This window comes from Aotus nancymaae, unplaced genomic scaffold (assembly GCF_030222135.1).
Source record: "Aotus nancymaae isolate 86718 unplaced genomic scaffold, 86718_ANA_hifiasm-v0.15.2.pri h1tg000062l, whole genome shotgun sequence".
In the NCBI taxonomy this organism is placed as follows: Eukaryota; Metazoa; Chordata; class Mammalia; order Primates; family Aotidae; genus Aotus; species Aotus nancymaae.
Genome location: NW_026988476.1, coordinates 9,401,787 through 9,473,189, shown reverse-complemented (window position 1 = coordinate 9,473,189; position 71,403 = coordinate 9,401,787). Strand labels below are relative to the sequence as shown.

The 71,403-nt window shown below is 40.3% G+C and overlaps 2 protein-coding genes and 1 long non-coding RNA gene across 9 annotated transcripts; 2 read left to right on the top strand and 1 right to left on the bottom strand.

The window, feature by feature from the left end:
* Positions 1–2,777: 2,777 nt before the first annotated feature.
* On the top strand, positions 2,778–23,134 carry TRAPPC6B (trafficking protein particle complex subunit 6B). 2 transcript variants are annotated; one of them, XM_064365809.1, is made up of 6 exons: positions 2,778–3,159; positions 9,595–9,662; positions 10,692–10,845; positions 15,994–16,077; positions 18,695–18,788; positions 19,937–23,134. In XM_064365809.1, exons 1-6 carry the CDS (start codon positions 3,079–3,081, stop codon positions 19,966–19,968), a joined length of 513 nt encoding a protein of 170 aa, XP_064221879.1. In that variant the 5' UTR covers positions 2,778–3,078; the 3' UTR covers positions 19,969–23,134. The 2 variants fall into 2 exon arrangements, with proteins under 2 accessions (XP_064221879.1, XP_064221880.1); XM_064365810.1 differs by having other exon boundaries at positions 2,781–3,159; positions 10,728–10,845.
* A 9,171-nt stretch (positions 23,135–32,305) lies between these two features.
* Positions 32,306–37,199, top strand: LOC135270423 (uncharacterized). The gene is made up of 2 exons (XR_010338566.1): positions 32,306–36,988; positions 37,065–37,199. It is a non-coding gene; the product is annotated as an uncharacterized LOC135270423 (long non-coding RNA).
* Positions 37,200–40,665: 3,466 nt separating this feature from the next.
* GEMIN2 (gem nuclear organelle associated protein 2) lies at positions 40,666–65,728 on the bottom strand. 6 transcript variants are annotated; one of them, XM_064365807.1, is made up of 10 exons: positions 65,565–65,728; positions 65,094–65,178; positions 61,966–62,055; positions 61,466–61,525; positions 57,270–57,383; positions 54,568–54,612; positions 51,585–51,653; positions 48,107–48,217; positions 43,846–43,904; positions 40,666–41,064 (listed from the first exon to the last, which is right to left on the bottom strand). In XM_064365807.1, the coding sequence occupies exons 1-10, from the start codon at positions 65,699–65,701 to the stop codon at positions 41,025–41,027; spliced, it is 810 nt and encodes a 269-aa protein (XP_064221877.1). In that variant the 5' UTR covers positions 65,702–65,728; the 3' UTR covers positions 40,666–41,024. The 6 variants fall into 6 exon arrangements, with proteins under 6 accessions (XP_064221877.1, XP_064221878.1, XP_064221875.1 ...); XM_064365808.1 differs by lacking the exon at positions 54,568–54,612; XM_064365805.1 differs by lacking the exon at positions 43,846–43,904 and having other exon boundaries at positions 65,565–65,725.
* Between the last annotated feature and the right edge of the window lie 5,675 nt (positions 65,729–71,403).

Sequence of the window (71,403 nt, the reverse complement as noted above, 5' to 3'; positions counted from 1 at the left end):
TACAACCTTAGGCAGTACCTGAGGCATGAGAGTGTGATAATAGTACACCCTATTCAGCAAGTGTAAGAATGTTTCCATGTGTGGTCCACCCGGTAATCCCAGCATTTTGGGAGGCCGAGGTGGGCAGATCACTTAAAGGTCGGTAGTTTGAGGCCAGTCTGGACAACATGATGAAACATGGTCTCTACTAAAAATACAAAATTAGTCCTGTGTGGTGGCAAGCGCCTGTAGTCTCAGCTCCTCAGGAGGCTGAGGCAGAATTGCTTGAACCGGGGAGGTGAAGTTTGCAGGCAGTGAGCCAAGATTATGCCATTGCACTCCAGCCTAGGCAACAGAATGAGACTCTGTCTTAAACAAAACACACACACACACACACACAGAGTCTATTCCTGCTTCCATAGGATCTATTCCTAGGAGCCTTGGCAATTTAACAGTCTGCTTTATGGAGAAGAAGCAGTAGGATGCTGTGTTCAATATTTAGTAGGTCTTCATTAAATATTAGTTTCCTTTCTGTCCAAAAAACAGACTTAAAAAACCTCATGTTATTCTGGTTGGAGAAGTCAACCTTGATAAATTGGCCAACTACTTTCTTTTTGACTTGTGTGGTGGACTTGGACTCCTTTTTCTTGATGGTAGTGATGAGGGCGAGAATGTAATCTAGACATAAAGGACCTGATTTCACATAAGGGAAAATTTCGTGCTGGAAAAATTAAGATTATCATGGCAAAATACTCTTCAAAATTACACTATTTAGTTTTCTCAAAGGCTTAAGTGGAACTTTTATGCTGGATTTATGTGATGAATGGAATAAACTGATCCAAACATTAGAAGGGACCGGGCATGGTGTTGGCCGGGCATGGTGGCTCACACCCATAATGTGTGAGCACTTTGGGAGGCCGACGCGGGCCGATCACCTGAGGGTGGGATCACCTGAGATCTCCTGGAGTGCCACTGTACTCCAGCGTGGCCAACATGGAGAAACCCGGTCTCTAGTAAAAAATACAAAATTAGCCAGGCATGGTAGCAGATGCCTATAATCCCAGCTACTCAGGAGGCTGAGACAGGAGAATCGCTTGAACCCAGGAGGCGGAGGTTACGGTCAGCCAAGATCACGCCATTGTACTCCAGCCTGGGCAATGGGGCAAAACTCCATCTCAAAAAAAAAAAAAAAAGAAAAAGAAAAAAGAAGGAACATGATACAAAAAAAAAATTACCACAATTACAATTTTGGAACATTGTCTTAAATTCCTGTGAAAGGGCATGAAGAGGTTTTTTAGTTTGTTTTGTTTTTTGAGATGAAGTCTTGGTCTGTTGCCCAGGATGGAGTGCCGTGACGTAATCTCAGCTCACTGCAAACTCTGCCTCCCAGGTTCAAGCGATTCTCCAGCCTCAGCCTCTCGAATAGCTGGGATTACAGTTGTGCGCCACCATACCTGGCTAATTTTTGTATTTTTAGTAGAGACAGGGTTTCACCATGTTGGTCAGGCTGGTCTCCTGACCTCGTAATCTGCCCGCCTTCGCCTCCCAAAATTCTGGGATTACAGGCGTGAGCCACCACACCCAGCCCGGGCATGAAGGGTTGAAAAGTTATTGTTAACAATTGGAGAAAACCCAATAGGTTAATTTGAGGAAAACAATGGAGACATTTGGGGAAAAAATTTTTGTTTTGTAAATTACCAAGAAAGACCTAATCACAGGCTAAGCAATATGCTTAAGGTTGAATTTGCCAAATTAAGATGTACATACTATGATGTAACATGTGTCTTTATTTGCGTAGCATGTGTCTTTATTTGCACATGCAGTGAGATAATTCCTACCGTTGTCTCACACTGCTGTAGGTTATTAGGAACTCCATTCTTTAGTGACATCACTTTTCTGAATTCTGTAACACTTTTCCATTCAGCTAATCCTTTGATTAGTCTGTATTTTCCGAATTAAGTGTATCTTGTTTTTCGCTTGCTCCACTTCCCTTGTCCCTTGCACCCCACTAACAAGAAAATTCCTAGTGGTCATAATGGTTCTAATTCTTTTTGTGTACTCATAGGAATTGGCATAACTTCTCAATATTTAAAGAATGTACTGTCTGAAACTTTATGATATTTTAAACTCTTTTTACAACTTTTCATATTGAAGATCGTGGCAGGAAATGGATGCTTTCGATGCCAATAGAAATTCTTGTGAATTTTTCTTTTTTTTAATCAATATATTTTTATTTTACGTTGTCTTTGTTTTCCGAAGTTCTCTTGTGAATTTTTCTAACTTCTATTGCTAATTAACACGGAGGTGGTGGGCTCTTATTTATTTATTTATTTATTTATTTATTTTGAGATGGAGTTTTGCTCTTGTTGCCCAGGCTAGAGTAAAATGGCATGATCTTGGCTCACCGCAACCTCCTTTTCCCAGGTTCAAGCGATTCTCCTGCCTCAGCCTTCCGAGTAGCTGGGATTACAGGTATGCACCACCACGCCTGGCTAATTTTATATTTTTAGTAGAGACAGGGTTTACTTTATGTTGGTAAGCAGGTCTCGAACTCCCGACTGCAGGTAATCCCCACCCGCCTCGGCCTTCCAAAGTGCTGGGATTACCGCGCCCAGCCAAGGGCAGAAGCTCTTTCTGTATTATTTTATTTTGCTCCGCCCCCGACATCGTGGTGTGAGGTGAACCTTCCTAGTATCTGGGCGCTGGCCGCTCTCTACGGGCTAGGGAAAGAGGAGCTCAGTGATCATAGAGGTGGCGGAATGCAGGGGTAGAGGGGACCGGAAGTTGTTTCTTTCCCTACCCGCATCCCCCACTGGGGTCGGATCGCGTCTCCGCGGGCTCGCTTTGGTTCCAGCTCCTGTCAGACTGTCGTTCGGCCTTAGGACTTGGTACCCCCGGAGTGTGGACTCTCTCCAGTACCAGACTCACTTCAGTACTAGCCTTTGGGAAGCCGTGTGAATACCCCGATCTCTTAGCCACAAGGGACAGACGGTGGCCTGACAAGCCGCGTCGCTGGCCAAGTCGCTGAGGCGCTAGCCGGAACCCCCAGACCAGCTCAAACGAGAGCCCAAACTCGGAGCTTGGAAGAATTAGCAGGAAATGGCGGACGAGGCGTTGTTTTTGCTTCTGCATAACGAGATGGTATCTGGAGTGTACAAGTCAGCGGAGCAGGGGGAGGTGGTGAGTGCTGCCACACGACCTTGAGGTCCTTTTGCGGTGACACACCTTGTTTCCCCTCAGTGCTGTTTCCTTCAACCCCTGTCCCATCGCAACCCGATGCCTCCCGAGGTGTAGACAAAGTGGTCCACCTCCAGGTGTCCTAAATCCTAGAACCTGTCAGTTGTCTCCTTTGATCTGTCATCTTTCATCCTTTTCTCTTTCATATCTTCGGCTATTTAATTCCTTTTTGTTCACTTGAGCCATGCACTGGCCACACCTATCCCAGCCTAAGAAGCTTGTCCCTCCTTCCCCTTTCCTAATTACAACTCCACACAACTTGAGGACTGAAGCCTAATGAAGGTTGAGTTTGCAAAGGAAAGTTTGCAGGCATTAGGATAATTAGGAAACACTATTTAAATTAATTATTTCAGAAAATATTTAGTGCCCATTATGTCAAAGCTAGTTCTCGCTGCTAGGGATGTAGTAGTGAATGAAACAATGGCCCATTCTTGTGGAGTTGTAGAGATTACCTTTTTTTTTTTTTTAATTAACCTGAAATGTGATAGTATGTAGCGATTACTTCTAATATGTGGGAGTCCTTATTCAATCACTGATTGTGGGCCTGACAGTGCTAACACTGCTAGATAAATAAAATAAAATCCCTGCCTCGGTCTTTAGGGAATAGGGATTTAATGAATAGTTAAAATTAAGTATTGGCTGGTAGAATCATGTAGTTGTAACGGATTTTAGAAATATTCCAAAGTCATGCTCAAGTCAGGAGCCCTTTCTTTAATATAATTGATAAAAAACGAATGGAGAATGGGGATAGGAAATGTATCCTAGGCAAAGATAAAGGCATAGAGGTAGAGTGGTGGATTTAAATACACTTAAGCATTTCATTGTGACTAGATTGAATGGAGGGAGAGTGAGAATTGAGAGCTTAAGTTAGAAAGAACTTTGTATGATTAAAGAGTTCGGATCTTTTCAAGGGAAGCTGTTTTTTTTGTTTGTTTGTTTGTTTTTGAGACAGTTTCACTCTTGTTGCCCAGGTTGGAGTGCAATGGCACGATCTCAGCTCCCTCAACCTCCGCCTCCCGGGTTCAAGCGATTCTCCTGTCTCAACCTCGCGAGTAGCTGGCATTACAGACATTCGCCACTACTTCCGGCTAATTTTGTATTTTTAGTAGAGACGAGATTTCTCCTTGTTGGTCAGACTGGTCTCGAATTCCTGACCTCAGGTGATCCCCGCCCACCTTGGCCTCCCAAAGTGCTGGGATTACAGGTGTGAGCCACCACACCCGGCAAGGGAAGATTTTTAAGGAGGGGAATGATGTGGACCATTTCCATTTTAGAAAGTAATCCAGCATTTGGACTAGAGATGGAAGATCCTTGTAGGGGGAAAATCCTTTATTATAGGAGTCATGGCTGAAAATGATGATGATCTGAATTAAGAAAAACATAGTGAGAAAAGAAGATAACAGATTTGTGAGGTAGAAGGTGGAATTCTATACGCCTTGTTTAAGGATGGGAGGAGTTGAAAATATATCATCAGGTTTTTTGCTTGAGCAGCTGGGTTGGATGGTGGTGCTAATAATCAGAAAAGGGAATAAAAGAGAAGAAAAAAATGAGGAGGTAAAATGAGTTATTTCAGGGCAGGTTGAAGTTTTGAGGTAACTGCAGGACACCCAAGAAAAGGTACTGCCAGTTTGCACAAGGATAGGCAGGATACATTTGAAGATTTCATTAGAAAGATATGTTTGGAAGAGTATTGGAAATGAAGCAAATTTGATTCTTACTCAAATGACCCATCTGTAATAGAGATTTTTTTCAGGTAACAAACTTATGACTTTACTATTGACATCAGTAATTACTGTTTGTGCAAAACCAGCCTTCTTTTTCCCCAAAGAACAGTTAATAACACACTTCTTTTACTTTTTTATCGTAACCCCTGCCCCCCCCAACCGCACCACTTGTGTATTCAGTTCTCTTCATTCTCCCCTCCCTTCTTACCTTTCCTCTTCTCTCTCTTTTTCTTTTTTCTTTTTTTTTTTTTAATGAGGCAGAGTTTTGCTCCTGTTGCCCAGGCTGGAGTGCAGTGGTGTGGTCTCAGCTCACTGAAACCTCTGCCTCCGGGGTTCAAGCAATTCTCCTGCCTCAGCCTCCTGAGTAGCTGGAATTACAGGTGCCAGCAACCATGCCTGACTCATTTTTTTGTATTTTTAGTAGAGACAGAGTTTCACCATGTTGAGTAGGCTGGTCTTGAACTTCTGACCTCAGGTGATCTGCCTGCCACAGCCTCCCAAAGTGCTGGGATTACAGGCGTAAGCCACTACACCTGGCCCTCTTCTGACTCTTGTCTAAAAGAATATTTTTTCTTCCTTTTAAGAGCTCTCTTTTTTCCAGCAAGTTAATCCTAATAAAATGAACAGAGCCATTCTACTCATGCCCAATAATTTTAAGAGATGGGCTAATCATATAAGAGAAAGAAAGTTCATAGTTTTGAATCATTTAAACTAAAAATAATTTTCTTTTTCTATTGCAGTGTGTTTATGATGGGGGAAAAATTGAATTGAAAGTACATAATAAGCAAAGATTATATAAATAACAGTTATGTGGTAGTCTTCATAATCAGAACCCATACTGAAATCTGGGTATAGGAGGGTTTATATTAGTGTCCCTACTTTGAGTGTGCTTGAAATTTTTCATCATGAAAAATGTAAAAGACACATAATCCTGTCATCCAGAAGTGATTTTTTTGAGATTTTTTTAGACTATAAAAACCATGTTGTTTATGTCTGAAAAGGCCTATTAAATCCATTTCTCGATGACAGGATTATGTGTCTTTTATTTTTATTTTTTCTTTTGAAACAGAGTCTCTGTTGCCCAGGCTGGAGTGTAGTGGCACAATCTTGGCTCACTACAACCTCCGCCTCTCAGGTTCAAGTGATTCTCCTGCCTCAGCCTCCCTCGTAGCTGGGACGATAGGCACCTGCCACCACTCCTGGCTAATTTTTATATTTTTGGTAGAGATGAGGTTTCACCATTTTGGCCAAGATGGTCTCTAATTCCTGACCTTGTGATCCACCCGCCTCAGCCTCCCAAAGTGTTGGGATTACAGGCATGAACTACTGTGCCTGGCCCTTTTTTTTTTTTCTATGAAAAGTTTTTTTTTTCTTTTTTTGGTGAAAAGTTTTTTTAAGTGAAATAAAGTTTTATACATTTTCAGTATAGCAAAATAAATTTCCCTAAGATTTGAGGTAAAATAAAAGAACTAATGTTCTCACCTTCCAAATCAATGTTTTTCAAATTATGCTGAAAGAGGAATTAATTATTTTAAAATGGACTAATTGGGCATTTCTCAATTTATGGAGAACGAATTTTAAAAGGTTAATGGACAAAATGTTCTCAAGTTGAAGTTTTCTTAAAAATTTGGTGCCTACTCAAAAGTGCATGAACAAGTACAAAAATCAAAAGGTATGTCGTAGGGCTTAATTCAAAAACTCATGTGATCATAGGATTTGAGAGTGTCTCTCTATAAGCATTTTCTAACTGCCCAATGTTCTTCTTGCCCACTGCCCAGATAGAGCTGATTTATCAATACAGGAGAATTACAATAAGAAGTTTATGTAGAGCTGGCTAAATGGGAGAGCAGAGTTTTATTATTGCTCAAATCAGCAGAGGCTAGGGTTTATCAAGGATTGTTTGGTAGGGTGGGGGCTAGGGAATGGTTTGCTGCTGATTGGTTGGGGATGTAGTTACAGAGGTGGGGGCAGGGCACAGGACCAGTTGGAGTCATCCAAAATGCAAAAGTCTGAAAAGACATCTTAAAAGGCCTTTTTTAGGTTCTACAATAGTGATGTTATTTACAGGAGTAATTGGGGAAGTTACAAATTTGACTGCCAAAACAATGGCTGGTTAACACTTACCTACATTTTAGAAGAATTCAGGCCCTTCTCATAATCTTAACCTTGTAGTCTTTCATTAGTTTTGCAGAAGTGATTTAGTTTTGGGAAGGGCTATTATCATTCTTGCTTTAAGGTTATTCTATAAACTAAATTTCTTCCAAAGTTAGCTTGGGCTGCATCCAAGAATGACCAAAGGCAGTGTGGAGGTTAAAGGCAAGATGGACTTGGTTAGGTGAGATCTCTTTCACTGTCATAATTTTCTCACTGTTACAATCTTTGCAAGGTGATTTCAATATTTCCTGCTAATAAATATGTTCCTAGGTGATTCTACAGAGAGCAGATTATTCCACAAAGAGCATCATGATTTACAGGCACTCTTTCTACCTGAACATTTTTTTTTTAAGACACAAGGTCTCAGGGTGAGTGTGGTGGTTCACGCCTGTAATCCCAGCACTTTGGGAGGCTGAGGTGGGAGATACTTGAGCCCAGGAGTTGGAGACCAACCTGGCAACATAGTAAAACACTGTCTCTATTAAAAAATAAAAAAGAGACAAGGTCTTTCTCTGTCATGCAGGCTGGAATGCATTGTTGGGACTTTGGCTTACTGCAGCCTTGACCTCCTGGGCTTAAGTGATCCTCCCATGTCAGCCTCCTGAATAATGAGGGCTATGGGCATGCTACATGTCTGGCTAATTAAAAAAAATTTTTGTTGTAGAAACAGAGTCTTGCTATGTTCAGTCTGCTGGTTTCAGACTCCTAGTCTCAAGCAACCCTCCTATCTCAGCCTCCTATATTACTGGGATTATAGGCATGAGACTGTGCCTGGCTTCATACTAAGCATGTTTGAGAACAAGTGTGGAGAATAGCAGAAAAACCAAAAACAGTGATAAGTACAGTAATAGATCTATGTACAGAGTTTTATGACAGCATAGAGCCTAAGGAAGTTTCAGGGAAAGCATCTGGGAGAATGTAATACCTGAGCAGAATTTAAAGAATATGAAGTCTAGGGAATAGCACATACAAAGGCATGGAGACAGAAGAGAGCATGGCACTTTGGAGTTGCTACAGAAATTTCAGAGTGATAGAAGGGAAGGATGTTTGTGAATATATGAATGTTAATGAATTTGGTTAACTAGCCAGGGGTCTTCAAGGAAAGGACATAACATAATGCCATGCTAAGGAATTTGGACTTTCTTTTTCTTCTTTTATTTTTTTTTGATAAAGGGTCCCTTGCTCAACCTGTTGCCCAGGCTGGAGTGCAAGACATGATCATGGCTCACTGCAGCCTCAACTTCCTGGACTCAAGCAGTCCTCCTGCATCAACCTCCAGAATGGCACATGCTACCACCCCCAGCCATTTTTTTTTTTAATAGAGATGCAGTCTTGCTATGTTGCCCAGGCTGGTCTTGAGCCACTGAGCTCAAGTAATCCTCCTGCCTTGGCCTCCCAAAGTGCTGGGATTACAGGCATGAGCCACTACACCTTGAGGGGTTTGTTTGTATTATAAAAACTTAGTGTTGTGGAGGAGCACAAAGCTACAATCCATTGAACCTCTGCCAGTTAAGATGGTGTTGGCTTAGGTGACATCTGGTTACTATCTTGGGAAAATCACTTCTATAGAGACGGCCTTGCAAGTGGTTTTAAAGTGTATCCTTTTGGCTGGGCGTGGTAGCTCACGCCTGTAATACTTTGGGAGACCAAGGCAGGTGGATCATTTGAGGTCAGGAGTTTGAGACCAGCATGGCCAACATGGTGAAACCCTATGTCTACTAAAAATACAAAAATCAGCCAGGCATGGTGGCGGGTGCTTGTAATTCCAGCTATTTGGGAACCTGAGGTAGGAGAATCGCTTGAACCTGAGAGATGGAGGTTGCCGTGAACCAAGATGGACCAACTGCACTGCAGCCTGGATGACAGAGCAAGACTCCATCTGAAAATAAAGTAAATTTTAAAAGTGTATCCTTCTGGGGCCGGGCGCGGTGGCTCACGCCTGTAATCCCAGCACTTTGGGAGGCCGAGGCGGGTAGATCACGAGGTCAAGAGACAGAGACCATCCTGGTCAACATGGTGAAACCCTGTGTCTACTAAAAATACAAAAAATTAGCTGGGCATGGTGGCACGTGCCTGTATTCCCAGCTACTCAGGAGGCTGAGGCAGGAGAATTGCCTGAACCCAGGAGGCGGAGGTTGCGGTGAGCCGAGATCGTGCCATTGCACTCCAGCCTGGGTAACAAGAGCGAAACTCCGTCTCAAAAAAAAAATAAATAAAAAGAAAAAAAAAGTGTATCCTTCTATTGACATTTTTAGGTTGATTGTGTATATGTTGACTAAATTATGAATTAACTTGTTTATCCAAAAAAAATAGTAAGTAAAAAGTAAGTCAAAGTAAAGTAAATAAATTGTATCAATCTGATAATTCACTTTTTCTTAAGATGTTTCAGTGAAAAAAGTATATTTACCTTACTATTTTTAACCAATATTATAAAACAATTTCTGAATACTAATATCCTAGCATTCTAAAAGTATTTAAAACTATTATTTTTTTAAAATAGGAAAACGGACGATGTATTACTAAGCTGGAAAACATGGGGTTTCGAGTCGGACAAGGATTGATAGAAAGGTGAGCAGGTTGGATTTGAAAATTTTCTTGCAGGTAGGTTATAAACAAAGATGGTCCATTTCAAAAGATTGCATAAAACTTGAGATATTTTAATTTTAATTCCTGAATGTTATTTCTTCTCTTTACTTCAAAAATTAAACTTTCTTTTTAGATCCAATGCCATTTTCACTCAGTTATTCAAATTTTATGTTCTAATGTTTGAAGAAAATATATATTTTATGTGTTTTAGACTTTTTTCCTGAAACTACTGGTATATTGAAGCAACTGTCTGAAATCTTACGCATTTTCAACTTAAGATCTGCTAGGTTCTTTAACCTGCATAGAATTTTTAAGTACATAGGATTGAAATACAATAGTCTGTGTTTATGCATGTAATTATCTTTCAACTTACAGATCAATTCTTTTTAGTATTTCTTTCTCACTACTTGAACAGTTAAACTCTGATTATATTTTATATAACAATGTCATGATCATGCTCACCTCTTTATTATTTTGTGATTTTTTTGATGTGCTAGAGAATTGCACCTGAAATTTTGGCTATAATGTTAGATTAATTTGAGGCCTCATAATTTATATAACATAACGTGAATCCATTGAGATAGGATCACTTTGCCTAGTGCTTATGACTTTATGAGTGTTAATAAATGTTCAGCCAGGTGTGGTGGCTCATGCCTATAATCCCAGCACTTTGGGAGGCCAAGGTGGGAGAATCACTTGAGCTCAGGAGATTCAGACCAGTTAGGGCAACAAAGTGGGACCCCGTCTCTTCCAAAAATACAAAAATTACCTGGGCATGGTGACATGTGCCTGTGGTCTCACCTGCTAGGGAGGCTAAGGTGGGAGGATGGCTTGTGCCTGGGAGACAAATAGAGGTTGCAGTGAGCCGAGATCATGCTAACCGCACTCTAGCCTGGGCAACAGAGCCAGACCCTGTCAAAAAAAATTAAAGTTAAAAAACTCAATAAATGTTCAGTGCTGTTCTGGCATTTGAAAATTAGCTAATAATTGTCCCTCTTGTTTTCTTTGGAGGATAAATACTGTATTACTTCTAGTTAATCTTTTTAGGTTTACAAAAGATACTGCAAGGTTCAAGGATGAGTTAGATATCATGAAGTTCATTTGTAAAGATTTTTGGACTACGGTATTCAAGAAACAAATCGACAATCTAAGGACAAATCATCAGGTAATTAAAATAACTAAGACCTATACTTTTAAATCATTTAACTTAATATAAATATCATATTTTAGTGACTTATTTAAAACCTAAAATAATTTCTGGTTAACTTTGGAATATTTTTTATGGTATTAATAAGTTACTAGTTTTTTTTCTTCTAATAGTGTGAAATGAATAAAGACAAAGGGACAGTTACCAGTAATGATAGCTGTTTTTCACCCAATTATATGCTATGTTAAATTTTTTAAAATAGCAAATGTCAGGATGATAATAGCTTTTAGTATTTGGTTCCTTAGTTACTGTCATTTGGTTGTAATAATATACAGAACCACAAATATATCACCTTTATGTCTTTAGAGTCATTTCTTTTTTTGAAGAAGAATAATTTGTATTATTTTAATAATTTTTATATACAGAAAACCCAACAGTGTACATTTAACCCAGTTTGGCGACAAGTTATTTAGCCTCTGCCTTTTCCTGGTTTTCAATTCAAGCCACAGAGTTGGGACCCAGGACATTGTTTCCCCAGTGACAGTGGATCTTATATCTGTCATTGTAATTGGTTCTAATAGCTTCCACCAGCTGAACCTAAGCTTCTTTGTCTTCTGAGTTAACCTTTGTGAAGGCAACAGTGATGCAGGTCTTCTTGTGGACTAGATGTCCCAGTCTTGCCTTCCCCTGATACTACAGTAAGGGACCTCCATTTTACGCGACAAGGCAGGCAGGAAGACAAACAGCTTGATGGGATCCACGTTGTGTGCATTCACCACCAACTGAGCCTTCTTGTTCTCCTCCAAGGTGGTAACAGTGTTAACTCCTGCTCAGAGGACAAGTGGTCTCTTAGTGGAGACATCCCTTTTGCCTGCAGCTTTTGTTTTATTTTATTTTTTTAGTAGAGATGGAGTTTCACCACGTTGGCCAGGCTGGTCTCAAACTCCTGACCTCAGATGATCCACCCATCTCAGCCTCCCAAAGTGCTGGGATTACAGGTGTGAGCCACCACGCCCAGCTACCTGCAGCTTTCTTTTCAGCTGGGCCAATAGCCTCTGCTTCTTTTCTTGCTTTGTCTCTGGTCAGTACTTGTGGGCCAGCTTAAGCAACTGAGTAGCTGTTTGGCAGTGCAGGGCCTGGGTGAACTGGTTAATTGTAGGAGGCACTTTCGGCTGCTTATAGAGGATGGCTTTCTGCCGGGGCCATTTCACAAAGCAAGTGGGGTCCTTTTTGGGTGGATGTCCTGTCCAATGTCAGAATTCTTAGGCCTTTCTTCAAATGGGATTCCTGCTTCTTCATGACAGCAAGGGCTGGAGCCACCTTCTTCCCCTTGGCCTTTCCTTTTGGCACCTTGGGTGGGAGGAGGAGATCCTTTATAGTCATTTCTAAGGTCTAATTTATAGAGCATATTTTACTCTTTTTTTTTTTTTTTTTTTTTTTTTTTTTTGAGACGGAGTTTCGCTCTTGTTACCCAGGCTGGAGTGCAATGGCGCGATCTCGGCTCACTGCAACCTCCACCTCCTGGGTTCAGGCAATTCTCCTGCCTCAGCCTCCTGAGTAGCTGGGATTACAGGCACGCGCCACCGTGCCCAGCTAATTTTTTGAGCATATTTTACTCTTAAGTAACCCTTGCATTATTATTGCTGTCATATTTTCTATTCTTAAAATATTTTCTTACTATAAAACTAATAGATTACATAGAAAACTATTTATTTGTTAAAAATTGAAAAGGAGACAGGGTCTCGCTATGTTGCCCAGGCTGATCTCAAGCTCCTCAGAACCACAATGACCATCTAACAAAGGACACAGTAGTCAGTGACATGTAAATGAGATAGTGGGTGGGGTTTCTGTCCTCACCTTAGGATGGCATCAGGGACTTGCCTGAGCTCAAAGATCATACCTGTGCCAAAGAGCCAGTGACTAAGAGAGACTTGAACACTGAAGAGGGGGCCAACAGCTCCTCTAACTGAGTCGGCGCTCCTTAAGCAAGGGCTGTTGCCTCACGTATGCTTGTGGCATACAAAGACAAATCGGCCTGGCCGAAGCAGCAGTTCTGTTCTTTGCTTCAGGCTCGCCAGGGTAGATGAAGAAAGTCAGTCTGTCACATCATCTAGGCCTCAACAGTTTCAAACAGGAAATCCCAACAACATAGGAACATTCACGGCTGCCTCTTTGAGGTCTCTGAGGAGTCTAGGATAGTTAGGACTCTGTTCTATGGCCCCCAAAATACCCAAATACGCGGACAAAATACCCATGACCTAGTCCCACTCTCTGCTGCTTCTCTTCAGGGCACAGTCTGACTCTAGTCCAGGACAGGGAGAGAGAAAACTCCATTCCCATTTCAGCAGCAAAGGAGAGGCGGCTGAGAAAGGGCTGGCTCAGAAGCTCCAGAACTCAAAGGAAAACTGGAAATGACACTTGACATGCAGATGAAACCTGGTCTGGCCCTAGTGGACAAGGTCATAGACGCTGGAAGAACTGGCTCTTGCTTTCTGCTCCTCTGACAGAGGCACTAGAAGCTTCACTTAAGGACCCACATGTCAGTTCTCATGAAAACACCTGGTGCCTACAAATTATCTGTCACCACAGACTGGACCCCATCAACCTACCAAAGGCTGACCACACATGGATGTCACACAAGTCATTAAAAAAAAGACAATGATAATTAAAGGGGCAAGTCCTTCAAAGTGTGGCTCAGTTCTGCAAAATGTCTGACCCTGGCCCCGGACGGAGGCTTCATGTGCTTTCTTCAGGTGGTTTCCAGGATGGTGGCTTCCATGGCCAGTGCTTCCGTGGGCTCCTCCTTATAGTCCGACACATAGGACTCCAGGCTAAGACTCAAGTAATTATCTGGACTCACGTAATTCTTTGACCTCAGTCTCTTGCATAGCTGGGATTATAGGCATGTAGCACCACTCCTAGCTTCGTTAGATTTTATTTTATAAACTTCAAGGAAATAGAGTAGATTTGAAATTTGATTAAGTAAAAAAATTAAAGAGAATAGGATTATTTATTATTTATTAGTTAATTAGAGACAGAGTCTCAGTGTGTTGCCCACACTGGTCTCAAACTCCTGGGCTCAGGGGATCCTCCTGCCTTGGCCTCCCAGAGTGCTAGGATTATATGTTTGAACCCCTGTGCCTGGCCTAGAATTCATTTTGTCCCAACTTTAGCTTGGAAATACTTGAATTGCTAATTTGAAGAAATGACTCTTATTTTTGACTTTCTGGACATGATTTACTATTATATATCAGCTGGCTGGACATGGTGGCTCATACCTAGAACTGCAGCATTTTAGGAGGCTGAGGCATAAGGATTGCTTGAGCTTAGGAGTTGGAGACCAGACTGAGCAACATAGTGAGACCCTGTTTTTACAAAAAAAAAATTAAAAAAATTCACCGAGCACATTGGCAGGAGCCTGAGGTTTCAGCTTCATGGGAGGAATTCAAGGATACAGTGACCCACTGCACTTTTGCCTGGATAACAAAGTGCAATTCTGTCTCTTAAAGAAATAAGGCATGGCATGGTGGCTCACCCCTGTAATCCCAGCAGTCTGCGAGGCTGAGGCAGGTGGATCACCTGAGGTCAGGAGTTTGAGACCAGTCTGGCCAACATGGTAGAACCCTGTCTCTACTAAAAATACAAAAATTAGCCAGGTGTGGTGGCGCACGCTTGTAGTCCCAGCCACTCGGAAGGTTGAGGCAGGAGAATTGCATGAACCTGGGAAGCGGAGCTTGCAGTGAGCCTAGATCACACCACTGTACTCTAGCGTGGGCGACAGAGCAAGACTCTGTCTCAGAAAAATTAAAAATAAAAATTAGGTTGGGCATGGTGACTTATACCTATAATCTCAGCATGTTGGGAGGCTGAGGCAGGAGGATCACTTGAGCCCAGGTGTCAGGCATCTGTGATCCCAGCTACTTGGGAGGCTGAGGCAGGAGAATCGCTTGAGCCTGGGAGGCGGAGGTTGCAGTGATCGAGTCACTGCACTTCAGCCTGGGTGACAGAGCAAGACTGTTTAAAAAAAAAAAATTAATAAAACTAGGCAGATGTGGTGGTGTGCGCTTGTGGTCCCAACTACTCGGGGGGCTGAGATAAGAGAATTGCTGAATTGCTCAAGCACCCAGGTGTTTGAGGGTGCAGTCAGCTGTGATTATACTGCCACACTCCAGCCTAGGCAACAGAGCGAGAGCTTATCTCTAAATAAATGAATAAACAAACAGCTTATTTCACATGGATGTATATTAATGATTCCATTGTACTAGACTATTAGTTTTTAAGGATAGGCACTATGTTTTCATGCAGTTTTGTATCTTTAGTGTATAAAACTGTTCAGTAGATATTAGTATTATGAAAATACTGAACTCACAACTCTTCAGTGTAAACATTGCAAAACTCCTTCATTTAAACAAAATTTGACCAGGCTGGGCACGTGGGCTCATGACTGTAATCTCAGCACTTTGGAAGGTCAAAGTGGGCAGATTGCTTGAGCCCAGGAGTTTGAGACCAGCCTGGGCAACATGCAAAGCCCTATCGCTACAAAAAATATAAAAATTAGCAGAGCATGGTGATGCACACCTGTAGTCCCAGCTACTTGGGAGGCTGAGGTGGGAGGATCGATTGAGCCTGGGAGTTGGAGCCTGCAGTGAGCTGTGACTGTGCCACTGCATTCTATCCTGGGCAACCAGAGGTGATCCTATCTCCAAAGAACAGAAAAAGAAAATTCGACCAATGGGAAGGAGACTTTTAATAACTTTTAAAAAACACTTACATTGTTTCATAAGAAATAAAATAATTTGCCAGGCATGGTGCCTGTAATCCCAGCACTTTGGGAAGCTGAGGCAGGTGGATCGCAAGATCAGGAGTTTGTGACCAGCCTGACCAACATGGTGAAACTCTGTCTCTACTAAAAATGCAAAAATTAACCTGGCATGGTGCTGCATGCCTGTAATCCCAGGTACTTGGGAGGCTGAGACAGGAGAATCGCTTGAACCAGGGAGGCAGAGGTTGCGGTGAGCCGAGAGAGCGTCATTGTACTCCAGCCAGGGCGACAGAGTGGGACTCCGTCTCAAAAAAAAAAAAAAAAAAAAAAAGGAAAAAAGAAATAATTTTAAGGACTACTACTTACATTGACTTTGTTGGATGTTTTTTCTATTTTTGGAACAGGGCATCTATGTTCTTCAGGATAACAAATTTCGCCTGCTTACTCAGATGTCTGCTGGAAAACAGTATTTAGAACATGCATCTAAGGTATTTAATGGAATAGAAGATTGGGGTTTCTGTTAATAGTAGGACTACAGGGAAAAGTTGAATGCTAATCATAACAGACTATTGAACTTAAAACATATTTTAAGTGTTCTTTTTTGTTTAAAGAGTTTTCTATGAAATGAGAGACATGTTACAATACATTAATCTTTAGCTAAATAGGCTTACAGTAGCCAATTAAAGAAACCCTGGCCGGGCGTGGTAGCTCACACCTGTAATCCCAGCACTTTGGAAGGCCCAGGCAGGTGGATTACCTGAGGTTAGGAGTTTGAGACCAGTTTAGCCAACATGGTGAAAACCCGTCTCTACTAAAAATACTAAAATTAGCTTAGCGTGGTGGCGAGCGCCTGTATTCCCAGCTACTCCGGAGGCTGAGGCAGGAGAATCCTTTTAACCTGGGAGGCAGAGGTTGCAGTGAGTTGAGATCGCGCCATCATCGCACTCCCGCCTGGGCTACAAGAGCGAAACTCTGTCTCAAAAAAAAAAAAAAAAAAAAAGAGAGAGAAACACTCTAACTAAATGATAGTGAAATGTAGATGTATGGTAGATTCCTTTTTTTTTTTTTTTTTTAAGATAAGGTCTTGCTCTGTCATCCAGGCTGGAGTGTAGTGAGTGGTATGATCATGGCTTATCTTGACCTTGACCTCCTGGGCTCAAGCAATCCTCTTACCTCAGTCACCCAAGGAGCTGGGACTGCATGTGTGGGCCACCATGCCTGGCTAATTTTTTAAAAAAGTTTTGTAAAGATGGGATCCCACAATCTCTTCAAATCCTGGGCTCAAGTGATCATCCCATCTCAGCCTCCCAAAGTGTTGGGATTATAGGTATGAGCCACCGCATCCGGCCTGATTGCTTATTTTCTATATTTTTGGAGTATACAGCCTCTAATTTTACGGTTAATGTGTATATTTTCTTTTTTTTGAGACGGAGTCTCGCCCTGTCACCCAGGCTGGAGTACAGTGGCGTGATCTCAGCTCACTGCAACCTCTGCCTCCCAGGTTCAAGTGATTCTCCTGCCTCAGCCTCTTAAGTAGCTGGGATTACAGGCATGCACCACCCCACCTAGCTAATTTTTTGTATCTTTAGTGGAGATGGGGTTTCAGCATGTTGGCCAGGCTGGTCTCGAACTCCTGACTTTGTGATCCACCCGCCTCGGCCTCCCAAAGTGCTGGGATTACAGACATGAGCCACCGTGCCTGGCATAGTTTCTCTTTTTTACTAACATCTCACTTTAATATTTCTGGTTCTCACTTAACTTTTTGGGATCTTGGTTTCTTCAGCTGTGAAAAGAGTAAGTTGGACCATTTCACTGATTTCTATTTTGAGTTATGGACATCCTTGAGAATTGGAACACCTTTCCCTATAAATACACGTATATACATGGTTTTTCTTTTCTTTTTTTTTTTTTTTTAGTTGTGGTATCACAGCAAAATGGTTTTTATTTTCATAGGGGTTACAGGTTCCCAGATTAAGAACTCTTGGGATAAACAATCTTTAAGGCCTCTTCTCTTCCAGCTTAAAATTTCATGACTCAGATCTAACTACTTAATAGTACCCACTTATGTATATTAATTATGAGATATTTTATATTATTCATAGATAATGTAGTATATTGAACATGCAACGTAGATGTGGGTAATCAAAAATTCCTTGAATTACTGATTTTTCAATCCAGTTCTTGTCATGATTTTCGGTGCTGTAGCTCAGCCCTTTTCCCTTTCTTTGTGTCTATGTGACATGGTTTCTCAACATCCAAGCTGTTGATATTTTCAACCAGATAATTCTTTGTTGTGGCAAGCTATAAGTCTTAAACAAGTCCAGATTCTTGGTTGTAAATAGAGGAAGGAAACTCTGCTTGTAAGCTAACACAATTGATAAGATCTAAAAATCGGCAATAACCAGGGGAGGTTAAGGCAGCTAGTAGGATAGCCAAGTCACTCCACAGGATGAGTCCAGTTAGAATCCTGCAGGCAGCATGGACTGTTGACACAAACTACCTTTACTGCCTCCAGAACTAATTCTGATCTGTTTCTGGCTTGTTTTTGTCACTCTAGATTCACTGTCCTGGATTACTTAATTGGCTGAACCTAAGTCTTTTTTCTTTTTTTTTGAGACGGAGTTTTGCTCTTATTGTCCAGGCTGGAGTGCAATGGCACAATCTTGGCTCGCTGCAACCTCCACCACCTGGGTTCAAGTGATTCTCCTGCCTCAGCCTCCTGAGTAGCGGGGATTACAGGCGTGTACCACCACGCTCGGCTAATTTTGTATTTTTAGTAGAGACAGGGTTTCTCCATGTTGGTCAGGCTGGTCTTGAACTCCTGACCTCAGGTGATCCACCCACCTCACCCTCCCAAAGTGCTCGGATTACAGGCGTGAGCCACCGTGCCCAGCTTCCCTGGCTGAGCTTAAGTCTTAAGTCATATGTCCATGCCTTAGTTTCTGGGGAGCTGGGAAATCTAGCAATATTTTTCAGTAATTTGAACAGTTCCTCCAAAGTCCTTTGAATGACTTACTGATAATAAATCATGTCATGTTGTATTTTTCAATAGCTTTACTATTTTAGTAAATCCTTACTATTTTTAATGATTTTTTTTCCTTTTAGTATTTAGCATTTACATGTGGCTTAATCAGAGGTGGCTTATCAAACTTGGGAATAAAAAGTATTGTAACAGCCGAAGTGTCTTCAATGCCTGCTTGTAAGTTGAATTCACGTTTCTTACAAATGTTTCAGTAATTTGTTTTCATGTTTGTTTGATTTTTTTGTTTGTTTTTGTTTTAACTGAGAGGAAATTTAAAATACTGAAACTTTCATTTTAGTTTTATCAATGTAACATTTAGTGTAGTAAAAGGTTGCATACTATATTCATATACAGTAATTTTTGAATTAATAATAGACTAAAATCCAAATTTATAAGACAATTTAGGGGATAATTTATAACTTTTTTAAAGTCAGATATTCTTTTTTAAAGAAGATATTCTAAATATGTATACCTGTATAAATATGATTTATAACTTTTTAAAATTCAGGTATATATATTCAGAATAATATCTTCTGAATATGTATACCTATATAAATTTGGATTTATAAGACAATTTAAGGGATGTAATGTTTTAAGATAGCAAATTTCCCTGGAACATTGAAAATGTCTCCTAGATTCAAGCGATTCTCCTGCCTCAGCCTCCTGAGTAGCTGGGATTACAGGCGCACACCACGACACCTGGCTAATTTTTGTGTTTTTATTAGAGATGGGGTTTCACCATGTTGGTTGGGCTGGTGAAAATGCTATTTTTAAACAATTGTTTAGGATATATCTACATGAAGCTAAGTAAAACCAAATAGTCTTTTTAAAATTTATTTATTTATTTTTTTTTAGACACAGGATTTTGCCATATTGGCCAGGCTGGTCTCAAACTCCTGACCTCATGTGATCCACCCGCCTCGAATTACAGGCGTGAGCCACTGCGCCTGGCCCCAAATAGTCTTTTATCACTAAATGTCTCCCTAAATGCCTCCCTAAAGATCTTTTCACCAGAACTACCAACCAAGAAAAAAAATGGACTTGAGCTTCATTGCATTTCCTTTTCATTTACAATGATCATTAGCAGTGAAATATTGTACCCAAATGTAGGAATAATAAAGAGAAACAAAAGTGCCTACTCACAAACTAGATAATCATCCCATTAAATAGGATGACTTTATTGAATATTATGAAGAATGTGAAAAGGTTGTTTGACATAGTAGGTTTCTTGATTGAAACTATTTCCTATATGGAAAATAAAATTGATGTTTAGACTTGTTTTCCTTGTATCTAAAATTAAAGAATTATTATTATTTTTTTTTTAGGCAAATTTCAGGTGATGATACAGAAGCTGTAGAACATACTGAAATGCAAGGCTTCAACAGTATAAAGAGATAAATTATTCATGTATAAAGTATTTCAAGTAGTGATGATTTAATTGTTCGATGTTTGTACAGAAGTAAGCATGTATTTTTACCAATTTACACAGATCAACTCAAAGGAGATAAAGGGACATTCTGCCATGACATACATTTAACCAAAACTATTCAAAATGAAAACCTGATTTCAGATAACTAGACACCAAGATGTAGGACTCTTATTTTAAACCTTTTTATTTGGTTAGAGTGTTACGTATTTGGCCATAGATAGACAGGCAAAGTTCAGGGTTTGCTGAATTTGCTTGAGAGAAAAGTATGTACCAACAGAATAATTTGTGATAAAAATGAACAAATTTTGATAAAGTATGAATGTTTTATTTTAAAAAGCAAACATACTAAATTTTTTATTTTATTGCTTATAATTTATTAAGAATTTTTACACCTGTATAAGGATTTTGTATATACATTGTATGTGTGTGTGTATATATATAAATACATATATGACTGCCTAAATTGTTTAGAAATTTAATTTTGTTTTAATAGGTTTCTTTCCTTCAGAGCTCCATTAATGTAATCAAAATGAAATATAGATTAGTTTAAATGTGAATTCAGTGACTCTAGGGCCAAAGAATATTAGGTATGTTTGGAAGGAATTTTTGTATTTATTCCTGTTACAGTTTTGACTTTCAACTTCTCTCCCTATGCATGGACATTCTGGTAAAGGGTCTAATATCTTTATTCCCTTCTTTACTCTTTCACCTGAGCAGAGAGGTGGATAATTGGATTAGTAATTCTTTTTCTTTTTCTTTTTCTTTTTGAGATAGAGTCTTACTCTGTTGCCAGGCTGGAGTACAGTGGCTCAATCTCGGCTCACTGCAACCTCTGCCTCCCAGGTTCAAGTGATTCTCCTGCCTCAGCCTCCCAAGTAGCTGGCATCACAGGCGCCTGCCACCACGCCCAGCTAATTTTTGTATTTTTGGTAGAGACGAGATTTCACTGTGTTGAACTCCTGACCTCGTGATATACCTGCCTCGGTCTCCCAAAGTGGTGGAAATACAGGCATGAGCCACCACTCCCTGCCCTTGGATTAGTCATTCTGACATTCTTTGGACTACATCATCTTAGTGGTTTGGGGTCAGTGCTCATTGGATATATCTTTCTTGCCACCTCTTCCACATACTTTCTCTTACTTAAATTATCTGGCATAAGCAGATATCCCCAGCTTTTGTTAGAACTTTGCATATTGATTATAAAAACTATACTTTGTTTATTTATTTATTACCCTTTTGCATGTGTTTGTGTGACAGGGAACTCTGCAGAAAGGGGTGACTGACACACCAAACAAGATGTTTTATTGGGTACTCTGCCATAGAAATGGCTGATTAAGAAGATCGACTAAATAAACCAAACGTTATATTAAAAACATGAAATAAGAACTATAAAAATTTACTTTAGGATATTAAAGAAAACTCAGGTTAGAGGCATACCATTTTCCTTTCATGGAAGGATACAGTATTACAAAGATATTTAACTTGATTTATTAAATTCTAGTTATGTGCCCTATAATGATGTTTCAGTCAATGACAGACTACATATATGGCGGTGGTCCCATAAGATTACAATACTACGTTTTTATTGTACCTTCTTTATGTTTATTTTACTTTATTTTATTTTTGAGATGGAGTCTCACTCTGTTGCCCAGGCTGGAGTGCAGTGACGTGATCTAGGTTCACTGCAACCTCCACCTCCTGGGTTCAAATGATCCTCCTACCTCAGCCCCTCTAGTTGCTGGGATTACAGGGATACACCACCATGCCTGACTAATTTTTGTATTTTTGGTGAAGACAGTGTTTTGCTATGTTGGCCAGGCTGGTCTCAAATTCCTGACCTCAGGTGATCCACCCACCTCAGCCTCCCAAGGGCTGGTATTACAGGCGTGAGCCACCGTGCCGGGCCCTTCTTTACATTTAGATATGCAGGTACTTACCATTGTGTTACAGTGTCCTACAGTATTCACTACAGTAATATGCTGTATAGGTTTATAGCCTAGGAGCAATAGGCCATAGCCTAGGTGTATAGTAGGCCATACCATCTAGGTTTGTGTAAGTATACTCTGTGATTGTACAATTTCAGAATCTCCTGATGACACATTTTTCAGAACATACCCCTTTGTTAAGCAATGCATGACTGCAATTCTAATTCTAGCCTGATTTGGGGGAAAAAATTTAATTTTGAAAAAATAAATTTAGGAAAGTTCCTATCAAATATACAAATATAAAGTTTATTAAGTTAAAAAAGTCATAATGACCCAGGAATAGCTAATGACACAGAAGTGGATCAAAATGGAACACAGTAGAGAACATCAAATAAAACAGGTGTAGGAATTGTGTGTATGAAAAAGGTGGGTTCAAATAAGTGGGTTTGTTAGACACTCTCATATGCCTACCTGTCAGCCATTTCTTTCTCCCTTCCTTGCAGACAAAGCCCCATTTTTTTCTTTTTTTCTTTCTTGTTTTTTTTTTTAAACTCTGTATGGCTGCTTTGTGCTGTAGAATAGGGTGCTTCCCTAGTCCAGAGATGGTGAGTGTTGATTAGATTCTATGCCAATCATGGTAATTGGCTTACTTGATCATTTGATGGATCTCAGCTAATGAGATAAAGGAAGTCTGAAAGGCTTTGAAGAAATTTTCTGTTGTTCTTAATTGATAGAAGATGGGGATTGGATTTGCCAGCATCCCTTTTCTGCTTCTCAGTGAAGATAGGTGATATGGATGTTTGAAGCTAATCTGCAGCAGCCTTCTGATGGCCATGAAAGGACAAGTATGGAGATGAAAGCCATCACACTGAGCATAGCGGGATGTAGATAGAGAGCACCTGAATTGTGCTTCTGAATTAACCAATCTGGTAACTGCTTTACCTTTGGACTTTTGGTTATGTGAGATATTCCTTATATTGTTACATTCACTTTGGGTATGTATATTGTTACTTGTAGCCAGAAAGAAACCTCTCTCTTAGTAGAAACAAAGGGAGAGTTAGGTTATTCAAAAATAGTGTGGGACAATTGAATATCCCTTTTGGGAGTGGGTGGGGAGAAACTTAAAGGTTCACGTGTAAAACAATAAAACCATAAAATACCAAAGAAAATATGGGAATACTTGTGATTTTGTGCTAGAGAAGGCCTTTCCAACACACAAATGTAGGAAATCATAAAGGAAAATTGTAAAACGAAACAAAAAAATGTAGTAACATCTCTTCAACAGATACTGTTGGGAAAACTGGAAAGCCACATAGAAAGGAATGAAATTGGATTGTTGTCTTAATGCTGTACATAGAAATCAACTTAAATTGGATTGAAGAGTTAAAAGTAAAATCTGAAGCTATATAATCCTAGCAGAAAACATAGGGGAAAAGCTTCATAACATTGGTCTTGGCAATGATCTCTTGGATAAGACACCAAAAGCAGAAGCAACAAAACAGAAGTAGAAAAGAGGGACTACATCAAACTAAAAAGATGCACAGCAGAGGACAGTGAAAAGGCAACTTAGGAATGGAAGAAAATATTTGCAAACCATATACACTTGGCCCTTTCTATCTGACGGTTCAACCAAGAATTCAACCAACTTTGGTTTGAAATATTTGAAAAAAAAAAAAAAAAGGCCGTGCTGAAGCCTATAATCTCAGCAGTTTGGGAGGCTGAATGGGGCGGATCACCTGAGGTCAGGAGTTGAAGATGAGCCTGGCCAACATGGCAAAACCCTGTCTCTACTAAAAATACAAAAATTAGCCAACCATGGTGGCAAGCACCTGTAATCTCAGCTACTTGGGAGGCTGAGGCAGGAGAATTGCTTGGACCCAGGAGGCAGAGGTTGTGGTGAGCAGAGATTGCACCACTGCACTCCAGCCTGGGTGACAAGAGCAAGACTCTGTCTTGATAAATAATTAAATAAAGTATACAGGAGGGCAGAGCAGGCCAAGCAGGCTGGGTGCAGTGACTCACACTTGTTATCTGAGCACTTTGGGAGGCCAAGACAGGAAGATTGCTTGAGCTCAGGAGTTCAAGACCAGCCTGGGAAATGCGGCAAGACTTCATCTCTACTAAAAATAAAAAAAAAGCCGAGCATGTACTCCCAGCTTGTTCCAAGGCTGAGACGAGGATTTTTAAGTCTGAAGGATATAATGAGCATGGGAGGTTCAAGCTGGAGTGAACCATGATGATGCCGCTGCACTCCAGCTTGGGTGGCAGAGAGACAATGACTCCAAAAAAAACCTTGGTGAGCATGTGGAGAAATGTGAATCCTTTTGCAATGTTAGTAGGAATGTAAAATGATATGGCTGCTGTAGAATACAGTATGGAGTTTCCTTAAAAAATTACCAATAGAACTGTAAGATCCAGCTGTCTGACTTTGGGATATGTTGGGTCCCTCAGTTTCCTTTTTCTGTCCTGACTGAGAAACAAATGCTTCACAGTTGTGTGTCCTGGGCAGCTGCTTGTTTTGCCCTGGAGGCTTGAACCCAAGCCAGGACTTTGGACAGTCCCAGGCACTGATGAAGGTTTTTCAGGTTGTCCAAAACCCTGAAAGGAACTAGCTCCAGCCCTGAGCCAAATTTCTTTGTTAAATATATATTTTATTGCACTTTAGGTTCTGGGGTACATGTGCAGAACATGCAGGATTGTTGCATAGGTACATACATGGCAATATGGTTTGCTGCCTCCGTCCCCCCAACACCTATATCTGGCATTTCTCCCCATGTTATCCCTCCCCAATTCCCTATCCCCACTGTCCCTCCCCTGTTCCCCCACAACAGACCCCAGTGTGTGATGTTCCCCTCCCTGTGTTCATGTGTTCTCATTGTTCAACACCAGCCTGTGACTGAGAACATGCAATGTTTGATTTCCTGTTTGTCTGTCAGTTTGCTGAGAATGATGGTTTCCAGATTCATCCATGTATTTACAAAGGACATGAACTCATCGTTTTTTATGACTGCATAGTATTCCATGGTTTATATGTGCCACATTTTCCTTGTCCAGTCTATCATCAATGGGCATTTGGATTGGTTCCAGGTCTTTGCTATTGTAAACAGTGCTGCAATGAACATAAGTGTGCATGTGTCCTTATAATAAAATGATTTATAATCCTTTGGATATATACCCAGTAATGGAATTGCTGGGTCAAATGGGATTTCTATTTCTAGGTCCTTGAGGAATCACCACACTGTCTTCCACAATGGTTGAACTAATTTACCCTCCCACTAACAGTGTAAAAGTGTTCCTATTTCTCCACATCCTCTCCAGCATCTGTGGTCTCCAGATTTTTTATTTTTTATTTTCTTTTTTGAGACAGAGTTTCGCTCTTGTTACCCAGGCTGGAGTGCAATGGCATGATCTCGGCTCACCGCAACTTCCACCTCCTGGGTTCAAGCAATTCTCCTGCCTCAGCCTCCTGAGTAGCTGGGATTACAGGCACGCGCCACCATGCCCAGCTAATTTTTTGTATTTTTAGACGGGGTTTCACCATGTTGACCAGGATGGTCTCGATCTCTTGACCTCGTGATCCACCCGCCTCGGCCTCCCAAAGTGCTGGGATTACAAGCGTGAGCCACTGCGCCCAGTCCATGTCTCCAGATTTTTTAATGATCGCCATTCTAACTGGCATGCAATGGTATCTCAATGTGGTTTTGATTTGCATTTCTCTAATGACCAGTGAGGATGAGCATTTTTTCATATGTTTGTTTGCCTCATATATGTCTTCTTTTGAAAAGTGTTCATATCCTTAACCCACTTTTGAATGGGTTTGTTTTGTTCTTGTAAATCTGTTTTAGTTCTTTGTAGATTCTAGATATTAGCCCTTTGTCAGATAGGTGGATTGCAAAAATTTTTCCCATTCTGTTGGTTGCTGGTTCACTCTAATGATTGTTTCTTTTGTTGTATAGAAGCTTTGGAGTTTAATTAGATCCCATTAGTCTATTTTGGCTTTTGTTGCCAATGCTTTTGGTGTTTTAGTCATGAAGTCCTTGCCTATGCCTATGTCCTGAACAGTTTTGCCTAGGTTTTCTTCTAGGGATTTTATGGTGTTAGGTCTTTTGTTTAAGTCTTTAATCCATCTGGAGTTAATTTTAGTGTAAGATGTCAGGAAAGGGTGCAGTTTCTGCTTTCTGCACATGGCTAGCCAGTTTCCCCAACACCATTTATTAAACAGGAAATCCTTTCCCCATTGCTTGTTTTTGTGAGGTTTGTCAAAGATCAGATGGTTATAGATGTGTGACGTTGCCTCTGAGGCCTCTGTTCCGTTCCATTGGTCTATATCTCTGTTTTGGTACCAGTACCATGCTGTATTGATTACTGTAGCATCTGTTGTAATATAGTTTGAAGTCAGGTAGCATGATGCCTCCAACTTTGTTCTTTTTGCTTAGAATTAACTTGGCTCTGTGGGCTCTCTTTTGATTTCATATGAAGTTTAAGGTGGTTTTTTCCAGTTCTCTGAAGAGGGTCATAGGTAGCTTGATGGGGATAGTGTTGAATTTATAAATTACTTTGGGCAGTATGGCCATTTTCACAATATTGATCTTCCTAACCATGAACATGGAATGTTTTTCCATCTGTTTGTGTCTTCTCTTATTTCCTTGAGCAGTGGTTTGTAGTTCTCCTTGAAGAGATCCTTTACATCTTTTGTTAGTTGTATTCCTAGGTATTTTATTCTCTTTGTAGCAATTGTGAATGGCAGTTTGTTCTTGATTTGGCTCTCTTTAAGTCTGTTATTGATGTATTGGAATGCTTGTGGTTTCTGCACATTGATTTTGTATCCTGAGACTTTGCTGAAGTTGCTTATCAGTTTCAGGAGATTTTGGACTGAGATGATGGGGTCTTCTAAATATACAATCATGTCATCTGCAAATAGAGACAATTTGACTTCCTCCTTTCCTAATTGAATACCCTTTCTTTCTTTTTCTTGCCTGATTGCTCTGGCTAGAACTTCCAATACTATATTGAATAGGAGTGCTGACAGAGGGCATCCTTGTCTAGTGCCAGATTTCAAAGGGAATGCTTCCAGTTTTTGCCCATTCAGTATGATATTCGCTGCGGGTTTGTCATAAATAGCTTTTATTATTTTGAGATACGTTCCGTCGATACCTAGTTTATTGAGAGTTTTTAGCATAAAGGGCTGTTGAATTTTGTCGAAGGCCTTCTCTGCATCTATTGAGATAATCATGTGGTTTTTGTCTTTGGTTCTGTTTATGTGGTGGATTACATGTATAGAGTTTCATATGTTGAACCAGCCTTGCATCCCTGGGATGAAGCCTACTTGATCATGATGGATAAGCTTTTTGATGTGCTGTTGCAATCGGTTTGCCAGTATTTTATTGAAGATTTTTGCATCTGTGTTCATCGTAGATATTGGCCTTAAGTTTTCTTTTTTTCTTGAGTCTCTGCTAGGTTTTGGTATCAGGATGATGTTGGTCTCATAAAATGATTTGGGGAAGGATTCCCTCTTTTTGGATTGTTTGGAATAGTTTCAGAAGGATGGTACCAGCTCCTCTTTGTATGTCTGGTAGAATTTGGCTATGAACCCATCTCGACCTGGGCCTTTTTTGGTTGGTAAGCTATCAATTGCTGCCTCAACTTCAGCCCTTGCTATTGGTCTATTCAGGGTTTTGACTTCTTCCTGGTTTAGGCTTGGAAGGGTGCAAGTGTCCAGGAATTTATCCATTTCTTCCAGGTTTGCTTGTTTATGTGCATAGAGTTGTTTGTAGTAATCTCTGATGGTAGTTTGTATTTCTGTGGAATCTGTGGAGATATCTCCTTTATCGTTTTTTATTGCATCTATTTGATTCTTCTCTCTTCGTTTTTATTAATCTGGTTAGTGGTCTATTTTGTTGATCTTTTCAAAAAACCAGCTCCTGTATTTATTGATTTTTTTGAAGGATATTTTGTGTCTCTATTTCCTTCAGTTCTGCTCTGATCTTAGTTATTTCTTGTCTTCTGCTAGCTTTTGAGTTTTTTTGATCTTGCTCCTCTAGCTGTTTCAATTTTGATGATAGGGTGTCGATTTTAGATCTTCCCTTGCTTCTCATGCGGGGATTTATCGCTATAAATTTTCCTCTAGACACTGCTTTAAATGTGTCCCAGAGATCCTGGTACGTTGTGTCTTCGTTCTTGTTGGTTTCAAAGAACATCTTTATTTCTGCCTTCATTTCATTATTTATCCAATCATCATTCAGGAGCAGGTTGTTCAGTTTCCATATAGTTGTGTGGTTTTGAGTGAGTTTCTTTAGCTTGAGTTCTATTTTGATTACACTGTGGTCTGAGAGACTGGTTGTTATGATTTCCATTCTTTTGCATTTACTGAGGAGTGATTTACTTCCAATTATGTGGTCAATTTTAGCATTAGTGCAATGTGGTGCTGAGAAGAATGTATATTTTGTGGATTTGGGGTGGAGAGTTCTGTAGATGTCTATTAGGTCTGCTTGGCCCAGATCTGTGTTCATGTACTGGATTTTCTTGTTAATTTTCTGTCTTGTTGATCTAATATTGACAGTGGAGTGTTAAAGTCTCCCACTATTATTGTGTGGGAGTCTAAGTCTCTTTGTAGGTCATTAAGAACTTGCTTTATATACCTGGGTGCTCCTGTATTGGGTGCATATATATTTAGTATCGTTAGCTCTTCTTGTTGCGTTGATCCTTTTACCATTATGTAATGCCCTTCTTTGTCTCTTTTGATCTTTGTTGATTTAAAGTCTATTGTATCAGAGACTAGGATTGCAACTCCTGCTTTTTATTGCTCTCCATTTGCTCGGTAAATCTTCCTCTATTCCTTTATTTTGAGCCTATGTGTGTCCTTGCACTTGAGATGGGTTTCCTGGATACAGCACACTGATGGGTTTTTGACTATTTATCCAATTTGCCAGTCTGTGTCTTTTGATTGGGGCATTTACCCCATTTACATTTAAGGTTAATATTGTTATGTGTGAATTTGATCCTGCCATTTTGAGGCTAGCTGGTTGTTTTGCCCATTAGTTGATGCAGTTTCTTCATTGTGTCGATGCTCTTTACCATTGGGTACATTTTTGGAGTGGCAGGTACTGGTTGTTCCATGTTTAGTGCTTCTTTCAGGAGCTCTTGTAAAGCAGGCCTGCTGGTGATGAAATCTCTGAGCAATTGCTTGTTTGTAAAGGATTTTATTTCTCCTTTGCTTATGAAGCTTAGTTTGACTAGATATGAAATTCTAGGTTGAAAGTTCTTTTCTTTAAGGTGTTGAATACTGGCCCCCACTCTCTTCTGGCTTGTAGGGTTTCTGCTGAGAGATCTGCTGTGAGTCTGATGGACTTCCCTTTGTGGGTAACCCGACCTTTCTCTCTGGCTGCCCTTAGTATTTTTCCCTTAATTTCAACCCTGGTGAATCTGACGATTATGTGCCTTGAGGTTGCTCTTCTTGAGCAATATTTTTGTGGTGTTCTTTGTATTTCCTGGACTTGAATATTGGCCTGCCTTGCTAGGTTGGGGAAGTTTTCCTGGATAATATCCTGAAGAGTGTTTTTCAGTTTGGATTCATTCTCTCCATCACATTCAGGTACACCTATCAAACGTAGATTAGGTCTTTTCACATAATCCCATATTTCTTAGAGGCTTTGTTCATTTCCTTTTGCTCTTTTTTCTCTAATCTTGCCTTCTTGTTTTATTTCATTCAGCTGACCTTCAATCTCTGATACCCTTTCTTCTCCTTGGTTGATTCAGTTATTGAAACTTGTGTATGATTCACAAAGTTCTCATGTTGTGTTTTTCAGCTTCATCAGTTCATTTATATTCTTCTCTAAGCTGTTTATTCTTGTTAGCATTTTGTCAAATCTTTTTTTAATGTTCTTAGTTTCTTTGCATTGGGTTAGGACATGTTCTTTTGGCTCAGAGTAGTTTGTTATTACCCACCATCTGAAGCCCGTTTCTGTGAATTCATCAGACTCATTCTCCATCCAGCTTTGTTCCCTTTCTCGTGAGGAGTTGTGATCCCTTGGAGAAGGAGAGGCATTCTGGTTTTGGGTGTTTTCATCCTTTTTGTGCTGGTTTCTTCCTATCTTTGTGGATTTATCTACCTGTGGTCTTTGTAGTTGACTTTTGGATGGGGTCTCTGAGCGGATGTCCTTTTTGTTGATGATGAAGTTATTTCTTTCAGTTTTTAGTTTTCCTTCTAACAGGCCCCTCTGCTGTAGGACTGCTGGAGGTCTACTCCAGACCCTGCTTGCCTGGGGATCATCTGTAGCAGCTGCAGAACAGTAAGGGTTGCTGCCAGTTTCTTCTTCTGTTATTTGTGTCCCAGAAGGATACCTGCCAGATGTCAGCCAGAGCTCTCCTTTATGATGTGTCTCTGGATATACTGGGGTCAGGGAGCTACTTGAGGAGACAGTCTGTCCCTTATAGGAGCTCAAGTGCTGAGCTGTGAGCTCCTTTGTTCCGTTCAGAGCTGCTGGGCAGATATGTTTAAGTCTGCTGCAGTGGAACTCATAACTGCCTTTTTTCCCCAGGTGCTCTGTCCTGGGAAAGTGAGGCTTCATTTATAAGTTCCTGACATGCTGCTGCCTTTTATTAGAGATGCCTTGCCCAGCAATGAGGTAGCCTAGTCACAGTCTGCCAGCAGATGTGTTCCTGAGCTGCCATGGGCTCTGCCCAGCTGCTGTGAGAACTTCCTTGCAGTTTTGTTTATAGAGGTAGAGTTAGAACTGCCTCAGTAATGGAGGACTGCCTCAGTAACGGCGGACTGCATCTGTAATGGTGGACTGCCTCACTAATGGTGGACTGCCTCGGTAGTGGTGGACTGCCTTGGTAATGGTGGACGCCCTTCCCCCTACAGAGCCGGACCATTGTGGGTCTAGCTGTGCTTGCTGTGAAACTCAATCCAGAGTGTTTTAGATTGCTGGTCTTTGTGGGGGTGGGACCTGCTGTGCCAGATTACCTGGCTCCCTGTTTCAGCCCTCTTTTTTTACAGTTGCATGGGTGACTCTGTCTCCCAGGCGTTCCAGGTGCCAGTTGAAATGTCCGCCCAGATTTGTGTGAGTTTTTGTGCAGAGACCCAGTGCACTGGCTGAAACAGCCATGCTGGAATCTCATGGCGCTTTTCCACCTGGGAATCTCCTGGTCTGTGGGCAGTAAAAATTCATTTGGAAATGTGGTGATCACTCACCCTCTGTGTGCTTGCTGGGAACTGCACTCCAGAGCTGTTCCTATTCAGCCATCTTGGATTCTCCTAGCCAAATTTCTTTTTAAATTTTTTAATTTTTATTTATTTTTTTGAGACAGAGTTTCACTCTTGTTACCCAGGCTGGAGTGCAATGGCGCGATCTTGGCTCACTGCAACCTCCACCTCCTGGGTTCAGGCAATTCTCCTGCCTCAGCCTCCTGAGTAGTTGGGATTACAGGCACACGACACCATGCCCAGCTAATCTTTTGTATTTTTAGTAGAGACGGGGTTTCACCATGTTGACCAGGATGGTCTCTATCTCTTGACCTTGTGATCCACCCGCCTCGGCCTCCCAAAGTGCTGGGATTACAGGCGTGAGCCACCGTGCCCAACCTCCTAGCCAAATTTCTTAAGCCCTCATATAAACTGTATCCCTGACTCTGTCATTGTGTACATACACAGTTTAAATATACCCAGGGAGAGCATCCCTTTCTTGCCAGTCCCAGCAAGGAGATACTGCAGCCTCCTCTGTACATAGGTTCCCTTGTAAATACTTTGGACTGATCACTGATGCTTAGTGCTTCTTTCTTTGGAATCCAGCCAGCCTTATTTCCAAATGTTTTGGGACAGTCCCTTATGGGAATTCCTCTGCTCCCTCTTTTGGGGTGACTGCAGCCTCAGGTTTAGCCAGGATCAAACGGTTTTTATCCAAAAGAAATGAAATTAGGGTCTTGAAGGGGTCTTTTCAGTTCCATTCATTGCAACATTCACAGTAGCCAAGGGGTGAAAACAACCTCTATATTTATGGATGAATGGATAAATGCATAAACAAAATGTGATATATGCATATAATGGAATACTATTTATCCTCAAAAGAGATTTTTGGGCCAGGCACGGTGGCTCACACCTGTAATCCCAGCACTTTGGGAGGTCAAGGCAGGTGTTTCATGAGGTCAAGAGATCGAGACCATCCTGGCCAACATAGTGAAACCCCATCTCTACTAAAAGATAAAAATTAGCTGGGTGTCTGTAGTCCCAGCTACTCGGGAGGCTGAGGCAGGAGAATTGCTTGAACCCGGGAGGTGGAGGTTGCAATGAGCCGAGATCGTGCCACTGCACTCCAGCCTGGCGCCTGGCGACAAAGCAAGACTCTGTCTCAAAAAAAAAAAAAAAAAAGATTTTTGGCTGAGTGCAGTGGCTCACGCCTATAATCCCAGCACTTTGGGAGGCTGAGGTGGGCAGATCACCTGAGGTCAGGAGTTCAAGATCAGCTTGGCCAACGCGGCAAAAACCTGTCTCTACTAAACATACAAAAAAATTAGCTGGGTGTGGTGGTGGGCACCTGTAGTCCCAGCTAATCGGGGGGCTGAGACAAAAGAATCGCTTAAACCTGGGCAGTGGAGGTTACCGTGAGCTGAGATCGTGCCACTGCACTCTAGCCTGGGCGACAGATTGAGACTCTGTCTCAATAAATAAAAAAAAAAATTCAGGCTGGGCTTGGTGGCTCGTGCCTGAAAAACCAGCACTTTGGGAGGCTGAGGTGGGTGGATCACAAGGTTAAGAGATTGAGACCATGGTGAAACCCTGTCTTTAAAAAATAAAAATAAATAAATAAATAAAAATTTCATAAGCTTCAACATGGTGAACCTTGAGGACATTATGCTAAGTGAAGTAAGCCAGTTACAGAAGAGCAAATACCACATCATTTCACTTTTATGAGCTATCTAAAGTGGTCAAACTTAGAAGCAGAAAGTAGAATGGTGGTTACACAGGAATAATGGGAGGGAAAAATGAGAGTTGTTCAGTGGGTATAGCGTTTCAGTCATGCAAATTGAAAAAGTTGTAGAGATCTGTATGACAGTGTGCATATAGGTAACAATACTGTAGTGTACACTTAAAACACCTGTTGAGGGTGGATTTCTTTTTTTTTTTTTTGAGATGGAGATTCACTCTTGCTGCCCAGGCTGGAGGGTAGTGGCGGGATCTTGGCTCACTGCAACCTCTGCCTCCTGGGTTCAAGTGATTCTCCTGCCTCAGCCTCCCAAGTAGCTGGGAGTATAGGTGCCTGCCACTATGCCCAGCTAAATTTTTTTGTATTTTTAGTAGAGATGGAGTTTCACCATGTTGGCCAGGCTGGTCTCGAATTCCTGACCTCAGGTGATTCACCTGTCTTGGCCTCCCAGAGTGCTGGGATTACAGGTTTGAACAACCGGACCCAGCCAGATTTCATGTTTTTTAACCACAGTAACAAAAGAACATAACACAAAGTTTGCACTGCAGAAAGCACAATTTAAAAAAAAAAAAAGGAAAACTATAGTGCATACCACACAAATGAATATTTGCAATTTTTTTGGTAATAATAGAGACGGGGTCTCCCTGTGTTGCCCAGGCTGGTCTCGAACTCCCAGACTCAAGTGATCCACCTGCCTCGGCCTTCCAAAGTGCTAGGATACAGGAGTGGGACACTACGTCCAGCCAAATATATGTGTTTTAAAAATGCACGTATAGGCTGGGCGTGGTGGCTCATGCCTGTAATCCCAGCACTTTGGGAGGCTGAAAGTGGGTGGATCACCTGAGGTCAGGAGTTCGAGACCAGCCTGGCCAGCATGGTGAAACCCCGTCTCTAAGATAAAATAAAATAAAATGCATGTATAACTTTAAAACATATACTTTAACCCAGCAATTCCACTTCTACAAAGTTAACCTAAGTAAGTAAATGAATATGCAAACTTGTATGTATAAGGATTTTCACTATTTGGTTAAGTGTCCTTCGATGGTACTTCATTAAATTGTGATGCTAACATACAAGGATATTCTATGCAGCTGTTAAAAAGGATGAAATACATCTACATGAATTTACATAGAAGGATGTTAACTGGTATATTAAGATAAATTTTGCTATAGGATGCTGCACATACAATATTTAAGCATATATAATGAATATATATACATATATAGTATAAAAAGACTGAAAGTTACAAACAAATTATATAGTAGTTCTCTGAAATTTTTGACATTAAGTTTCTATATTATTTGGAATTCTTATTTTTTTTGAGACGGAGTCCACTCTTACTGCCCAGGCTGGAGTGCAATGGCACGACCTCGGCTCACTGCAACCTCCACCTCCTGGGTTTAAGCAATTCTTCTGCTTCAGCCTCCTGAGTATCTGGATTACAGGCACCCGCCACCACACCTGGCTGATTTTTTGTACTTTTAGTAGACATGGGTTTTCACCATTTTGGCCAGGCTGGTCTCGAACTCCTGACCTCAAGTGATCCACCCACCTCAGCCTCCCAAGTGCTGGGATTACAGGTGTGAGCCACCATGCCCAGCCTATTTGGAACTTTTAAATAATCATCCCCTCAATACATATTTTTTATTTGGAGTAGGAAAACATGATAAAACAACCAGTGATTTTTAAACTTTTTGGAATCCTAGGATTCCACAGGGTGCCTGATACAGTTTGGCTGTGTCCCCACCTGACTCTCAACTTGAATTGTATCTCCCAGAATTCCCACATGTTGTGGGAGGGACCCAGGGGGAAGTAGTTGAATCATGGAGGCTAGACTTTCCTGTGCTATTCTCAGGATAGTGAACTATTCTCGTGATAGTGAATAAGTCTCACGAGATCTGATGGGTTTATCAGGGGTTTTCACTCTTGCTTCTTCCTCATTCTCTCTTGCTGCTGCTATGCAAGAAGTGCCTTTCGCCATCTCCCATGATTGTAAGGCTTCCCCAGCCACGTGGAGTTGTAAGTCCAATTAAACTTCTTTCTTTTGTAAATTGCCCAGTGTCAGGTATGTGTTTACCAGCAGTGTGAAAATGGACTAATAGAGTAAATTGGTACCAGTAGAGTGGGGCATTGCTGAAAAGATAACCCAAAAATGTGGAAATGACTTTGGAACTGGGTAACAGGCAGAGATTGGAACAGTTTGAAGGGCTCAGAAGACAAGAAAACATAGGAAAGTTTGGAACCTTCTAGAGACTTGTTGAATGGCTTTGCCCAAAATGCTGATAGCTATATGGACAATAAAATCCAGGCTGGGGTGGTCTCACATGAAGATGAGGAACTTGTTGGGAACTGGAGCAAAGGTGACTCTTGTTATGTTTTAGCAAAGAGACTGGTGGCATTCTGCCCCTGCCCTAGAGATTTGTGGAACTTTGAACTTGAGAGAGAGGATTTAGGGTATCTGGCTTAAGAAATTTCTAAGCAGCAAAGCATTCAAGAGGTGACTTGGGTACTGTTAAAGTCATTCAGTTTTAAAAGGGGAACAGAGGATTAAAGTTCAGAAAATTTGCAGCCTGTGATAGAAAAGAAAAACCCATTTTCTGGGGAGAAATTCAAGCCAGCTGCATAATTTGCATAAGTAACAAGTAAAGAGCCTAATGATGATCCCCAAGACCATGGGGAAAATGTCTCCAGGCCATGTCAGAGACCTTCATAGCAGCCCCTCTCATCACAGGCTGGGAGGCCCAGAAGGAAAAAGTGGTTTCGTAGGCCGGACCCAGGGTCCCCATGCTGTGTGTTGCCTAGGGGCTTGGTACCTTTGTCCAGGTTGCTCCAGCTGGCCAAAGTACAGCTCAGGCTGTGGCTTCAGAGGTGGAAGCCCCAAGCCTTAGCAGCTTTCATGTGGTGTTGAGCCTGCGGGTACACAGAAGTCAAGAATTGAGGTTTGGGAACCTCCACCTAGATTTCAGAAGATATATGGAAACGCCTGGATGCCCAGGCAGAAGTTTGCTGCAAGGGCGGGGCCCTCATGGAGCACTTCTGCTAGGGTAGTGAATAAGGGAAATGTGGGGTTGGAGCCTCCACATAGAGTCCCTACTTGGGCACCACCTAGTGGAGCTGTGAGAAGAGGGAGACCATCTTCCAGACCCCAGGATGGTAGATCCATGAACAGCTTGTACCATGTACCTGGAAAAGCCACAGACATTCAACACCAGCCCGTGAAAGCAGCCAGGAGGGAGGCTGTACCCTGCAAAACCATAGGGGTGGAGCTGCCTAAGACCATGGGAACTCACCTTTTCATCAGCATGACCCAGATGCCAGATGGCAGACATGGAGTCAAAGGAGATCATTTTGGAACTTTAAGATTTGATTGCCTCACTGGATTTCAGACTTGAATGGGGCCCATAGCCCCTTTGTTTTGGCCAATGTCTCCCATTTGGAATGGCTGTATTTACCCAATGCTTGTACCCCCATTGTATCTAGGACTAAGTAACTAACTTGCTTTTGATTTTACAGGCTCATAGATGGAAGAGATTTGCCTTGTCTCAGATGAGACTTTGGACTTATTGGTTAATGCCAAAATGAGTTAAGATTTTGGGGGACTGTTGGGAAGGCATGATTGGTTTTGAAATGTGAGGACATGAGATTTGGAGGGGTCAGGGGAGTAGAATGATATGGTTTGACTGTGTCCTGAACCAAATCTCAACTTGAATTGTATTTCCTAGAATTACCATGTGTTGTGGGAGGGACCCAGGGGCAGGTAATTGAATCATGGAGGCCTGTCTTTCCCATGCTATTCTCATGATAGTGAATAAGTATCAAGAGATCTAAAGGGTTTATCAGGAGTTTTTGCTTTTGATTCTTCCTTATTCTTTTTTTTTTTTTCTTTTTGAGACTGATTTTTGCTCGTCACCCAGGCTGGAGTGCAATGGCGCTATCTTGGCTCACTGCAACCTTTGCCTCCCAGGTTCAAGCAACTCTCCTGCCTCAGCCTCCCGAATAGCTGGAATTACAGGCATGCATCACCATGCCTGGCTAATTTTTTGTATTTTTAGTAGAGGCTTCACCATGTTGGTCAGGCTGGTCTCAAACTCCTAACCTCAGGTGATCCACCCACCTTGGCCTCCCAAAGTGGTGGGATTACAGGCATAGTGTAATCCCACCACTTTGGGAGGCCAAGGTGGGTGGATCAGCCCTTCTTCAATCTCTCTTGCTGCTACCATTTAAGAAGTGCCTTTCACCCTCCTTCATGATTGTGAGACCTTCCCCAGCCACGTGGAACTGTAAATCCAATTAAACCTCTTTCTTTTGTAAATTGCCCAGTCTCTGGTATTTCTTTATCAGCAGTGTGATTAACACAGTGCCCAAGGCTGGGAGCTGGGTGGGGGTAGAGGATAGCCCTGAAGCTACAGGAAGTCAACAGGTGCACCTGGTAAAGACCTTTTGGTTTAAAATATCTGCTTCTCTGGTTTAAAATATTTCTGGTCAGGCACAGTGGCTCACGCTTGTAACACGAGCATGTTGGGAGGCTGAGGCGGGCAGATCACTTGAGGTGAGGAGTTCAAGACCAGCTTGGCCAACATGGCAAAACCCTGTCTCTACTAAAAATACAAAAACTAACTCATGGTGATAAATGCCTGTAATCCCAGCTACTTGGGAGGCGGAGGGTACAGTGAGCCAAGATCACACCACTGTACTCCAGCCTGGTCAACAGAGCAAGACTCCATCTCAAAAAAAAATTAAAAATAAATAAATATATGAAATGTTTGTCTCTACCCTCCTAAAAAATAGCTTTATGCCAAGATAAGTCATTATAAAAATGTTTTTTTAAACTATTAGAGATCCTCTAGCTTGCTAGTAGAGGTGTAACTGCATTAACTTTTTTTTTTTTTTGAGACGGAGTCTTGCTGTGTTGCCCAGGCTAGAGTACAGTGGCGTGATCTCGGCTCACTGCAATCTCTACCTCCTGGGTTCAAGTGATTCTCCTGCCTCAGCCTCCCAAGTAGCTGGGATTACAGGCGTCTGCCACTATACCTGGCTAATTTTTTTTGTATCTTTAGTAGAGATGGGGTTTCACCCTGTTGCGAAATGTCCAGGCTAGTCTCGAACTCCTGACCTCAGGTGATCCATTTGGCCCGACTCTCAAAGTGCTGGGATTATAGGCATGAGCCACCAAGCTTGGCCCAAAGGTTTTTACATACAAAATTGCTTCTTTTTTTTTTTTTTTTTTTTTTTTCTGAGACAGAGTCTTGCTCTGTTGCCCAGGCTGGAGTTCAGTGGTGCAATCCTGGCTCACTGCAACCTCCACCTTCCAGGTTCAAGCAACTCTCCTGCCTCAGCCTCCTGAATAGCTGGAATTACAGGCATGCCCAGCTAACTTTTGTATTTTTAGTAGCGATGGGGTTTCACAATGTTAGCCAGGCTGGTCTTGAAATCCTGACCTCGTGATATACCTGCCCTGGCCTCTCAAAGTGCTGGGATTACAGGTGTGAGCCACTGTGCCTGGCCACATTCTTTTAAATATTATCTAGTTCTCAGTAATTTTATTTTGTATGAGTAGAATGCCTAAGTGTATGCTCAGCCACTAGTTATGAGAAAATGTAAATTAAAACAATTGACACTTTACTTCTATTAAAGCAATCCCCAACCCACTCCCCACAACCCCACCCCAAGTATCATATCAGCAAAAAATGCAAGGCTATAACACAGCTAGCCGTGGTACAGGTTAGTATTCTAAACCTTTTATAGTAGACTGCTGGCTGCCTACTCAGTATCTACCCTCCCCCTTTAAAAATAGAACCCCACTTTTGTTTGGAGTGGCAACATGCCTAGCTACATTTTCGAGCATTCTTTACAATTAGGGCTGGTCATATGTCATAATTCTGGCCAATGAGATATAAGTTGAGGGTTTCTTAAAAAGCTCTGCTCCCCAGATATAAATGACAAGAAGGGGTGGGGCCATTTCCTCCCCTGGAGTGTAGATGTGAGGCAAGAGATAAAGAAACCATACTTCATAACCAAAAAGATGAAAACTACATACTAAAATGATGAAAGAGAAATCTGGATGGAGCCCAGAATATTTAAGACATTGTAGAGCTGCTGTACCATCCTGAACTCACACCAGAATTATATGAGAAACAAAAACAATTTTAGAAATCTCAGTTTAGCCAAGTTTTCAGATGCAGTATTAATCGATAGAGTCTTATGGCTTGCCTACTTTTGGGAACTTTTGATCAAAGGAAAAAGGTTTGAAAACAGAAAAAGCTGTGTACATGAAGATATCAGTGTAGTATTATTTTTATATTAGATTAGCACTGAAAATAAAATTAGATATCCAACAATGAGGAAATTTTTAAGTACTTGGACTGCCATTTTATAGTGAGCTTTATGAGTCGGGCACAGTGGCTTACGCCTGTAATCCCAACACTTTAGGAGGCCTAGGCGGGTGGATCATCTGAGGTCAGGAGTTCAAGACCAGCTGACCAACATGGTGAAACCCTGTCTCTATTAAAAATACAAAAAAATTAGCTGGGTGTGGTGATGCATGCCTGTAGTCCCAGCTACTCAGGAGGCTGAGGCGGGAGAATCACTTGAACCCAGGAGGTGAAGGTTGCAGTCAGCCAAAATTGCACCACTGCGCTCCAGTTTGGGCAACAAAGTGAGACTCCGTCTCAAGAAAAAAATAATAAAGTGAGCTTTATGAAGACACAACAGAAAAGATTCAAATATAAAATGATCTCTGCTCTAATTATAACTAGTGGCAAAACTATTGGTTGTCTGATCCATGGTTATTCCCAATCCCCTTTTACCTTTCCCACCTTCTATTAGTGAGATTGGAAAGGTTTACAGCTTCATTTCCCCACTTTTCTGGGAATAAGGGGTGATCATGTTATACATTTATGGCTAGTAGATGAGCTAAATTTCTAAAAAAGGTTTTACATTTAAGAGAAAAGGATCCTATATAGAAGGCTCTGTTTCCCCTTCTTTTTGTCTTGAATACGGATACACTGCCTTGAACTGCAATGACCATCTTGTTTCCATGATGGAAAGGCTAAAGGAATCTCAGAGACCTTGATATCACTGAGTCACTAAACTAATGCCAGTGGCCAGCTCCTTTAGACTTCTTGTTATCTGAGAAAAATAAACCCCTATTTGAAGAACCATTGCCACTTGGATCTTCTGTGTTACTTAAAGCAGAAAACATTCCTATCTGATATAAAAATAGATAAATTATAATATAAAAAAATTAAAACAGTTGACTTGTTAGAGTATTTTTGAAAATGATTTGTTGAAGTTTTTTGTACAACACAGCATTTAAAAATAAAAGTATCGAGGCCAAGCATGGTGGCTCACACCTATAATCCCAGCACTTTGGGAGGCTAAGGTAGATGGATCACCTGAGGTCAAGAGTTTGGGACCAGTCTGGCCAACATGGTGAAACCCCATCTCTACTAAAAATACAAAAATTAGCTGGGCATGGTGGCTGGCACTTGTAGACCCAGCTACTCGAGATTCTGAGGCAGGAGAATCACTTGAACCTGGGAGGCGGAGGTTGTAGTGAGCCTAGATCATGCCACTGCACTCCAGCCTGGGCGACAGAGTAAAACTCCGTCTCAAAAAAAAAAAAAAAGTACTAAGCTCAAAGGAAAAAATGTTTGATTAATTACTGCTGAGTATGAACATACTTGCCATTTAATCTAGATTATTATTTTAATTCTGATGCTAAGGCTATCCATTGTCTTTTGTTAGGTGTCAAACAAAATTTTTGTAACCAGAACATATTTTCAATAAAATTTTATATCAGCAAATAACAAAACAAAAAACAAACAAAAAAAAGAACAAAACAGCACCAGGAACCTATGTAAAATTTCATCATACAATTTCTATGCAAGCTACTTGATTACATAAAACTGTTCAAATTGTTCATCAAAAACTGAGTGGGATTTTCCATTGATATTTCAGATATTCAAATCAATACAACCTATATTCTGAGTATCAATATGAAATGCACAGGTAAAGATGTGAACCCTTCACACAGTGTTGAAGATATGTTGCAATCTGTACTTGAATTGGCATTGCTTTCCTCAGAGTTAGGCTGCCTTCATGAGAAATATCTTCTATCCCTGAGAGATCAGCTACATCAAGATGACTCATCAGCTAAATCACGCTGGTCAAAATACCTAGTAAAAAAAATAATTTATAAAGATATTAACTGTTGCAATATTTTTAATAGCCAAAGACCAAAAGCAACCCAAATGTCCATCAATAAGAGACTGGTTAAATAAGCTATAGTACATCTACATAGTGGAAAATTATGAAGCCATAAAAGGGAATGAGGAAGATATTTATACTACTAATGTATGATTTCCAGGATTTATTAGGTGAAAAAAATGAAGTACAAAACAGATTGTTTTGTACGCTACCTTATGTGAGTATGTGTAGGATTGCAAATATACATGTTTGCTTATATATTTCTTTTCCTTTTTTTTGAGACAAGGTCTCACTTTGTCACCCAGGCTGGAGTGCAGTGGCATGATCATGGCTCATTGCCTGGACTGGTCTTGAACTCCTGGGGTCAAACAATTCTCCAGCCTCAGCCTCTCAAAGTGCTGGGATTATAGGCATGAGCCACTGCATCTGACCTACTTATACTTTTAAAAAGAAACAATGAATGAAAGGATAAAACAAAAATTAATAGTAACATGGTTAACTAGAGGAGAAAGGAGAAAAGAGACTAATGAGTATAAAGATGGATGCTAAAATACTCCAAATGTACCTTGAATTATAATTTTAACTTTGGCAAGGTAACTATTTTATGTAATTAAAAGACCAGATTAAATAAAAAGGAAAATCACTAATCAAATTCTATCATGGCTCACTGAACTCTTGAACTCAAGCAATCCTCCCACCTTGGCCTCCCAAAGCACTGAGATTACAGGTGTGAGTCACTGCGCCTGGCTTTTTTTTCCTTTGAGATGGAATTTCCCTCTTGTTGCCCAGGCTGGAGTTCAATGGCACGATCTCAGCTCACTGCAACCTCCGCCTCCTGGGTTCAAGCAATTCTCTTGCCTCAGTTTCCTGAGTAGCTGGGATTACAGGCATGTGCTACCATGCCTGGGTAATTTCTGTATTTTTAGTAGAGGCAGGGTTTCACCATGTTGGCCAGGCTAGTCTTGAACTTCTTACCTCAGGTGATCCACCTGCTTTGGCTTCTTAAAGTGCTGGGAACAGGCTTGAACCACAGCACCCCGCCCTTTTTTTCTTAAGTTTCAAATCTTTATGTCTTGTTTTGTAAAGCTGTTAGCTTCACAACCTTCTGTAGTCTAGAACTCTTTTTCCATTTTTATCTAATTTTTTGAGGGCAAAAAATACACTTGAACGTTGTTGCTTTCATAATTGCATAATACTGTAAAATCTCAATGGATTGGCAGTCAGAAGCTATACTTAAGTTTCAGATTTCATTTATTACTGGTTTGCTGAGCCATCAATTACTTAACCTTTCCAAATTTGTGTCATTATCTGTAAAAGGAAAAAAAATCAAGTCCAATAGAGCTGAAAGGATAAACTGTATTAAAACAAAAACAACAAAACACAACTCTGAGCTACTGTAAAGGGTAGAGATACTATACATAAAATAACTAGGGCAATGCTATATCATCTCATTTAACTGCTACTACCAACAGATGAGGTAGGTATTAGCTTCATTTGTGATCAGCGTAGTTAAAAGCTTAGCTCTGGAGTAAAGTTGCCTGGGTTTGCATCCTAACTCTACCACTTACTAGCTTTGTGATGGGAGTAATGCTAATTAACCTCTCTCTGCCATGGTTTCCTCATCTGTAAACTGATAACAGTACCCACCTTATGAGGATCAAATGGGTTCCTTAGTAAGGAAAATGCTTGGCACAAATTGTCCAGTAAATGTTAATTTTCATCAGCAGCATAATTATTATAGATCAAGAAACTAGATATTGAATATGTGAAAATATGGACACTTACTTGCCATCTCAATATTTAAGTATATCATAAAGCTTTAAAAAGGTACTGGCATTGGAATAGAAACCCTGATGATCTATGGAATAAAAATATGTCCAGGAGGAGACCTAAAATAAGTATGTATGTGTTTTATTTAGAATTTAGAATATGAAAAAGTTTTCAGGCTGGGAATGGTGGCTCATGCCTGTAATCCCAGCACTTTGGGAGGCCAAGGCAGGCAGATCACCTGAGGTTCAGAGTTCAAGACCAGCCTGGCCAACATGGTGAAACCCCGTCTCCACAAAAATACAAAAATTAGCCAGGCATGATGGCAGGTGCCTGTAATCCCAGCTACTTGGAAGGCTGAGGTGGGAAAATCACTTGAACCTGGAAAGTGGAGGTTGCAGTGAGCCAAGATGGTGCCATTGCACTCCAGCCTGGGCAACAGACTGAGACTCCGTCTCAAAAAAAAAAAAAATTTTTTTCAAATAAATTCCAAGAAAAATTTTTATGTAAGAAATGAAATCAAACAGATACTAAATAAAAATATGCCACAACTGAAAATGAACACAAGACACAGGCAATTAAAAAAAAAATGAAGGCTGAGTGCAGTGGCTTATGCCAGTAATCCCAGTGCTCTGGGAGGCTTAGGTGGGAGGATCGCTTGAGCTGAGGAGTTTTGAGACCAGCCTAGGCAACAGAGTGAGACCCTGTCTCCACAAAAATTTTTTTTTTTAATTAGCTGGTTGTGGTGGTGCATGCTTGTGGTCCAACTAGCTACTCAGGAGGATGAAGTAGGAGGATCACTGGAGCCTGGAAGTTAAAGCTGTAGTGAGCTGTGATTGTGTCACTGCACCCTAGCTATAGCAACAGAGTGAGACCTGGTCTCAAAAAAAACAACCAAACAAAAAACAAATGTAATAAATATGTTCTACCCTCACTGACCTCATTGATATAGAAATAATCAAGAAGCCAAGGATTAACTATACCTGCTAACCAAGCAGATTAATAAATTCAAAGCAGGAACCCTCTCATCATCTTTGCTATCCTAAAAAAAAAAAGGAAGAAAAATTTAAATATTGTCTGTTCCTATTATTTTTGAAATAAATTATGTGAAACATGAAACATGAAAACTTTATGATAGTAATCATCATGTGGAAATAGGAGCCCTCAAAGAAAAAGAACACTGTAGAATAATGATTCCTTAAGAAACAAGACTATTTTTTAAATAAAGATTCTGAATAGGGAAAAAAAATAAGAGTGAAGTGATCTAAGTTGGGGGAAATTTTTCCCTGGTTCCTACTACAGGAACAATAAGAATAATGTGTCAGTACAGTGATGAATGTATATATTGTATATTCATATTAGTATATACATGAATATATACTATATAATATATAGTGATGAATATATATATGAATATGAATATATAATATATTCATATATATTCATCACTATACAGCCAAAACAGAAGGCTCTTATTGTTCCTCTCGTTATATAAGTATATGAAGATATATATATTCATCACTGTACAGTCAAGACACAGGATTCTTATTGTTCGTCTATATATATTCAGTAATGAATACATACATACTCATTACTGAATATATATACTCGTTACTGAATATATGTATTCATTACTGAATATACATACTCATTACTGAATATCTATGTATATATATATAAATGAATATATATATGGTTCACCATATATGCCTATGTTTTAAGGACCTCACGATCAAGAAAGAGTGAAATCTTGGCTTCCAGGATAAGTCATACCAGAAAATATTCTAGGTCAGGCTTCTGAATTAAAATGCAGGCAATTTCTGAACTTTATTTATTTATTTATGAGATGGAGTCTTGCTCTGTCACCAGGCTGGAGTGCAGTGGTGCGATCTCAGCTCACTGCAACCTCTGCCTCCCAGGTTCAAGCAATTCTCCTGCCTCAGCCTCCCAAGTAGCTGGGACTACAGGCACATGCCACCACATCCAGCTAATTTTTGTATCTTTAGTAGAGACAGGGTTACACCATGTTGGCCAGGATGGTCTCAATCTCTTGACCTTGTGATCCGCCTGCCTTGGTCTCCCAAAGTGCTGGGGTGTGAGCTACCAGGCCTGGCCTGTTTATTTAAGACAGAGTCTCACTCTGTCACCCAGGCTGGAGTGCAGTGGTATGATCTTGGCTCACTGCAGTCTCTGTCTCCTGGGTTCAAGCAATTCTTCTGCCTTAGCCTCCTGAGTAGCTGGGATTACAGGCATGTGCCACCACACCTGGGTAATTTTTGTACTTTCAGTAGAGATGGGTTTCACGACGTTGGCCAGGCTGGTCTTGAACTCCTGACATCAGGTGATCCACCTGCCTCAGCATCGCAAAATGCTGGGATTACAGGTGTGAGCCACCACGCACAGCCTGAACTAATATATTTTTAAAAGTTCACTTTAAATATTTGTTAAAATGACAGGTTTAAGACACATGGAAGGCAGTGGTATAAAATGTGAACTTTTTACGTTTCAAGGAAAAGTCACAATAATCTCAGTAATGTTACAGCAGACATATTTAATTCAAATTTGAGATGCACATTTTCCATATTCAATTCTTTTTTTTTTTTTTTTTTGAGACAGAGTTTTGCTCTGTTGCTAGGCTGGAGTGCAGTGGCACGATCTCGGCTCACTGTAACCTCTGCCTCCTGGGTTCAAGCGATTCCCCTGCCTCAGCCTCCCGAGTAGCTGGGACTATAGGTGCACACTACCATGCCCAGCTAATTTTTTGTAATTTAGTAGAGACGGGGTTTCACCATGTTGGCCAGAATGGTGTCAATGTCCGGACCTCATGATCCGCCTGCCTCAGCCTCCCAGTGTGCTGGGATTACAGGCGTGAGCCACTGTGCCCAGCCGCATGTTAATTCTTTCATGTAGCAAGCATTATATGGAATAAAGCTGAAGAAAACATTATCTGCTAGTAGTACAGATGATGAAATATCACATATTAGCTAATATAGAAGGAAAAAATGTATTAAGTGCCATACACAGGATATAAAGTATGCTGGAAAAACAAGATGGAGAGATTCTTTCTAGTTCTTAGGTTCAGGAAAGTATTATAGCATGTGGTGGAATATGAACCAGATTACAAAAAGTAAATGGTATTTAAATGCAAATTGAGAGTGGAAAGGGACTTCTGTAGAGGGAAAAAAGTCTAGAAACAAAGCACAGGGAACAGTTAGTGAACAGTAAGCACATTTTTTTCTGGAGCACAGGCCATATAAATGTTAGTTTGGGCCATATCATGGAAGTTCAATGAAAATATTCTGGGCTAGACACGACACCTGTACTCCTGGCACTTTGAGAGCCCAGGGGCGGCAGATTGCTTTGAGGCCAGGAGTTTGAGATCAGCCTGGGCAGCATGGCAAAAACCCATCTCTACAAAATAAAAATTAGGCAAGTATGGTGGTATATGCCTGCGGTCTCAGCTATTTAAGAGCCTGAGATGGGAGGATTACCTGAGCCTGAGGAGGTTGAGACTGCAGTGAGCTGTGATTGCACCACTCCATTCCAGCCTGGGCAACAGAGTGAGACCCTATCTTGGGGGAAAAAAAAGAAAAAAAAAAATTTGGAGTGGTCAATGCACATTCTGGGGACGGGGAAGGAGGGAGGAAAGAAAAATCAAAACTGGGCTTAATCTGGCATTAGATTAATTTATACAGTAATGCTATAGGCATGAGTTAGAGGAAGGGTTTGATTGGAGAAATTCAAAACAATTACTATGCCCAAGAATGCTGGTTGATCACTCTGGCTCTCTGTGTCCCCCCACTATTTATCAACAGCAGCTCATTTTTAGCTAGGCGTACTTGTGCCCGGGCAAAAGGAAACATTTCCTAAAGTCCCTTATGGTCATGTGACTAAATTCTGGCCAATGAGATATATAGCCAGATATGCCTGGGGAACCTCTGAGAAGGTCATTTAAAGAGGATGGGCTGCTTCTTTCCAGTTGCCCATATCAAAATATTATGGCTGGCTGGGCATGGTGGCTCACGCCTGTAATCCCAGCACTTTGGGAGGCTGTGGCAGGCAGATCACCTGAGGTCAGGAGTTCAAGACCAGCCTGGCCAACATGGTGAAACCCTGTCTCTACTAAAAATACAAAAATTAGCCAGGCATGGTGGTGGATGCCTTTAATCCCAGCTACTTGGGAGGCTGAGACAGGAGAATTATTTGAACTACGGAGATGGAGGTTGCAGTGAGCTGGGATCACGCCACTGCACTCCAGCCTAGGCAACAAGAGCAAGACTTCATCTCAAAAAAAAAAAAACCAAAAACCAAAAACTATAGCTAAAGCTACAGCAGCCATCATGGATCATGAGATGAACATGAGGATGAAAGCCACATATGACAAAACTCCTGCCATCTTAGTAAAAAATCTTAATTTTTTTTTTTTTGAGAGAGTCTTGCTCTGTTGTCCAGGCTGGGGTGCAATGGCACGGTCTCGGCTCATTGCAACCTCCGCCTTCTGGGTTCAAGCAATTCTCCTGCCTCAATCTCCCAAGTAGCTGGGATTACAGGTGAGTGCCACAATGCCTGGCTAATTTTTGTATTTTTAGTAGATTCGGCGTTTCACCACATTGACCAGGCTCGTCTCGAACTCCTGACCTAGTGATCCGCCTGCCTCGACCTCCCAAAGTACTGGGATTACAGGCATGAACCACTGTGCCTGGCGGTAAAAATCTAATTTTTTTACTTACTTTTTTTATTGAGACAGAGTCTCACTCTGTTGCTCTGTCTAGAAAGCAGTGGCACAATCTCAGCTCACCGCAACCTCCACCTCCCGGGTTCAAACGATTCTCCTGCCTCGGCCGCCTGAGTAGCTGGGATTACAGGCGCCCACCACAATGCCTAGCTAATTTTTGTATTTTTAGTAGAGATGGGGTTTTACCACGTTGGCCAGGCTGGTCTCAAACTCCTGACTTCAGGTGATTTACCCACCTCAGCCACCCAAAGTGCTGGGAACAGGTGTGAGCCACCTCACCAGGTCCAAACTTTCTTTATCTGAGAAAAACATTTCCACTTTATTTAAGCTACTATTATTTTGGGCTTTTCTGTTATTATAAATTATAATCTAATTATAAATTTATAATTAGAAATTATAAATTATAAATCTAATTGCAACCAATAAAATATTCCATGTGTTTTCCTATTTCATTGAACTCTTTCTTTAGCACCATATAAATTTGTGAGTGCTTTTAATTTTAAACTTACCACTAAGAGCCTCACTTCAGAGCACCTTCTTGCAAGCTGCCGAATCAGTGAATGAGCCTCAGGTAATAAAGGCTTTTCCAGACAAGCCAATAAAGCATAAAGCCATCTTCCCTAAAAAAAATTCAAAAAGGTAGTATTTAGACAAATAGTGAAGCAGAAGTTTATTTTAAATGTCCAATGTTATGCCTGATTATCTGCTATGAATAAATTCATAGAACATTTAACTATATTATGTTTGGGTATAGACAACAAAGCATCATTTGGAGAGCCAGGTGTTATCTTTTGTATCCCATAACTATAGACACAAGACACTGGATACCTTAAAATATTCCCTGATCTCCAAGAGTTCATTTCAGATATTCTTATGACAGGAAGTTCTCATTTGTAAGCAGAAAACTACATTAAGATGAATACAAATACTTGAAAAAATTAAGATACTTTTTTTCTTAGTTCTGTATGGACAGATACACAAGTCATTTTATAATTGTATAATTTTGTCCTCTGGGGCATACAAAGGAACTGTACTGTAGATGAAATAATTTTTTGACACTTCTATAAATACTTTGACAGTCTGAATTTATCCCCACTCCCTTTTAAAATGGGTTTTTCAATTACAAAATAAATACATATTTGATGCAGAGAAACTGTGAAGAATACCATAAGCACAAGAAAAAATAAACCTGCAGTCCCAGCATTCCAGATAAAACTTTGACTCACTTTAAAAATGTTCTTCTTTTTCCTATTCATATGTACAACATTTTTTTTTTTTTTTTGACAGTTTCACTCTTGTTGCCCAGGCTGGAGTGCAACAGCATGATCTCAGTTCACTGGAACCTCTGCCTCCTGGGTTCAAGCGATTATCCTGTCTCAGCCTCCCGAGTAGCTGGAATTACAGGCATGCGCCATCACGCTAATTTTGTATTTTTAGTAGAGATGGGGTTTCACCATGTTGGTCAGGCTGGTCTTGAACTCCTGACCTCAAGTGATCCACCCGCCTCAGCCTCCCAAAGTGATGGGATTACAGGCGTGAGCCACTGTGTCTGGCCGTATGACTTTTTTTCAATAAAATTTCATCAGTTGTAATATCACCTTGTAGCCATCTTTTTTATTTATAATACATATAAAATGTTTCCCATGTTGTTTTGTCCTTTTTTTTTTTCTGAGATGGACTCTCCTTCTGTCACCCAGGCTGGAATGCAGTGGTGCCATCTTGGCTCACTGCAACCTCTGCCTCCCAGGTTCAAGCAGTCCTCCTGCCTCAGCCTCCTGAGAGGCTGAGACAAGAGGCACCCACCACCATACCCAGCTAATACTGTATTTTTAGTACAGATGGGGTTTCACCATGTTGGCCAGGCTGGTCTCGAACTCCTGACCTTAAGTGATCGTGCCCACCTTGGCCTCCCTAAGTGCTGGGATTACAGGCATGAGCCATCCCACTCAGCCATTCCATGTAGTTAAATGGGATTAACAAGGCAATGTTAAGTGCCTTGTTGAGAGTATTTAATAACATTACCTTGTTTAATCCCATTTGACAACATGGGGAAAGTTTATAAAGTATTGCAAGTAAATGGTGACAAAAAGTATGTATATTCATCAAACTTTTTCAGATATGATCACCAGATTGTATCCTGGAAATGTTATACCAAATTTGTATTTCCATCAGTAGTGTATATAACTTCTTTTATTCTGAGCAACATATCACTTTGGGGAAACCTAAAAAATATTAGGGCAAAATTTAAATAGCAATTTATATAACACACTAAATTAGTTCTTCAGGCAAACCCAAATCAATAGTAAGACTTTTTCTTACATAAAAAGATTCAAATCCAGGTTTCTTTTACAAATTGTGGAAATAATTTTTCTATAAAAAAAATTATACATGTCAACTTGACTCAAATTTTAAGGGATATACTTACAATGTAAAGCTAGCATTCAAATATTAAATATCCTCTACACCTGTCTGCAACAAGATAAGCAGTTTGTACCTTGTACCAAGATATAAATCAACTCTTTCATTGACTATTTTTTTTCTCAAAGCAAGACTTTCTCAATGAAGGAAGTAGTATGTTGATTTACATTCTAGTGTTTCTTATTTGACTACAAAGAAGCATACTTCAGATTAAACATATATATATATACACATACATACACATATATAAATATAAATACTGGCCGGTTGCAGTGGCTCAGCCTGTGTAATCCCAGCACATTGAGAGGTGGAGGCTGGTAGATTACTTGAGGTCAGGAGTTCAAGACCAGTCTGGCCAATATGGAGAAAGCCCATCTCTACAAAAATATAAAAGTTAGCTGGGCTTGGTGGTACGACCCTGCAGCCCCAGCTACTTGGGAGGCTGAGAGAGGAGAGCTGCTTGAACCCAGGAGGTGGAGGTTGCAGTGAGTCGAGACTGCACCACTGCACTCCAGTATGGGCAACAAAGGGAGACTCCATCTCAAAAAATAAATAAATAAATAAAATACTGTAGCATCATATCTCATATGTAAGTACAGTCATGCATCACTTAATGAAGGGGATATATTCTGAGAAATGCGTTAGGTGATTTTGTCCCTGGATGAGCATCATAAAGTATACTTACATAAACCTAGATGGTATAGTCTACTACACACCTAGACTACATTGCATAGCCAATTGCTCCTAGGCTACAAACATATACAGCACATTACTGTACCGAATACTGTAGGCAACTGTAACATAATGGTAAACATTTGTGCATCCAAAAACCCCACATAATGTTTTTTTAAGATAGGATCTCACTCTGTCACTCAGGCTAGAGTACAGTGGCACGATGGCTCACTGCAGCATCAACCTCCCTGGCCTTAGGTGATCTTCCTGCCTCAGCCTCCCCAGTAGTTGGGATTACAGGTGTGAGCCACTGTGCCCAGCTGCATCTAAACATATTTAAACACTGAAAAGGAGCTGGGCTCAGTGGCTCCTGCCTATAATACAAACAGTTTGTGAGGCCAAGTTGGGAGGAACACTTGAGCCTGGAAGTTTGAGAGCAGCCTGGGAAACATAGTGACACCTCGTCTCTATTTAAAAAACACAAAAGGCCATGCCTGGTGGTTCATGCCTGTAATCCCCAGCACTTTGGGACGCTGAGGAGGGAGGATCATTTGGACTCAGTTCAACACCAGCCTGGGCAACATAGTGAGATCTTGTCTCTAGTAAAAACAATAATTAGCTGGCTGTGGTTGCATGCACTTGTGGTCCTAGCTACCCAGGAGGCTGAGGAAGGAGGATTGCTTGAGTTGGGGAGATCAAGGTTGCAGTGAGCTATGATTGTAATACTGCACTCCAGCCTGGGTAACAGAGTAAGACCTTGTCTCAAAAGAAAAAAAAAGGTGCAGTAAAAATACAGCATTATAATCCTGTGGGAGCACCATTGTATATGTGGCCCATAGTTGACCTAAAACGTCTAATTTTTGCCTACATTATGAAAAGAAAAAGATGCAATACTACCAATTCCGGAGTAAAGTCTCTTTCTCCAAACCAATTACTCAGATATTCCAAGACACTAGTTACTGTTGCCTAAAAAAAAAAAGGGTGGTGGGTAGAGAAGAGTTGTATTAACAATAAAACACGAATTCAACAGGAGTTTCATTAAGTTTATTTACAAAGCAACTCTGATGTTTAAAATGACCTCATTCTTTAAACTTTCTAAGAAAACTAATTAGTTTGACTCTAATTAGTTTGATTCGATGGCTTATCCAGTGAGGCTTTTTTTTTTGAGATAAGAGTCTCCCTCTGTTGCCCAGGCTGGAGTGCAGTGGTACGATCTTGGCTCACTGCAATCTCTGCCTCCCAGGTTCAAGCAATTCTTCTGCCTCAACCTTCCGAGTAGCTGGGAGTACAGGTACGTGACATCACATCCAGCTAATTTTTGTATTTTTAGTAGAGACGGGTTTCTCCATGTTGGTCAGGCTGGTCTCAATCTCCTGACCTCATGATCTGCCTACCTTGGCCTCCTAATGTGCCGGGATTACAGGTGTGAGCCACTACACCAGCCTTTTTTTTCCCCTTAAGATGAAGTTTTACTCTTTGTGCTTAGGCTGGAGTGCAATGGCGCGATCTCGGCTCATTGCAACCTCTGCCTCCCAGGTTCAAGTGATTCTCGTGCCTCAGCCTCCCCAGTAGCTGGGATTATAGGCATGCGCCACCACATCCAGCTAATTTTTGTATTTTTAGTAGACAGGGTTTCTCCATGTTGGTCAGGCTAGTCTCGAACTCCTGACCTCAGGTGATCTGCCTGCCTTGGCCTCCCAAAGTGCTGGGATTACAGGCATGAGCCACTGCACCCAGCCCCAGTGAGGCTTTTAAAACAAATATTTTCACACTTTCAAATATCAACTAACATCTTGGTTTAAATCTGAGGATTTAGTTTCTAACTATTAATAATTTAGTTTGTAACTACTTAAAAAACTTCACAAGGTTAAAAAAGGATGTATTTGTGGCCAGGTGCAGTGGCTCACACCTGTAATCCCAGCACTTTGGGAGCCTGAGGCAGGCAGATCACCTGAGGTCAGTGGTGGTGAGTGCCTGTAGTCCCAGCTACTTGGGAGGCTGAGGCAGGAGAATTGCTTGAACCTAGGAGGCAGAGGTTGCCGTGAGCTGAGATCCTGCCACTTCACTCCAGCCTGGGCAAAAGAGCAAAACTCTGTCTAAAAAAAAAAAAAGATGTGTTTGTAAAAATACCATCAGTTTATTTCCAAACTGAAATTAAATCAAAGTACAAATCTGAAGAAAAAAACAGCTGGAGAAAGATCTGTTTTTAAACTGTACAGATGGATTTATCAAACTCTTGAAAATATTCCTTGGTTTATTCAAATACAGTTGATGCTTACAACAAAAATCATACTGATGAAGTTTAGTATGACTGCTACAATATCTTAATGCAAATGATTAAGTAAGTAAAACTGTCAGCTTGTTTATTATTTCCAATAGAATATCGCCCGCTAAAAAAATTGTCAGCTGGGCCCAGTGGTTCACACCTGTATTCCTAGCACTTTGGGAGGCTGAGGTGGGAGGACTGCTTGAGCCCAGGAGTTCCAGACCAGCCTGGGCAACATAGAGAGAACTTGTCTCTACAAAAAATAAACAAATAAAATTAGCTAGGCATGGTAGCACATGCCTGTGGTCTCAGCTACTCAGGAGGCTGAGGTGGGAGGAGTGCCTGAGCCCCAGAGGACAAGCCTGCAGTGAGCCAAGGATCACACCACTGTACTCCAGCCTGGGCAACAGAATGAGACCCTGCTTAAAAAAAAAAAAAGTCTTCCAAAGGTACCCAGTGCTATATGAAGGTGAAACTAAATTTTTATTTGATTTTTAAATGAATAACAGAGTTCTTACTCCTAAAAAACAGAACCAAACTCCATAATTCTCCCCTTTGATCCAAGAAATTATGTATTTCAATCTAAACAGAATGTATAGGACATCTAGAACTAGAAATAGCAATCAAACCTTAGTACAGATGGCCCTGAACTTACAATAGGGTTATGTGCTGATAAACACATTGTAAAGCTGAAAATTCCTAAATTGGTCAGGCATGGTGGCTCATGCCTCTAATCCCAGCACTTTGGGAGGCTGAGATGGGCAGATCACTTGAGACCAGGAGTTCGAGACGAACATGGCCAACACGGTGAAACCCTGTCTCTACTAAAAATACAAAAATTAGCCAGGCATGATGGAAAAAAAAATTCCTAAACTGAATCATTGTAAGTCAGGGACCTTGTATTTAATTCAAACCCCAGAATCTAACACTTATAACTGAAATCTACAGAAATGAATACTCTGGCCGGGTGCGGTGGCTCACGTCTGTAATCCTAGCATTTTGGGAGGCTGAGGCGTGCAGATCATCTGAGGTCAGGAGTTCGAGATCAGCCTGACCAACATGGTGAAACCCCATCTCTACTAAAAGGACAAAATTTAGCCAGGCATGCTGGCGCATGGCTATAATCTCAGCTACTCAGGAGGCTAAGACAGGAGAATCGCTTGAATCCAATAGATGGAGGTTGCAGTGAGCTGAGATCGTGCCGTTGCACTCCAGCCTGGGCAACAGGAGCAAAACTTTGTCTCAAAAAAAAAAAAAAAAAAAGGAAAAGAAAAGAAAAGAAAAAAAAGAGAAATGAATACTCTGGCACCATGATTAAGACAGAGCACGAGCTCTGGAGTTAGATCTACCTGGCACTGAATCCCAGTACCGTCATTTACTTGCTGAAAAACCACCTGCAAGTTACTTAACCTCAAATGCTGTTTCTTCATCTAAAAAAGTAGTTATCAATAATAATTCCCCATAGAGCGTTGTAGTAAGGATTAAATAAGAACCATTGAAGAGCTTAGGACAAAGTCTTGCATACTGTAAGAATTCAGTAAATGTATTAATAATTCAAATACTTTCACACTCAATGCAAACAAAAAAATCCATATATCTTTATCATTAATTTACCTGATTCATTCTGCTAACAATACTAAGCAAGGGAGGAAAACCAATCTGAAAGAAAAAATGAGACTGAAATTTATTAAATGGTATTATAAGGAGGAGCTTCATTTTTATTTTTTTTCAAACTGGTGAATTTCTTGCCACATTGTTGTTTAGAAACAAAGAACAAATAAAAGAAAATTCACTCACTGTCCATTACAATATGACATTCTGGTAACTACTATGTCAGTACTGTGGAAGAAAATAACATCTTAAAATTTGAATACGTAATTATTATTATTATTTTTTTCAGACGGGGTTTCACTCTGTCACCCAGGCTGGAGTGTGGTGGCATGATCTTGGCTCACTGCAACCTCTGTTTCCTGGGTTCAAGTGATGCTCCCACCTCAGCCTCAAGAGTAGCTAGGACCACAGGTGCATGTCACCATGCCCAAGTAATATTTTTTGTATTTTTGGTAGAGATGAGGTTTTGCCATATTGCCCAGTTTGGTCTGGAACTCCTGAGTTCAAATGATCTACCTGCCTGGACCTCCCAAAGTGCTGGGATTATAGGAAGGAGCCACCTTGCCTGGCCTGAATATGTAAACTTTAAAATAAAGTATAATTTTAGTAACTAAAAGGTTAAAGACTAAAAATTTTTTAAATGATACTACTTGAAAAAACTAAGTTATTAAGTATATTCAATAAAACTGTAACATAGGATGACATTAATATGTTACACACAACATTACAAAATTTTCAGCTAAAGCTAACATTCTCTTTTTTTTCTTATTTTTATTTTTTAAGATGGGGTTTCACCATGATGGCCAGGCTGGTCTTGAACTCCTGACCTCAGGTTATCCACCCACCGTGGACTCCCAAAGTGCTAGGATTGCAGGCTTGAGCCACTGTGCCCAGCCTAAAGCAACATTCTCAAGAATTAAGGACATTTCAATTAAAATGACATTTTTAAAATCTAATTTGATTCAAATTTTAAAAGTGTAGTTTGGAGTCTAAGGCTGCGATTCCTAATTATGAAAAATACCATTGATTTGTGAGAAACTTAAGAGGATATATATTACACTCTTACTTCCTTAAGGGTTTTTTTTAAAATTTTAACATGGTGTATTTTACTTGTCTATATTCTCTGAAAATAAGCTAAATAAGGAAGTTTTAATTCTTTATTAAATTAAAAATTATTTCTGGTCAGCCATAGTGGCTCATGCCTGTAATTCCAGCAGGAGGATTGCTTGAGCCCAGGAGTTCCAGGCCAACCTGGGCAAAAAGGAAAAAGCATATCTCTAAAAAAAATTTATAAAAAATTTTATAAAAAGTTAAAAATGTTTATATTAGTAAACTTATCTCTACAAAAAATTAAAAAATTAGCCAGGTGTGCCTGCTGTCCCTGCTATGTGGAGGGCTGATGTGGGAGGATTGCTTGAGCCCAGGAGGTTGAAGCTGTAATGAGCTATGACCTATACCACTGCACTACAGCATAGATGACAGAAGAAGACCCTGTCTCAAATATATATTTATATATTAAGAAAACCATTTTTGAAGTGTAACATATATTAAGGATATCATCCAAAAGATCAATTGGTTATATAGAAAAAGTACCAAATTACTTTCCCTAAGATTTGAGTCTATTTACACTCCTGCATCATGTATAAGAGTGCCTGTTTTCCCAGCTCTTGTTAATATGGTGTATCAAACTTTCTTTGCCAATATGTTACCTGAAAAATAGCACCTTGGCATAGTTAGGTTATACTTCTATTACAAGTGATTTTTGGCATCTTGTCATATAAGAATAATTTTATTTCCTTTCTGTGAGGTATCTACATCCTTTGCCTGTTTTTTCTTGGGCAGGGGAGGGGTGATTCTTGTTTTTTTTATTGATACTTGGAGCTCTTTCAATCTTTGGGAAAAATTAGCGTTAAATGGGAAAAACACAATGTGGCATCATATAGCAAATAATAAATACCTGTTGGACTGAAGAGAACAACAAGATATAGGGAGTAAGCACTAATGCAGAGGCACACACTGGATTCTAAAGGAACACCTGCCAACTTGGGGGTAGGCGAATCCTAAAGGACAAGGAGTTGGCTCCATAACTTATTTTTTTTTCTTCTTTTGTATTTTTATCTTTGGCTCCATAACTTATGATTAAAGCCACATGAATTTTAAACATATCCTCAACATTTCATCTTCAGATTATGTGATTTACTTTATTTCTTTTTTACAAGCCCATGAAGTGATATATGTAATTATGTGTTTTAAAGCACCTAATTGTGTCGTTTGCCATTTTTTCCCTAGCTACTCATAACATTGTTTGCCCGATGCCTCGTCATTTTTAAAAAACCTGAATCTTATCCAACTCATAAAATGATTACCAAGTCAAACATAAGGGATATGAAGTCAACCTAAAAAAAGTCACAGCTGCTTTGTTAGGATGAAGAGCTAATAAACTAAGTCTGGGTTGGCAAACATTTTCTATCAAGAGTCAGACAGCAAATATTTTAGGCTTTGCAGGCCACATACAGTCTCAGTCACATATTATTGGTTTCTTTTTTACAACTCTTTAAAAACCTAAAAACCATCCATAGCTCATGGGATATATAAAAAAGGCCAAGGACTGGACTTGGCCCAGGATGTAGTTTGCTGACTCCTTATATTAAGTGATACACCAAAATTAAAATGCTTTTTGTTCTGTTTATTGACATAGCCCTTACTTGTACGTAATCTATCCCAGGACTTTCATTTGTGGCTGGTCCAACAGCACCGTCAGCACATAACTTTTCACCCAGACAGAATTTCTTCCAGCCTTCTTCATCTTCAGATTTTGGCTGAAAGAAAAAAAAGACAAAAACAAAAACAGATTTATTCCTGTGTATTAATTTTTACACAGAACAGTAAACAAAATAAGTTAGGGTCTCCCATGTTCCCATTACCTCAACCCAAAGATACAGTGCCAGTTATGGGGAGAATCTCTGTCCCCAAAATTTGTATTTTAAAACCCTAACCTCCAGTACCTCAGTATGTCACTGTATTTGGAGACAGAGCTTTTAAAGAAGTAATTAATTTAAATTGAGACCATTAGGGTCAGCCATAATCTAATCTTACTAGTGTCCTTGTAAGAGGAAATGTGAGCTCACAAAGAGACACCAGGGACTCCCACACACAGAGAAAAGAGAAGGTGGCCATATGCAAGCCATGGAAAAAACCTTAGAAGAGACCAACCTTAGGTTGGGCATGGTGGTTCATGCCTGTAATCCCAACACTTTGGGAGGCCAAGGTGGGCAGATCACCTGAGGTCAGGAGTTCGAGACTAGCCTGGCCAACATGGTGAAACCCCACCTTCTTTTGGTACTAAAAATACAAAAAAAAAAAAATTAGCTGAGCATGGTGGCGCACACCTGTAATCCCAGCTACTCGGAGGCTGAGGCAAGAGAATCACTTGAACCTGGGAGGTGGAGGCTGCAGTGAGCTGAGATCATGTCATTGCACTGCAGCCTGGGCAACAAGAGTGAAACTCTGTCAAAAAAAAAAAAAAAAAGGAAGAAGAGACCAACCTTGCTACCACCTTGTTCTTGGACTTTTAACCTTCAAGACTGTGAGAAAATAAATTTCTGTTGTTTAAGCCACCGAGTCTGTTACAGCAGCCCTGGCAAACATTGCGCCTAAGCGGCTATACAATATGTAGGACATGTTGTTTTTTCTTATTTTATTATTACATTTTTTGAGTCAGGGTCTTGCTCTGTCACCCAGGTTGGAGTGCAGAGGTATGATTACAGTTCATGGCCGCCTGCATCTCCCAGGCTCAAGCAATTCTGCCACCTCAGCCTCTTGGGTAGATGAGATTACAGGCACGTACCACCATGCCTGGCTAATTTTTAAATTTTTTTGCAGAGATAGGTGTCTCAACTATGTTGCCCAGGCTGGTCTCAAACTCCTGGCCTCAAGCAATTCTTCTGCTTTGGCTTCCCAAAGTGCTGGGATACAAGTGTGAGCCACTATGCCCAGCCAAGATGTGTTTAGTTTGGACCAGACTAATGGACACTGACAGATAAGGGTGTGTCCAAAAGAGGATGATAAAAACAGAAACAAGTATGGGGGAAAAATGCACCAAGAATGCTTAATGGAATGAAGGCTGTTTATCCCATATACAGAGACATGATTACATATCTGACATGTTTGAAGGGCTGTCCAATCAAAGAAGAAACAGATCTACTCTATGCTGCCAGACAGAAAAAGCAGGACTAGTTAGGAGAAACATTCAGCTCAATATAACTTCCTTAACAAAACAACTTTTATTTGTACATATCACCTTGCACATTACTCTGCATAGGTGCATTTTTCCCCCCTGGGAATAAATAGCTTTCATTAAATCCTCAGCATGGATCACCTGAGGTCAGGAGTTCAAGACCAGCCTGGCCAATATGGTGAAACCCCGTCTCTACTAAAAATACAAAATTAGCCAGGTACAGTGGTGGGAGCCTCTAATCCCAGCTATTCGGGAGGCTGAGGCAGAATTGCTTGAACCTAGGAGGCAGAGATTACAGTGAGCCGAGATCATGCCATGGCACTCCAGTCTGGGCAATAAGAGTGAAACCCCATCTCAAAATAAAATAAAATAAAATAAAACAAAACCTCAGGATGATCATGAGACACTAAAAAGTTAAACCCTATTGTCTTGGAACAAAGTATCTACCTTTTCCTATCACTCCATTAGGTCAGAAGTTGTTTCTGTTTCAGTTAGTACTGAATATCCTGAATATTAAATATAGTACATGCTTAATAAATTATTGGATCAATTAATATTTATGTTTTCACACAGTTTCCATCAGAGTGTACTTTATTTTTTTAATAATTTAAATAGAAATGGGGTTTTGCCATGTTGTCCAGGCTGGTCTTGAACTCCTGAGTACCGGTGATCTGCCTGCTTCAGCCTCCCCAAGTGCTGGGATTACAGGCATGAGCCACCGTGCCTGGCCCAGAGTGTACTTTAAAATATTTTCATTTTATTATGTATATGATGTTTACATTTGCCATGATAAAAATCTATAATTGCTACATAATATTCCACTGTTCTGATGGGCCATAGTTTATTGAATCAATTATGTTGGTCATTTCCATTTTTGACAAAATTTTATCAAGTCATGTTACTGATGTGGCTTTTTTTTTTGAGACGGAGTCTCGCTCTGTCACCAGGCTGGAGTGCATGATCTCAGCTCACTGCAACCTCTGCCTCCCGGGTTCAAGTGATTCTCCTGCCTCAGCCTCCTGAGTAGCTGGGACCACAGGTGCACGCCATCATGCCTGGCTAATTTTTGAACTTTTAGTAGAGACAAGGTTTCACTATATTGGCCAGGATGGTCTCAATCTCTTGATCTCCTGATCCTCCTGCCTCAGCCTCCCAAAGTGCCGGGATTACAGGTGTGAGCCACTGCACCTGGCCGTGGCTTCTTTTTTAATTAGTGGGCATGCACCAAAAAGCCCTTCCACTGAGTAAGAAAAAAATATATTTACCTACCTGTCTCAGTCCCTACTACATACATATACCCTTCTGACTAGGAAGGCACCATTACATAATCAAAGGCACAAAGGCTTTAGAGACAGCCTTGAGTTTGAACCCTAAGCATACTTTTTGTGTGTGTATGTGCACATGCTTCTTTGATAGAAGGACTAGCTATACCTTTTACGAGTTAAATGTCCTTTGGCAAGTGATAAGTTACTTCCCTTAACACATTTCCTGGAGCAGAGCGTCTAAATGGTATGCAGAAGCATACAGAGATGCCATATACTGAATCTCTCAGCTTTTGGCGGGTTTCAGAAAGAATATGCAAGCAGTCATTTATTCTAATGTGTCACCATGTAAAAGATATCAAGAAGCACTGTCTACAGGAAGCTTCTAAAATCTAAAATCTATGAACTACCTGAAACTAAAATTTTGTGCATAGGTGCATTTTTTCCCCTCTGAAGACAAATAGCTTTCATTAGGTCCTCAGAAAAAAATATGAAATCCCCTAAAAGGTTAAAAACTACTGTCTTGAGACAACGTATCATCTTTCCAACTCCTTTATTCATTTGGTAGTCCTGATATATCTACTGAAGACCTTAAAATTATATCTAAAGATAAAATGTAGGACATACGCATCACAGTATACATGACAGGCTTCACTTATATGTCACTGGAATTGTGATGTAGACTCATCACATTAAGTAGAAGCAGAATCATTTACAAGTTCTGTAAATGTGTGGGTTTACTGCATGGCACTATCACCTCATCAGGAAAATCCATTAAGTCTTTATTCAATCTTTTTGCAAATATTAAAAATGTATTAATTTCCTAGAAAGTAAATGCCTAGAAGAATCCTTAAAAACTTGTAGAAGCTTAACAGTCACCTATCCAAAGTCCCCCAAGATATTGTGAACTAAAATTGACATGAAAGGCTGGGTACAGTAGCTCATGCCTGTAATCTAGCACTCTGGGAGGCTAAGGCAGGAGGATCACTTGAGCCCAGGAGTAAGAGACCAGCCTGGATAACATAGGGAGACTTCATCTCTACAAAAAATTTAAAAAATTAGATGGGCATGGTGGTATGTGCCTTTAGTTTATGCTACTTGGGAGGCTAAGGTGGGAGGATCACTTGAGCCCAGGAGGTCGAGGCTGCAGCGAGCTGTGATTATGCAACTGCACTTCACCATGGGAGACAGAGAAAGACCCTGTCGCAAAACAAAAAAAAAATTGTCATGAAAATCTATACTTTTCAGGCTACTAATGTAATGGAATTGTTACTACTAATGGTATATTGAAAAGAATGAAAATAACACTGAATAGGAAGTGAATCTTTAAAGACTGGAAGTAAATGTAGATTCTTTCAATCAGGTATACACTGTACAACTTAAAACTGAGAAACTTACATACCATGGTCACATTACTATCCAACTGTTGTGATTTCCAGTGACTTCTATGTTTGTTCACATTCTAAAGGAAGAAAAGTTAGACGTTAGACGGTACTTTTCAAAAAATGGGTAACTGAAAAGAAATCAGTTTCTGCACAATATTTTAACAATCTAAAACTTGGAAAATGGGAAGGGTGGGAGGGGTGAGGTATAAAAGACTACTTATTGGGTACAGAGTACACTGCTTGGGTGATGAGTGCACCAAAAGCTCAGAAATCACCACAAAGGAACTCAACCATGTAACCAAAACCCACCTGTTTCCCAAAACTATTGAAATAAACAAATAAAATAAATAAAACTTATACTATGTTTCAAACTGTATTATGTCTAACAATTATAATAATTTGGTAATTCATGAATATTCTGTATACTTTAGGATCATACATTTTATTTTTCTAACCACAGTCTAGAAATAGAAATAAATCCAACAGGGGCTTCATTAGATTAAATACGACACTTTACCTGTCGAACAGTTGAAAACTGTGCCACTTGTTGCTGTTGCCACTGAAGTGTTGGTGAATAACCTTCAGGGGCGGGTTGGCATCCTGAAAGCTAGAGGTCAGTTCACAAATATTAGGATTAACATTAGTGTCAAAACTAGAATCTCATGCCTCTGCAAAGCAAAAGTAAAACCAAGATAAAGTGTATAATAAAGGTTATACAAGAAAAATAAAATACAGCCGGGTGCAGTGGCTCATGCCTGTAATCCATCACTTTGGGAGGCTGAGGCAAGTGGATCGCCTGAGGTCAGGAGTTTGAGACTAGCCCGGCCAACATAGTGAAACCCCGTCTCTACAAAAAATACAAAAAATTAGCTGGGTATAGTGACGGGCGCCTGTAATCCCAGCTACTAGGGAGGCTGAGGCAGGAGAATCGCTTGAACCCAGCAGGTGGAGGCTGCAGTGAACTCAGATCATGCCACTGCACCCAGCCTGGGCAACAAGAGCAAAATTCCATTGCAAAAAAAAAAAAAGAAAGAAAATATTTCTTGCAGATGTAAAAAAGTAGACATTTCACTTTGCTATTTATATCCCAGTTAAAAACATTAGGGAAAGAGCCTTAGTTAATTTAATAAGAGAAATCTGGAAAGGCTTATACTTGGAGTTTCTATGAAATCTAAATGACATTAGCCCAGAGGATATGATCTAGTCCTACCTGCCTTTCTAGAATATCAAACATAGACAAAAAGAGAGATATACCCTAAATAAAGAATTTTGGTATGAAATAGTTACATAGAAAGAATGAGTTTTAGCATTCAATAGCACAGTAGAGTGACTATAGTTAATAATTTATGATATATTTCAAAACAGCTAGAAGATTTGAATGTTCCCAAAACAAAGAAATTATAAATGAGGTGGTGGATACCCTAATTACTCTGATTTGATTATTATATATTATATGTATGCATCAAAATATCACATGTACTACATAAATATGTACAATTATTATTATTTTGCCTGCATGATAAAGCAAGAAATTATGATTATTATGTAACAATACAATTAAAAATAAGAACTTTGGTATGGGCAAAATGTACTTAAAGATGCTTAACTTTAAAATGTTTTCTAAACATTTTAGAAAACAGAAGTTTAGAAAGTTCTGGTTTCTAAACAGAAGTTTAGAAAACTTCTGGTTTCTAAAACAGCACATACAGCCTGAGCAACATATCAAGACTCTGTCTCTACAAAAAATACAATTAGCTGGGCATGGTGGCACATGCCTGTTGTCTCAGCTATTGGGGAGACTAAGATGGGAGGATGGCTTGAGCCCAGGAGTTCGAGTCTGCAGTGAGCTATGATCATGCTACTGTACTCTATCCTGTGCAACAAAGTGAGACCCTGTCTCAATCAATCCATCCATCTATCAAATTAGGTATATAAGACATTCTGTTCCATTAAATGTCCATCAACTAATGGACATCAACTAATGAGCTGAGACCGTGCCACTGTACTCCAGCCTGGGTGACAGAGCAAGACTCTGTCTCAAAAAAATAAATAAATCAACTAAAAAATCCTGAAGAGGAATTATAGGAAACATTATAGTGTCTGAATTAAAATTTTCTGATTATAAATATCAGATAGAGAAATTACTTTGAACATGAAAAGGAAATTACTATCAACAATTTAAAATGCCACCTCCTTTAAGCTTAGGTTAAATAGTACCTCCTTAGAGAGACCTTTGCTGGCCAGGCGTGGTGGCTCACGCCTGTAATCCTAGCACTTTAGGAGGCTGAGGCAGGCAGATCACTTGAGGTCAGGAGTTCAAGACCAGCCTGGCCAACATGGTAAAACCCCATCTCTACTAAAAATACAAAAATTAGCCAGGTGTGGTAGCACACGCCTGTAATCCCAGCTACTCAGGAGGCTGAGGCAGGAGACTCTCTTGAACCCGGGAGGTGGAGGTTGCAGTGAGCCAAGATCACACCACTGCACTCCAGCCTGAGTGAAAAAGCAAGACTCAAAAAAAAAAAAAAAAAAGTGGGGGGGGAAGAGAGACCTTCTATGATTCCTCTATCTACAGTAGTTCTGTAATTTATGATTATTACATATGCTTATTTTCTTCATAGCAATAGTCACAATATGTAATTATTTGTTTGCTTGTTTACTCTCTGTCTATACGGGTAGGATCCTTTTTTATCTTATCCTCTGTTATATTCCCAGTGCCTGGCACAACCCAGTTGCTTAATTAAAAATGTGTTGGATAAATAAACGAAAATGTCCACAGTGTGCAAGTAGCTGTAAAAGTGTAAGACATCTGGGTTTCTATTCTGACAAAAAGTGAAACTTTATCAAATTCAGAACATGCGAAGTACACTAGGATTAAACACCAATCCAATAACTGGAAAAAGGTTCCTTAAAAAAAAAAAAAGGAGGGCCCAGTGCAGTGACTCATGCCTGTAATCCCGGCACTTTGTAAGGCCGAGGTGGGCACATCACCTGAGGTCAGGAGTTCCAGCCTAGCCAACATGGTGAAACTCCATCTCTACTAAAAATACAAAAATTAGCCAGGCGTAGTGTTGGGCACCTGTAATCCCAGCTACTTGGGAGGCTGAGGCAGGAGAATAGCTTGAACCTGGGAGGCAGAGTTTGCAGTAAGCCGAGATCCTGCCACTGCACTCCAGCCTGGGTGACAGAGCAAGACTCTGTCTCAAAAAATAAATAAATAAAGGGGTCAGGCACAGTGGCTGAAGCCTGTAATCCCAACACTTTGGGAGGCAGAAGCGGGAAGATAACTTGAGGCCAGGAGTTCCAGACCAGATGGCAACAGAGACTCCCTCTCTATAAACAAACAAGAAAAAAACAGAAGATAGCCTAAGTAACCCATTTAAAGACTCCTTTGAAAGGACTGGATAATATCCCTGAAGTAAGATGGGCAAGCCTCCACAAATGCCAGAGTTACAGAAAGCCTCCTCAGAGGCAGTAAATGCCAGTTGCCTTTCTGGAGGAAAAAGTACAAGCGAATGTCCAACTTTGCAGAGAGTAGTCAAATCTTACTTACACCATAATCGATACTGTAGGATACTATAGGAAGAGCCTTAGTCTTTTAATTGAGGGGTTGGGGGTAATCTCCAGACGGTTAATAAAACTCACAGAAATATTCACACTTTGCTTCCTTTTCAACTTCTTTGGGTCAATTTGAGCTACCACAACATCTGGACATTGAGCGGCTTCGATCCTGCAAATAAGTAATAAATGCAAGAAATTAAACTTCTATTGTGCTTTGCTCAGGTGTAGTAAAACCAGCGATCCATTTCCATAGTTTATTGTGAAATTAGAAAAAAAAAATTCAGACTTCCACTTGACGTACTAAAGAATATATTTCTGAAATTATCTGGATTGAAAACAAATCTAAGATCACACATCTTGGTACGTTCAATCATGTTAAACAGAAACTCGCCCACGTAAGGATGTAATTCAGAATCCGGAACAGACCCGAACTCGCAAGAGACTGGAACGGGAAGAAACAGGACTTTATCGAACGCAGGTCGAGCGGAGCACCGGGGGCTGTACCCAGGGGCAGGGCAGACGACCAGCCCACCCACCTAGGGCCAAATCACTCACTGGACCCGCCTCAGGTATTCCTGAGGCGTCCTCGGGGGTACCGAGGGATCGAAACCTTCCGTCAAGTCGCAGGGCTCTACCGGCAATAGCCGAGGCATCAACTCTTCCACTGCGGACTCGGCTGGTACCCACGCCATGGCTTTCAAACCAGCCAGTTCCGCTCAGCGAATACGCCCACTGTAGGTCACAGCGCAGGCGCACAAGTAGAAACCTTGGGCGCGGAGCTGAGCAAGCGGCAGTTTAGGGAGCGTTAACTGCGCATGAACATTCTGCTGCTTGCCTCAAGGTTAAGGCTCCGGTGGTGTAATAAAGGATCTGAGAATTTAATTCCTAGCTGAATTGGTTGGAACACGTTTCTGGTCTTTTACCCTCTGTTTTGTCTTCTAACGCTGGGCAAAGGCCGAAGGTTAGCAACTTTTATGCATCCCAAGTAGTGAGGGATCCTTAAAAATGGTTTTTGAATTAATGAACAATATTACTGTAATTATCATTCTTGGACCTCTAAATTCTTAAACCCTTCATAAACACACACATTTTCTCACTTGATTCTTAAAACAATCTTGTGAAGTGGGTAGTAATACTCTGTTAGGGGAGGGACTGAGCTTCTCCCAAAGGGGACGAACCAATTCCAACATACGCTTATCCGATGCCAAATGAAAGAAAAATTAATTTTCTACAGGAATATCTAGTGGTTGACCACTTCAAAGATCACTGTATGTTTATTTGGAATGAGTATTACTCCTAGAATAGCCAGCACTTTTTAATTTTTTTTAAGAAAAATATCTTCGTTTAAATACAAATAGTGAAAAAAATGAAGCTAATGCTAACATACAGAAATTAACAAATATGTTAGGTCACTCTTGTTAGGTAGATAGTATCATCATCTCCATTTCACAGGTGAGGAAACAGGACAAGAATGTGCAAGAAACAGGTATTATATCTGATTATTTCTAAACAAATACAATTGAGTGAATACAATTGACTTTTCTAAAATTTGTTTCTTTTCGAAGGTTTTTTAAAAATTGTTTTTATTTATAGCACTGTTTTTAGGTTGCAAGGAATTGATTTCAAACAAGGATGTAAGTTTAAATTGAAGATAAAAAATTAAAACAAAAATGAGTTTAATTATCTTTAAACTCTAAGTTTAAATTGAAGATAAAAAATTAAACTGAGGATAGTCCTTAGCTTATTTTTTTTTAATTAAATATATATATGTATTTTATTGCACTTTAGGTTCTGGGGTACGTGTGCAGAACATGCAGGGTTGTTGCATAGGTACATACATGGCAATGTAGTTTGCTACCTCCATCCCCCTCACCTATATCTGGCATTTCTCCCATGTTATCCCTCCCCAACTCCCTACCCTCTGCTGTCCCTCCCTTATTCCCCTGCAACAGACCCCAGTGTGTGATGCTCCCCTCCCTGTGTCCATGTGTTCTCATTGTTCAACATCAGCCAATAAGAACATGCGGTGTTTGATTTTCTGTTCTTGTGTCAGTTTGCTGAGAATGATGGTTTCCAGATTCATCTATGTCCCTACAAAGAACAGGAACTCATCGTTTTTTATGGCTGCATAGTGTTCCATGGTGTATATGTGCCACATTTTCCTTGTCCAGTCTATCATCAATGGGCATTTGGATTGGTTCCAGGTCTTTGCTATTGTAAACAGCCAAAACGAACATACATGTGCATGTGTCTTTATAATAGAACAATTTATAATCCTTTGGATATATACCCAGTAATGGGATTGCTGGGTCAAATGGAATTTCTATTTCTTGGTCCTTCAGGAATCCCCACACTGTCTTCCACAATGGTTGAACAAATTTACACTCCCACCAACAGTGTAAAAGTGTTCCTATTTCTCCACATCCCCTCCAGCATCTGTTGTCTCCAGATTTTTTAATGATTGCCATTCTAACTGGCGTGAGATGATATCTCAATGTGTTTTTTATTTGCATTTCTCTAATGACAAGAGATGATAAGCATTTTTTCATATGTTTGTTGGCCTCATATATGTCTTCTTTTGAAAAGTGTCTGTTCATGTCCTTCACTCACTTTTGAATGGGTTTGTTTGTTTTTTTCTTGTAACTCTGTTTTAGTTCTTTGTAGATTCTGGATATTAGCCCTTTAACAGATGGGTAGATTGCAAAATTTTTTTCCCATTCTGTTGGCTGCCAGTTCACTCTAATGATTGTTTCTTTTGCTATACAGAAGCTCTGGAGTTTAATTAGATCCCATTTGTCTATTTTGGCTTTTGTTGCCAGTGCTTTTGGTGTTTTAGTCATGAAGTCCTTACCTATGCCTATTTCCTGAATAGCTTTGCCTAGGTTTTCTTCTAGGGTTTTTATGGTGTTAGGTCTTATGTTTAAGTCTTTAATCCATCTGGAGTTAATTTTAGTGTAAGGTGTCAGGAAGGGGTCCAGTTTCTGCTTTCTGCACATGGCTAGCCAGTTTTCCCAACACTATTTACTAAACAGGGAATCCTTTCCCCATTGCTTGTTTTTGTCAGGTTTGTTAAAGATCAGATGGTTGTGGATGTGTGGCGTTGCCTCCGAGGCCTCTGTTCTGTTTCATTGGTCTATATCCCTGTTTTGGTACCAGTACCATGCTGTATGGCTTACTGTAGCCTTGTAGTATAGTTTGAAGTCAGGTAGCTTGATGCCTCCAGCTTTGCTCTTTTTGCTTAGGATTGTCTTGGCTATGCAGGCTCTCTTTAGGTTCCATATGATGTTTAAGGTGTTTTTTTCCAGTTCTGTGAAGAGAGTCATAGGTAGCTTGATGGCGATAGCGTTTAATCTATAAATTACATTGGGCAGTATAGCCATTTTCATGATATTGATTCTTCCTAACCATGAGAATGGAATGTTTTTCCATCTGTTTGTGTCCTCTCTTATTTCCTTGAGCAGTGGTTTGTAGTTCTCCTTAAAGAGGTCCTGTATATCCTCTGTTATTGTATTCCTAGGTATTTTATTCTCTTTGTGGCAATTGTGAATGGCAGTTCATTCTTGATTTGGCTGTCTTTAAGTCTGTTATTGGTGTTTAAGAATGCTTGTGATTTCTGCACATTGATTTTGTATCCTGAGACTTTCCTGAAGTTGCTTATCAGTTTCAGGGGATTTTGGGCTGAGACGATGGGGTCTTCTAGATATACAATCACGTCGTCTGCAAATAGAGACAATTTGACTTCTTTCTTTCCTAATTGAATTCCCTTTGTTTCTTTTTCTTGCCTGATTGCTCTGGCTAGAACTTCCAATACTATGTTGAATAGGAATGATGAGAGAGGGCATCCTTGTCTAGTGCCAGATTTCAAAGGGAATGCTTCCAGTTTTTGCTCATTCAGTATGATACTGACTGTGGGTTTGTTGTAAATAGCTTTTATTATTTTGAGATATGTTCTGTCCATACCTAGTTTATTGAGAATTTTTAGCATAAAGCACTGTTGAATTTTGTCTAAGGCTTTCTCTGCATCTATTGAGATAATCATGAGGCTTTTGTCATTGGTTCTGTTTATGTAGTGAATTATGTTTATAGACTTGCATATATTGAACCAGGCTTGCATCCCTGGGATGAAGCCTACTTGATAGTGATGGATAAGCTTTTTGATGTGCTGTTGTGTTCGGTTTGCCAGTATTTTACTGAAGATTTTTGCATCTATATACATCATGGCTATTGGCCTGAAGTTATCTCTTTTTGCTGAGTCTCTGCCAGGTTTTGGTATCAGGATGATGTTGGTCTCATAAAGTGATTTGGGAAGGATTCCCTTTTTGGATTGTTTGGAATAGTTTCAGAAGGAATGGTACCAGCTCCTCATTGTATGTCTGGTAGAATTCGGCTGTGAACCCATCTGGACCTGGGCTTATTTTGGTTGGTAGGCTATTAATTGCTGCCTTAACTTCAGCTCTTGTTATTCATTTATTCAAGGTTTCAACTTCTTCCTCGTTTAGTCTTGGGAGGAGTGCAGGTGTCCAGGAATTTATCCATTTCTTCCAGGTTTACTGGTTTATGTGCATAGAGCTGTTTGTAGTAATCTCTGATGGTAGTTTGTATTTCTGTGGAATCGGTGGTGATATCCCCTTTATCTTTTTTTATTGCATCTCTTTGATTCTTCTCTATTTTCTTTTTTATTAATCTGGTTAGTGGTCTGTCTCTTTTGTTGATCTTTTCAAAAAACCAGCTCCTGGATTTATTGATTTTTTGAAGGGTTTTTTTGTGTCTCTATCTCCTTCAGTTCTGCTCTGATCTTAGTTATTTCTTGTCTTCTGCTAGTTTTTGAGTTTTTTTGATCTTGCTCCTCTAGCTCTTTCAATTTTGATGATAAGGTGTCAATTTTAGATCTCTCCTTGCTTCTCATGTGGGCATTTATTGCTATAAATTTTCCTCTAAACATTGCTTTAGATGTGTCCCAGAGATTCTAGTATGTTGTGTCTTCATTCTCATTGAGTCCTTAGCTTAGCTTATTTAAGTACTTAATGCTTAGGAACTGTAACTAAACAGTTGGGACACTTGGAAAGACACTGCCTGGCTGCAAACTACAGTTATTTGGTTAAAAATTTTTCACTGATTTTGGAAAAACAGACTTAGAAGTGGGAGAAATACTCCTGTCCGCAAACATTTTGATGATAATCAAGCACAAATTTGAAAAGTAAGTAGTGACTTGAGGACTAAACTCTGATTTTTTTTATCTTGCCTAAATTCCTGTCTAAGGGGTCTTGGAAGTCATGGCCTACAAAGCATATATTCTCATCAGATGGGTTTTATTTAACCCTATATCTCATGATTTACTTTACAACCTGACTTTGGTATAACATTATGAGACAAGGAAAAAAATAAAAATATTTTACCCCAAAAAGTGTTTCTTTGCTGTATTTTGAAATGGCCCTGCAAAGCTGTTCTTTGTGGGGGACAGTTTGCATCTGTAAAGAATCTCAGCCAGGAGTGGTGGCTCATGCCTGTAAACCTACCTCTTTGGGAAGCGGAGCTGGGGGGATCACCTGAGATCAGGAGCTAGAGACCAGCCTGGGCAATATGGTGAAACACTCACTGTCTTTACTAAAAATACAAAAAATTAGCTGGGTGTGGTGGCGGGCATCTGTAATCCCAGGTACTCAGGAGCTGAGGCAGGAGACTCGCTTGAACCCAGGAGGTGGAGGTGGGAGTGAGCCAAGATCGTGCTATTGCACTCCAGCCTGGGCAACGAGAGGGAAACTCCATCTCAATAAAATAAAATAAAATAAAATAAAATAAAATAAAATAAAATAACCCAGCCTTGACCTCCTGGGCTCGAGCAACACTCATCTTGGTCTACCAAAGTGCTGGGATTACAGGTGTGAGTCACTGCACCAAATCACAAATACATTTTTAAAAAATTTTTATTTTTTTACTGTAAATTGTTAGCATTTTATCTCCATTTTTCTGGAGAAGAGAATAGGTTACCTTGCCAATCAACTGCCAATGGAATAATGACTAACATTGGAGTCTGTGCATAAGTATGTGTTAGAACTACACATAGATTAAACAAGAAAGGAGAGAATAGGGGAATGGAACAAAGATTGTCCAGGAAAATAATAATTATGTTCCAAAACAAGAGGTGATAATATAGCTTTGTGCTACTTCAAATTTAATTTGATTTAAGAGAATTACTAATGAGATTTCAAGCAGAGTTTTCAGAAATTGCACTAAGAATTTTTTTAATGCTTCAGTGGAATATGGAATACATGAGATAAGTTGTATTTGGTTGATGAAATTATTCTGAAAAAATGCTTACTATTTGGAAAGGTGAACTTCTGAAACTACAATAACATTTTGTCTCACCTGTTCCAGGAAGGACTATTCCTAAGGT

Bases quoted from the DNA above. Each gene is read 5' to 3' on its own strand.
- TRAPPC6B (XM_064365809.1), top strand. From the start codon at position 3,079: ATGGCGGACGAGGCGTTGTTTTTGCTTCTGCATAACGAGATGGTATCT. The intron at 3,160-9,594 runs GTGAGTGCTGCC...TTTTTAAAATAG, and splicing joins CAGCGGAGCAGGGGGAGGTG to GAAAACGGACGATGTATTAC. The intron at 18,789-19,936 runs GTAAGTTGAATT...TTTTTTTTTTAG, and splicing joins AGTGTCTTCAATGCCTGCTT to GCAAATTTCAGGTGATGATA.
- GEMIN2 (XM_064365806.1), bottom strand. From the start codon at position 65,701: ATGGCGTGGGTACCAGCCGAGTCCGCAGTGGAAGAGTTGATGCCTCGG. The intron at 61,526-61,965 runs GTAAAGTGTCGT...TTCTTCCTTTAG, and splicing joins AGTTTTCAACTGTTCGACAG to AATGTGAACAAACATAGAAG. The intron at 51,654-54,567 runs GTAAATTAATGA...TTTTTTTTTTAG, and splicing joins TTGTTAGCAGAATGAATCAG to GCAACAGTAACTAGTGTCTT.